General features: G+C 40.9%; 3 protein-coding genes and 1 pseudogene across 4 annotated transcripts; 2 read left to right on the forward strand and 2 right to left on the reverse strand.

Moving 5' to 3' along the window:
- Nucleotides 1–3888: 3888 nt before the first annotated feature.
- On the forward strand, nt 3889–23776 carry LOC135527248 (nucleoside diphosphate-linked moiety X motif 6-like; annotated as a pseudogene).
- Nucleotides 22234–29666, reverse strand: LOC135526464 (fibroblast growth factor 2-like). The gene is made up of 3 exons (XM_064954858.1): nt 29065–29666; nt 26552–26655; nt 22234–24717 (listed from the first exon to the last, which is right to left on the reverse strand). Exons 1-3 carry the CDS (start codon nt 29240–29242, stop codon nt 24532–24534), a joined length of 468 nt encoding a protein of 155 aa, XP_064810930.1. The 5' UTR covers nt 29243–29666; the 3' UTR covers nt 22234–24531.
- Nucleotides 29667–30300: 634 nt separating this feature from the next.
- On the reverse strand, nt 30301–34073 carry bbs12 (Bardet-Biedl syndrome 12). Of its 2 annotated transcripts, XM_064954859.1 has the most exons (3): nt 33989–34073; nt 33829–33894; nt 30301–33666 (listed from the first exon to the last, which is right to left on the reverse strand). In XM_064954859.1, exon 3 carries the CDS (start codon nt 33652–33654, stop codon nt 31729–31731), a length of 1926 nt encoding a protein of 641 aa, XP_064810931.1. In that variant the 5' UTR covers nt 33655–33666; nt 33829–33894; nt 33989–34073; the 3' UTR covers nt 30301–31728. The 2 variants fall into 2 exon arrangements, with proteins under 2 accessions (XP_064810931.1, XP_064810932.1); XM_064954860.1 differs by lacking the exon at nt 33829–33894 and having other exon boundaries at nt 33989–34067.
- A 154-nt stretch (nt 34074–34227) lies between these two features.
- On the forward strand, nt 34228–42304 carry LOC135526466 (uncharacterized). The gene is made up of 5 exons (XM_064954861.1): nt 34228–34362; nt 35102–35257; nt 35400–35528; nt 41762–41899; nt 41992–42304. The coding sequence occupies exons 1-5, from the start codon at nt 34360–34362 to the stop codon at nt 42079–42081; spliced, it is 516 nt and encodes a 171-aa protein (XP_064810933.1). The 5' UTR covers nt 34228–34359; the 3' UTR covers nt 42082–42304.
- Nucleotides 42305–72089: the final 29785 nt, after the last annotated feature.

Consider the following 72089-nt stretch of genomic DNA (forward strand, 5'->3'; position numbering starts at 1 on the left):
CTGGGAGAGACAGCATGACAGAAAAGCTGACTGATCTCCATTCAAAACAGTGGAAATCATGGATGGCTACAATAGAGATTGATTTACCAAAACGTCTGTTCAAATCAATAGGCCTACAATAGGCCACCTTTCAATTGTTCTTCATGAGGTTTATATGACTAACTCTTCACCATCATTGATTTCTCCATGTATATGTTATTCATTGTGAAATGTAATTATGGCTCAAGACAGGGAAAAAGACTACTGTAGGATTTTAGAAATATTGTAACTACTCCCTAAGACACGTCGCCCATCAACTAGATTCAGCCGTGGGCTGACGCTTTCTTGAGGGGATGTTCAGGGGGACAGAATATAATTAGAAATCATTTATTGACTGAAAAATTGACTGCCAGAAACCAGACATAATATTTCACTGAAACAATCGTTTTGAACCTTGCTTACATTTGTATACGATCACGTCTCTCTCTACTGCGTTGGAATTCTTTGGCGCAGATTTTCCAAAATTAAAATCACATGGAGCTGATTTGCTGGTGTTTTTAGTCTTTCATGTCTGACAATTCAACTGCAGGCAAAATTTGGCCCTTGGGCCGCCATTTAAGGCACACTGCACTAAGACTTCCTAGCAGTTCAACTCAGTATTATGTTCTAATGTTCTCCACTAGAGGTTTCTATTGAGTAAGTCAGAATATACTTGGTCTAATGAATTCTACTCATAGGCTGTAAATGAAGGCTGACCTATCCTGCAATCTAGCATAGTCTCACAGTGAATATGGTGCATAACAGCTTGTGTTGACTTCAAATACCACTTCTATTCTACGATATCACTGCACTGAGATATTACATAGCCTAAGACACTTCAGGAAAGCAGACAAGTGTGGTAGCAAGGCAGAGGTCCTGGGTGAGTGAGTTGAGAGAGCGAGACAGAGAGGGAGCTGAAGAGGAGAAGCTACAAATAGCCTTATGCAGCCGGGTCTGGCAGGGCACCATTGTATTGGATGTGTGTGTGGGGGGGTCCGGTCGTGTGTGTGACACCCTCGCTGCTCCCCCCATCTTTACAGGAAGAGGGGCTGCAGCGAGGCACGTTCCCCCTTGCAGGTCATTGTTACCAGAAGAGGACAGGGAATTGGGGGAAACAACTGGGGTTCCTTGAGATGTTTTTATGACGGCAGCAGAGGAAAAAACACATCAACATGGTGATGGATGGACAGGGTCTGCTAGGGGTCTGTCCCTCAACTCAGCAAAGACGACAAGGTTGTGTATGGCCATCTCCACGATGTTGTTATTACATTATACGTGCTGGAAAAAAAAAACATCATACAGTTGTCCCCCCTTAGTACAAAACAGTAGTGTTAACCCTTTTTATAGGACAGAAGAATGGGTTCATTTGACCAATTGTATGAAATAGCATTACTGGTAAGTATGGAGCTATTAACTGAGCCATGACATGGTCAGACACGGCAAAGAGCTCCAATCTTCTCGTTTTTTCCTGTGGCGCACGTGAGGTTCTGTGTTTGTCTTGAGCTTTGTGTTTCGGGATTGGACAGAGGGGGGAAATCTCTTCCCTCCAGGGGTTTTCTCTGAAAACACTGCCAGTCACGTCTGGCCTCTACGGACGGTAAATCACGCTCTTTGCCAGAGCAATTCTGCGAGCCGAGGTAGTAGCCTCCTCTGGAAATGCAATATGCCACATCCCCGGGACCACCCAGGAGGCTCTCAGCGTCTTGCACGCACACACACACACACACACACTACTGACCACCACAGAAACACCCCAACATCCTGGTTTCCTGACACTGTTTTCCGGTTAGGGGGATTGGGTTGCAGGGTTAAGGCTGTACGGGCTATGAGGAATTTCACAACAAGTAAATGGTTTGGGTTTTACTTTAAAGAAGGTTTTTCTCAATGGGACCCACAAGCCAAAGTACAAGCCCACTTCCTTAGGTCAGGAGTCTCAGTAATCCAGCTCTAAATAAACCACAACATGGAGTGGGGTAGGCAACAACACATCTGCCACGCTGATCCTCAACACTGAGGCCCCTCAGAAGTGCGTGCTTAGTCCCCTCCTGTACTCACTGCTCACCCACGACTGCGTGGCCAAACACGACTCCAACACCATCATTACGTTTTCTGATGACACAACAGTGGTAGTAGGCGTGATCACCAACAATGATCAGACCTGGCAGTGTGGTGCCAGGACAGCAACCTCTATCTCAATGTGAGCAAGACACGTGAGCTGATCGAGGACTACAGGAAAAGGAGGGCTGAACAGGCCACAATTAACATTGTCGGGGCTGAAGTGGATCGGGTCGAGAGTTTCAAGTTCCTTGGTGTCCACATCACCTACAAACTATCATGGTCTAAACACACCAAGACAGTTGTGAAGAAGGCACAACAACACCTTTTCCCCTCAAGAGACTGAAAAGATTTGGCATGGGTCCCCAAATGCTCAAAAAGTTCTACAGCTGCACCATCAAGAGCATCCTGACCGGTTGCATCACCGCCTGGCATGGAAACTGCTCGGCATCTGACCGTAAGGCGCTATAGAGGGTAGTGAGTACGGCCCAATACATCACTGGGGCCAAGCTTCTGCCATCCAGGACCTTTATACTAGGCGGTGTCAGAGGAAGGTCAGCAATCGGTACCAGAGCGGCAAGCGGTACTGGAGCGCCAAGTCTCGGACCAAAAGGCTCCTTAACAGCTTCTACCCCGAAGCCATGAGACTGCTGAACAAGTAATCAACAGCCTACCTGAACTAAATGTCCACCCAAACTATTTACATTGACCCTCCCCCTTCCATTTGTTTTTTCAATGCTGCTACGCGCTGCCTATTATCTATGCACAGTCACTTTACTCATACCTACATGTACAAATTACCTCGACTAACCTGTACCCCCGCACATTGACTTGGCACCGGTACCCCCTGGATATAGCCTCATTATTGTTATTTTATTGTGAAACTTGTTAATAATGTTTTACTTAGCAAATATTTTCTTAACTCTTTCTTGCACTGCTTTGTTGGTTAAGGGCTTGTAAGTAAGCATTTCACGTTAAGGTCTACACCTGTTGTATTCGGCGCATGTGACAAATACATTTTGATTTAGAGAGCTGGGTCCAGGGCGTGGGGCCGGTTGGTGGCCCCTAGGATCAGCAGCTGGCCTCAGTGGCCCTCCTGGAGGAAGAGACAAAGAAGGACAGTTAGGAATGTTACAGTGGTATGAGAATGTGCGCTCAACTTTCAGTCAACGTCCCTGGTAAAACAAGCGTTAAATCACTAAATGAGGGGTGTTAATGTAAGAGAGCAATTGGAACAGTAGGATGAAGCAAGTATGCTTTTAAGGTAGTATGACTGTGCTTGAATTTAAGCATGTAGGTGTAAAAAATTATTAATCAATAATCTTAGTCTAACCAATGACCCCGACACCAAAAGCTCAAACATAAAGGACATTTCCACACAATGAATGTGTCTGAAGGCTTAATAAATTACTGGTTTACATCTTCTGAAACTATCAGGCATTATCTGGCAATACAATTTTAATACTCTAACAGAGCTCCTTGTACTATGTTCTAAAATGGGTGGTCCGGCTGAGAAATAAAGCTATTTCCACCTCCCCCTATACCACAGGCCCAGCAGATGGACCAAAACACAAATAAACCACAGTGAGAGTGGAGAGACAAGAACTCTGGGAGCAGGAAGAGCTTTCGCCACATTCCACAGCAGCAAGCCCTTGGTGGTTGGTGACCTTGGATTATACAACAAGACTTAGCATCAGTATGGAAAACAGATAGCAGGAGGGAGAGCAGCTGCTTCAGTGCACCATCTGCACCAAGGAGCTGGGCTGGGGAGATGAAGATATACTTGGCCATAACGTGATGCCAATTTGGCACGTCATGGCGACCAACGGTGATGGGTTTCCCAGGCTCCCTGTGTTCTCTAAAGGGGCGGAGGGCGGCTGTCGAGCCATCTCTGATCGTGGGCCTGCGGTCTCTTTTTCTCATTAGACTGATTCGCTGACAGAACAAAAACCAAGATTCAGCAGACACTCAGCAGACAGAGGGAGAATGTCTGAAGGATGTGCAGGAGAGAGGGGGATATTTTGGATGTCAGTCTGCATTTCTAAGGTTGATATGTATTTTTTCTCTCGATATTTACCTTTGAGAGGCTCCTGTGAATATCTGCCTCAATCTGACCTCTGTTTCACCATAAAATCTGTAAAGACAGGTCGAACATGAGAACAAAATAAACTAAGGTCACTTGATATGGATGTACAAGCACCACTAACCCTCAATACATGATCTTGTACTTGGTACCCAACCACATTTCATTAGGTAGCAATAATATGACCATACTTGCTAATGATTTATGGACGGTTGATTAAGGTCATATGTGCCCCGACCTCATTGGCTATGGCTCATCCAATCATAGTCTTTCCTGTTCCCGGGGGGCCATAAAGGAGAACCCCCCTAGGAGGTGTGATTCCTGTATGCAAAAATAACATAATCAACATCACATAAGCACAAAAATGGAATCAAATGCATAAAATCAGAGTTCAGATTTCGTGAATTTGAGATATAGCATATCATTTCTGATGAAGAATTTTCCAATTCAAAGGAAAGTCATATATTAGTGTACCGTAGTTGGAGAAGTCTCTCTCGGGATCATACTGTATATGACTTTAGACCTCAGGGCTGCCGTATCCTCCTCCTCTTGAGCCTCTTTGTGCCTGTCTCTGAACTTCACCTTATTCTCCACCTCTAGACTGAGAATGCCCTGCTCAGACTTAGTGGGAGTCTGGGGGTTGCAGGGACACAGGGCATACAGGCGGGCCTGCATGGGGTACTGGATGCAGGACCAGGCTGCGCCGGATCCCTGGCCTGCACCTCAGGTCCATGGAGGTGGAGCCCAGGTCGGAGGTGGAGCCGAGGGCTGAGCTCGTCAGAGCTCTCCTCTGTATCAGGCTCCAGTCCCGGGGTAGGTAGGGGTCTCTCCAGGGAGTGGCCGTCGACCCCCGTCACCCGCAGACTACACGCTCCGCCAAAATACATCAGGGAGAGTAAGTTTCCAGAGTGGGTCTTTCGATCTGAAATATGAGTGTATGTAAATGTAATGCAAAGTGTTACATTGAAAAGTGTTACATTACATATTTGGCGCGGGTGGTAGCCTAGTGGTTACATCGTTGGGCCAGTAACCGAAAGGTTGCTGGATCAAATCCCAGAGCTGACAAGGTAAAAATATGTCGCTCTGCTCCTAAACAAGGCAGTTAACCCATTGTTCCCTGGTAGCACGTCATTGTAAATAAGAATTTGTTCTTAACTTACTTGCCTAGTTGCCTAAATAATAACATATATCCCCTGTTATGTAGTCCCATGATAAATAAACTGTCTAACCCGAAGATCTGAGAAAGAAGTTACAGAATTCTTCCAAATGGAGCACATCATCCTTCTGTCTGCATTTAGAAATAAAAAGCAAGAGTGCATTTACCATTCATCATGCAATTAACCAAACTGTGATGGCATTTCTGAGTCATCACTCAATTGACTGTCAAACTGTTGTTGCAGGTGTATCACCAGCAGATGGCGACATTTATCTATAAGTATAAAACATTTTATGGTGTATGGCTATACAAGTAAAGTGAGGTTAGTCTTAAGGCTTCCAATGCTTCAGTTCGGCTGGCACCTAGACAAACTCGGCTAAACTCCAAAAGAGTGTTCCTCATATACTCCCTTAAAATACCTTCACTTGAAAAATCAGCAATAGTACTGTTTGTCCATCTTAAGATGCCGTAGCCAGTGTACTTCCTAGTCAGACTGTATCTAAGACAGCTCAAGGAATGTCAATGTTGCCAAGAAGACCATAATTGCACAAATGTACATCTAACTAAGATATTTGGTGCAGTACTTCTCAAGTGAAAAAATGTACATGAAAGTGAGTCGTCTTTTGTTGAACGACAACAAACACTTCATTGAAGAATCTGTACTGTTGACCTACGACCAAGGAAGGGGCATAAACTTTGGGTACAGAAATTCAGCTTGCCTCAAGAAAAAATCATGTGCACAACACGCAAAAAAAAACCTTGCCGAAGACCAAAACGAACAAAAACGTCATCATAATATATGCACAAACTGTTCTGAATTGTTTTGGATGGGATGAGTGCAGACACCTTTAAACCTACTACCTTACCTGGTGGAGAGATGCACATCTTCTGCCTGTAACACAGGCCCTTTCAGGGAGTGAAGAGTCACTCCATCCCCAGGCTTTACTTTCAGGCTGTTCTGAGTACTTTTCTGTAGGCCCACTTAACTCCCGGGGAAAGATGATGCCAGGCAGGCCAGACACACCTTGAAAAAACAAACACTGCACAGAAACTTGGCCTGGTAATAAACTGACAGCCTTTGTGTCGGTCTAATATTATTCACCATATCAACTGTCTGTGTCAATTGTTGATATTGTCTTCCCACAGCACAATTCATTGTCAATAAGCACATGCACATATACAATATTCCATTATGTTGATAAACATTGTTGACATACCTCCTGTTGCCCAGTATGGCTCGACAATAGGACTGGTCATCCTGCTTTTACACTCAGCCCTGCTGATGTCCTGAATATTTTGGGAAGTTTATAATCTGCTGTACACAAAATGTTTAAATAGAATGTTAGGACTTTCTAAACTGCAAAAAGAGAACGTTTTGTCAAGAGTGAAATCACTGGCATACCACACATCCCTGCAGGGGGAGGGGGGGCTTTCTTGTGGAGTTAGGGGCTGCTGGAGGTGACATGCAAGGCAATGTGTGTACTCATTGCAACTTCCATCCATCATCAGCAAGTAAGTGCACGCCTCCATGTTAATTGGTATGTATATTTATTTGACATTTATTTAATCAGGCAAGTCAGTTAAGAACAATTTCTTATTTTCAATGACGGCCTAGGAGCTTGTTCAAGGGCAGAATGAAAGAGTTGTACCTTGTCAGCTGGGGGATTCGATTTTGCAACCTACTGACCCAATGCTCTAACCACTAGGCTACCTGCCACCCAACGTTATCTTGGTTCTTTGTTGCCTATCTGATTAATGCCCTCCTTGCCTAGTCCGTCAGTTTTGGTCGGTGGCCCTCTCTTGGTAGGTTTGTGACATCTTTTTCGGGCGGCACATCGCCTAGCGGTTAAAAGAGCGTTGGGCCAGTAACCGGAATCACCGAGCAGATAAAGAAAAATGTGATGTGCCCTTGAGCATGGCACTTACACCGATTTATTACTGTTAGTCGCTCTGGATAACTGCGTCTACTAAATGACGAAAATATATGGTACATGAAATGTACATTGTATTCAGCCATATTATTTAAGAGCAACATAACTAGCTAACGAGCGTTAACTAGCTACTTTTCTCAACTGAGTCAATACCTGTAAATTAGTTGTTGTTGTTGCGATCGCTGCCTCGTGCCCGAGCTCTGCAAGCTATTTAAATCACTAGAGCCATCTCTCAGTTCCCTTGAGTTGTCACCATCATTGACTCTCCTAACATTGCTTTTGTTTTTCTTTCTTTGTCTTTAATTTATCAACAGTGTGCATGTGAAGCAGATGGGTGAATCAACTGAGATAAACGTCCTGGTTGAAGTTCAGTACCGCTTCTTTTACCGTAAATGCCGTAGTAATTCTGCTTTGAAACTCGGTTTTTCTATTTTGGTGCAAAGACGGATGATGAGTCAGAATATATATATATATATATATATATATATATATATATATATATATATATATATATATATATATATATATATATTTGAGTCAGAATATATATATATATATATATATATATATATATATATATATATATATATATATATATATTTGTATATTGTATATTGAACATAATATACCTTTGTATGATATTATTTTACTTGCTAGCAACTTACAAAAACGCAAAAGAAATGTAACAAAGATGGCCACATATATGTGAAGTATATAACGGTATTTATGCAACTTATTTATGTAACCCGCGAGTAAGTAACATTTCAGGGACGCTTTTCCATGAAAATATATTTAAAGGCTTTTATAACATGTTAACTCTTACTTGCAAACTACAACATATAGTAAGAAATGCGCTTTCAATTAAAACGCTTCGCCTTACGGATACTATAGGGTCATCGAGGGCTGGTCGAGAATTCACATGCTTAGCAAGCCGGCTACAACTACAGAACGAGCAGGGGATGAATGTAAATGTTTTGTCTGGGAAGGTGCACAGATTCGGCAGATATCAGCGAATGAGTATTTAGTAATTTACTACGAGGTATGTAGACCTGGGTGTCAAACACACACTGAGTGTACAGAACATTAAGAACACCTGGTCAGTTTGTTATGGAAAGAGGTGTTCTTAATGTTTCAATGCTCAGATCACTTCTGACACCAGTGTAATGAAACAGCAGGGAGCAGGCCTCGACCTTTGAGCCCGAGGTCCGGCGCGTTACACTATATATTTGTTTTTATTCAAACCATCCGCTAAATATTGGGTGACATGAAAATATAGATATTTGGCCACGCTCACCAGTGGTGGAAAACGAATATATACTGAACAAAAAATATAAATGCAACGATTTTACCGAGTTACAGTTCATATAATGAAATCAGTCAATTGAAACAAATGTATTAGGCCCTGATCTACGGATTCCACCTGACGGCATGGGTGGCGTTTTTTTACATATGCACCAAAATCGTGTTTCTCAGAAATTTTGTGCACAAATTTGTTGACATCCCTGTTAGTGAGCCTTTATCTTTTGCCAAAATAATCAGCAAAGGACTAAATCTGTTGCTAGATAATTTAATGCTAATTTCTCCACCATAAACCGCATCCAACGTCGTTTTAGAGAATTTGGCATACGTCCAACTGGCCTCAACTTGTTGCTGATGTCAACGTTGTGAACAGATTGCCCAATGGTGCTGGTGGAGTTATGGTATGAGAAGGCATAAGCGGCGGACATTGAACATAATTGATGGCATTTGGAATGAACAGAGATACATTGACAAGATACTGAGGCCCATTGTGTGGCCTATTATTTTTAAGGTATCTGTGATCAACAGATACCTTAAGAATATCTGTATTCCCAGTCATGTGAAATCTACAGATTGGGGTCTAATGAATTTATTTAAATTGACGATACATATATAATTTCCTTATATGATCTGTAACTCATTAAAATCTTTGAAATTGTTGCATGTTGCGTTTATATTTTTGTTCAGTATACATCTACTCAGCTACTGAATGATGAATCTACTCAGACATGTTCCTTTGACTGTGTGATGTTTTGTTTGTTTTTCAGATTCTTTGGCTCAGTGGAGGACAGAGGGCCGGGTGGCAGTATGGCTTCATGTGCCTATCTCTTTCAGCCGTTGTGCCGCAGCTGCCTCTGCTCATGGCTTCACCTACCATCATGCCAAACAGGACCAAGCCATTCTGTCTCTGTGGCTGGGGGATGGGCAGAGCAGGCTGCCCGGGTTTGCTACTCATCACATTGGAGTGGCAGGTAGTATAGTCCTTGTGTAACCTGACCTATATCACAGGTTTATACTGCTCAGGATCAGGTCTGCTTCAGGTATCGTAAAGCCTTTGCACACACACTTGTGCAGAAATATTCATGGGGCAAATATCAGTTATTTCAAATGTAGTTTGTGTTTGACATGCAAACAAATAGACTTGGGCTTTGTGGGAGTGGAAAACAATGTTCAGGGAAGGGATGTTGGATGGCAGTTTTTTATATTTTTTTATAAACACCAACACAATCATCCACCAGGTGGCATGCTGTTTCCTTTATACTTCCCCCAAAGTGGATGCAAGCATGTCAGAACATGTCTGTGGAAAGAGGATGGCCAAAACCTGGTCCACATGGTCTGATGGCATGTTGCCAACAGTAACTTGCGGGACCCCACCATCGTGACTGTAAGTGTTTTTAGGACTGATATGTGTTGGAGTACACACCAACACAACACACTGGGTCATTTGTGTTATTAAATCATTTAATTTACATCATATCATCATCCAAGGAGTTTTAGTGTCAAACCGAGCAACCAGCTCCTTTCCCTGAAGATAGTTTGGGGTCAAAAATGAATTGGTGAGTGTACCAATAACCTTGCCACTTAGCGTTAGGTCCAAAATTATTGCCACTGTTGATAAAGATGACCAAAAAATACTAAAATAAATCTGACAAATAATGAGCTATATTGTATGTGGGAAAAAAACGAATATATTATGTTATACAAATACATTTGCTCAGAGAAAGAGATTTTGTTTAATAAGTAATATACTTTTTTTTAAGATAGGGGTCAAAATTATTTCCACGTCGGTTTTCAATACCTTTCAAAATCTCACCTTGCGAGGATAATGGCCTTTTTCTAAAATGTTTTATGAGAATGGAGAACACACTGGGAGGTTTCTTAGACCACTCCTCCATACAGAATCTTTTCAGAACCTTGATATCCTTTGTCTGCGCTAATGGACTGCCCTCTTCAATTCAAGCCACAGGTTTTCAATGGGGTTTAAGTACAGACTTGATTTTGTGGTCATTTAACCGTTGTGAATGACAGGCACATCAATCTGCAGGTTAAACATGGTGAGATTAAAGACTCCTAAATTGATAGTGCAGTTTGTTTAGGCAATTGTACAGCGAACTAGCTGCTTTACATGCTAATATTGTCTTTGGTATTATTGTAACCAGCTACGTTTGCTAGCTAGCCAGCCAATAAAGAGCTGCAACAGATTCCCACATTTTTTTTCCCATGTTGCTGCCAACCTTATTATAATACCAAAATGAAACATTTGTTCACAACAAAATATTATTCTCAGTGTTATTTAACACTATAAATTTAAAAGAATGAGTGGTTTTGGGAGAATATTTTCTTGATTCAGGACCCAAGCTGTCAGCCACAGCAGCCAACAGTTTTAAATGAAGGGAAGTCCCTTCGTTGATTACTTGGTTTGGTGCGTCATTCCTGAGTTTACGAACAGACACCAGTCACTGCCTTTTGGAGAAAAATGTTCTCCCCCTCCACAGCTAACCTAATGATAGCTTCTCAGTCCGGTACCCGGGCAATCTCTTGTGATGTGCCCGGTGCCGGCCGGGGATGACATCAATTTCCACACAGAAGGCCAAGTCGGGGATTAGATGACCCATCCCTCGTCACACATCTGGGGGATTCATTCAAGGTCTAGAGTGTGTCCTGGTGAGACACCGGCACGGAAAAACAAGGGCCCATTTCCTTCTCCCTGGAGCTGTCAACAGAGGCACATACCTGGCCCTCTTAGTCACAACCCACTGGGTACAAACTTTTGTTCAAAATCTAGTTTTGATTTACATTTGGTTGAGTTGTCAACTAAACGTGAATTTAACGTGAAATCAACAAAAAGGTTAAAAGTTGGGTGACAAAATATGAAATCCCTTACATTGATTACTTTTTTCTAATCTAATCAGTTTTCCACCTTGATTCAATGTCATCACATTGCATTTTTGGGTTGAAATAATGTGGAAACAATATTGATTTACCCAGTTTTTGCCCGATGGGAACCTGTTGAAAAAGGGGTTTAGTTATCCCACTAGGCCAAAAGGGATGGCAAACGTTTCACAACTGTTACCGAGTCACACTCTCTGTTTCACTACAGACTATGTCAACACAGACTGTACAATGTAGGAAGGACCTTGACATTTGTCACTACCTTTACTCACTTAGGATGAGTTATTGATAATAAATTACAGTATTACCTTGTTTTCTAGTCTGGCCTGGCCGTGGTGGTATATATAGTCCAGCATTTGTTGACGCAACTAAGTATACCTCACTGTAAGAAAATAGCGTCTGAATATCGGTCAAGTCCCTGATGTTTTTCGAGTTGTTGTGATGGCCCCTCTCTCTGGCAGGCTGAATAAAGCCCGGCCCCAGGGCACTTAGTGCTCACTCCACGTGGGTCAGTTAAATGAAACGTTTTCATGTTCTCTCAAACCCAATAATAATTACCTGGTCTGAAGTCAGTTGTCTGGAAGCTGTCGTCAAGGTTCTTTGGAGTATGGACCAGCACGTAGACACTTTTTCTATCCATCAAGGTGCAGTCATTGATTAGTCAAATGTTAAGGTTGCCATTGTTGCCATTGTAAAAACAAGGTACTGGACTGTTTCCCTGCCTGTCATGTTTTATGTATTACATAAGGCTCAGCTTGAAACTTGTTTTCTTTTATGAGATATGTCGACTTCTATTAGGGCCAATCCTTAACCTCTTGAAACTCTGGGGGCGCAATTTCATTTTTGGATGAAAAACGTTCCCGTTTTAAACAAGATATTTTGTCACAAAAAGATGCTCGACTATGTATATAATTGATAGCTTTGGAAAGAAAACACTGAATTTTCCAGAACTGAAAAGATATTGTCTGTGGGTGCCCTAGAACGGGAGCTACAGGCAAAACCAAGATGAAACGGCAACCAGGAAATGAGCAGGATTTTTGAGGCTCTGTTTTCTATTGTCTCCTTATATGGCTGTGAATGCGAGAGGAATGAGCCTGCCCTATCTATCGTTTCCCCAAGGTGTCTGCAGCATTGTGACGTATTTGTAGGCATATCATTGGAAGATTGACCATAAGAGACTACATTTTACAGGTGTCCGCCCGGTGTCCTCCGTCGAAATTGGTGCGTCATTTTCAGCTGCTGGTATTTTTCCATGGGATTCTGAGGGGAAAGCAGGCTTCCACGAACGGCACATCAATGAAGAGATATGTGAAAAAACACCTTGAGGATTGATTCTAAACAACGTCTGCCATGTTTCGGTCGATATTATGGAGTTAATTCGGAAAAAATTTGACGTTTTGGTGACTGAATTTTCGGTTCGTTTCGGTAGCCAAATGTGATGTACAAAACGGAGCGATTTCTCCTACACAAAGATTCTTTCAGGAAAAACTGAACATTTGCTATGTAACTGAGAGTGTCCTCATTGAAAACATCCGAAGCTCTTCAAAGGTAAATGATTTTATTTATTTGGTTATCTGGTTTTTGTGAAAATGTTGCGTGCTAAATGCTACGCAAAATGCTAAGCTAGCTTGCAATACTCTTACACAAATGCTTGATTTGCTATGGTTCAAAAGCATATTTTGAAAATCTGAGATGACAGTGTTGTTAAGAAAAGGCTAAGCTTGAGAGCAGGCATATTATTTTCATTTCATTTGTGATTTTCAGAAATCATTAACGTTGCGTAATGCTAATGAGCCTGAGGCTGTATTCACGATCCCGGATCCGGGATGGGGAGTATCAAGAGGTGGACACACTGTCACATCTGCTCCTGCTACGCCCTCTGGTGTTCATCCGGTGTATTCTTTACCTGCAGTTACTCCCCCAGTACACTCTCTCTCCCTCTCTGTGTGAGTGTGTGGTTGGAGACAGGTGTGCTGGAGTCAGAGCAAATCCCTTCCAGCTGCAACTCGTTCCATAATCAAGACCTCTTACAAATACTCAGTCCTGCCACTTCCACTCTGCCAGATCGTAATCTCTGCTCAGTCAGTTATTATTCTAGCCATTTATTATTACGCAAGATCCCGTTGTGCCTGTTTCCCTGCCTGACACCTTTTATCCTCTCATTGCAGTTACTGCTCTGTCTCCTGTTCCACATCTCACCACCCAACTACCTTGTTCTCGATTTTACTCACCATCACTACCTTGGATTCCCCTCAGGATCTGTTTACCAAGTTCTACTCAGCCAACTCCAACCTCTGTCTCCACATCTGTTTTTTCTGCAACTCATCCGAGCTTCCCCGGATCTGCATTCCATATCTCTCTGTGTAACAATAAATATTTTGGTTCATTCATCCCTGTTTCCTCATCTGAGTCTGTTCTTGGGTTCCACAGTGTCGCTCCGCTTAACACACACCCGTGTGTCAATCTAATGAACAAAATCGGAAAAAAATCCCCCTTAATCAGTTTGAAGTAGAGATACCTTTCAGCATGGGCTGCGTCTCAATCCACTGCCTTCGCCTATGTTGGCCTCCCACATCTGTGGTGGAAGGTGGCTGAGCTACAGTGCCTTGCAAAAGTATTCATCCCCATTGGTGTTTTTCCTATTTTGTTGCATTACAACCTGTAATGTAAATTGATTTTCATTTGGATTTCATGTAATGGACATACACAAAATAGTCCAAATTGGTGAAGTGAAATGTAAAACATAACTTGTTTAAAAATATATATATATTTTTTTAAACAAAGTGGTGCGTGCATTTGATTTCACCCCCTTTGCTAAGAAGCCCCTAAATAAGATCTGGTGCAACCAATTACCTTCAGAAGTCACATAATTAGTTAAATTAATTCCTTCTGTGTGCAATCTAAGTGTCACATGATCTGTTACATAATCTTAGTATATATACAACTCTTCTGAAAAGCCCCAGAGTCTGCACCCCCACTAAGCAAGGGGTAACACCACACAAGCGGCACCATGAAGACAAAGTAGCCCTCCAAACAGGTCAGGGACAAAGTTGTGGAGAAGTACAGATCAGGGTTATGTTATAAAAACATCCAAAACTTTGAACATCCCACGGAGCACCATTAAATGCCTTATTAAAAAATGGAAAGAATATGGCAACACAACACACCTGCCAAGAGAGGGCTGCCCACCAAAAGTGAAGGATTAGGCAAGGAGGGCATTAATCAGATAGGCAACAAAGAGACCAAAGACACCGGGGTGGCAGGTAGCCTAGAGTGGTTAGAGCATTGGGCCAGTAACCAAAAAGGTTGCAAGATCAAATCCCCCAGCTGACAAGATAAAAATCTGTTGTTCTGCACCTGAACAAGGCAGTTACTGTTCCTAGGCCATCATTGTAAATAAGAATTTGTTCTTACCTGATGTCTAATTATAATGTTAAAAAAATAAAAGTGTCAGTGTAGGGAAGTACAACTAAATCATTGTGAGATGTGTTACTGAAACTAAAGCTTTTCGGCCACAGTGATACTGTCTGAACTCTGGAACTCAATGTGCCTCTTCAATCGACACTGAGCGGTAAATGGCAGTAGTTGTTTTCCTTCCTTTCCACTGTTATAAATGGTTATAATTATCTGTGTTTATTTAGGCAGTTTTCCTGGCATGTGCTGGCCCTCATCCTGTCTCTCTCCATGGGGAGAATTCATCTCCTCTCACAGACTTTACCTTGACTTCTGCTGCAGTGCCGTCTCACTTAGCATAGCACCCCACAGCATTACCCAACCTCAAGCAAACATCCTTAACTCCTGCTTGTGTATGCAGGACTCAGTGGCAACTATTTGGTTGAATATTTCTCAGTGTACCCAATCACTGCAATCAATGTCAGGCGCAGTGCTTACATTCACTGTAATATTTGATTTATTTCACCTTTATTTAACCAGGTAGGCCAGTTGAGAACAAGTTCTCATTTACAACTGTGACCTGGCCAAGAGAAAGCAAAGCAGTGAGACAAAAACAACAACACAGAGTTACACATAAACAAACGTACAGTCAATAACACAATAGAAAAAAACAGAAATCTATGTACAGTGTGTGCAAATGTAGAAGAGTAGGGAGGTAGGCAATAAATAGGCCATAGAGGCAAAATAATTACAATTTAGCATTAACACTGGAGTGATAGATGGGCAGATGATGATGTGCAAGTAGAGATACTGGGGTGCAAAAGAGCAAGAAGATAAATAACAATATGGGGATGAGGTAGTTGGGTGTGCTATGTACAGGTACAGTGATCGGTAAGCTGATGCTTAAAGTTAGAGGGAGATATAAGACTCCAGCTTCAGTGATTTTAGCAATTCGTTCCAGTCACTGGCAGCAGAGAACTGGAAGGAAAGGCGGTGGCTGGAAGTGTTGGCTTTGGGGATGACCAGTGAAATATACCTCCTGGAGCGTGTGCTACGGGTGGGTGTTGCTATGGGGACCAGTGAGCTGAGATAAGGTGGGGCTTTATCTAGCAAAGTCTCATAGATGACCTGGAGCCAGTGAGTTTGGCGACGAATATGTAGTGAGGGCCAGCCAACGAGAGCATACATGTCGCAGTGGGGGGTAGTATATGGTGCTTTGGTGACAAAACGGATGGCACTGTGATAGACTACATCCACTACATTGCTGAGTAGAGTGTTGGGGGCTATTTTGTAAATTACATTGCTGAAGTAGAGGATCGGTAGGGTAGTCAGTTTTGATGGGGGTATGTTTGGCAGCATGAGTGAAGGAGGCTTTGTTGCAAAATAGGAATCCAATTCTAGATTTAATTTTGGATTGGAGATGCTTAATGTGAGTCTGGAAGGGGAGTTTACAGTCTAACCAGTTGAAGCGTTGAAGCTTGTTTGGAGGTTTGTTAGCACAGTATCCAAAGAAGGGCCAGATGTATACAGAAGGGTGTCGCGTGCGTAGAGGTGGATTAGAGAATCACCAGCAGCAATAGCGACATCATTGATATATACAGAGAAAAGAGTCGGCCCGAGAATTGAACCCTGCGGCACCCCCATAGAGACTGCCAGAGGTCCGGACAACAGGCCCTCCGATTTGACACACTGAGCTCTATCTGAGAACTAGTTGGTGAACCAGGTGAGGCAGTCATTTGAGAAGCCAAGGCTATTGAGTCTGCCGAAAAGAATGCAGTAATTGACAGAGTCAGAAGCCTTGACCAGGTCAATGAAGACGGCTGCACAGTACTGTTTTTTATCGATGGCGGTTATATTGTTTAGGACCTTGTGCGTGGCTGAGGTGAACCCATGACAAGCTCGGAAACCGGATTGCATAGTGGAGAAGGTACGTTGGGATTCGAAATGGTCGGTGATCTGTTTGTTAACTTATCTTTTGAAGATTTTAGAAAGGCAGGGCAGGATGGATATAGGTCTATAACAGTTTGGGTCTAGAGTGTCTCCCCCTTTGAAGAGGGGGATGACCGCGGCAGCTTTCCAATCTTTGGGGATCTCAGACGATCCAAAAGAGAGGTTGAAAAGGCTAGTAATAGGGGTTGCAACAATTTTGGTGGATACTTTTAGAAAGAGAGGGTCCAGATTGTCTAGCTCAACTGATTTGTAGAGATCCAGATTTTGCAGCTCTTTCAGAACATCAGCTGTCTGGATTTGGGTGAAAGATAAGCGGGGTGGAGGGGGGGCTAGGGAAAAAAATGCTTATTGAAATGATCGATTATTGTAGATTTATTGGTGGTGACAGTGTTTCCTATCCTCAGTGCAGTAGGCAGATGGGAGGAGGTGCTCTTATTCTCCATGGACGTTAGGGTCCAAAACTTTTTGGAATTAGTGCTACAGGAAGCAAATTTCTATTTGAAAAAGCTCGTCTTAGCTTTCCTAACTGACTGAGTATATTGGTTCCTGACTTCCCTGAAAAGTTTTACATTGCGGGGGCTATTCGATGCTAATGCAGAATGCCACTGGATGTTTTTGTGCTGGTCAAGTCAAGTCTGGGGTGAACCAAGGGCTATACCTTTTCTTAGTTCTACATTTTTTGAATGGGGCATGCTTATTTAAGATGGTGAGGAAAGCACTTTTGAAGAGCAACCAGGCATCCTCTACTGACGGGATGAGGTCAATATCCTTCCAGGATACCAGGGCCAGGTAGATTAGAAAGGCCTGCTCGCTGAAGTGTTTTAGGGAGCGTTTGACAGTGATGAGGGGTGGTTGTTTGACCGCAGACCCATTACGCACTCAGGTAATGAGGCAGTGATCGCAGAGATCCTGGTTGAAGACAGCAGAGGTGTATTTCGAGGGCAAGTTGGCCAGGATGATATCTAAGAGGGTGCCCATTGTTACGGATTTAGGGTTGTACCTGGTAGGTTCCTTGATAATTTGTGTGAGATTGGGGCATCTAGTTTAGACTGTAGGACGGCCGGGTGTTAACCTCTCTGGCCCACCCGGGATGCAACCGCACCCCCTTCCAACAATAAATGCAAATGCACTACGCCAAATGCTAATAGCACTCGTTAAAACTCAAACGTTCATTAAAATTCACATACATTTACATTTAAGTCATTTAGCAGACGCTCTTATCCAGAGCGACTTACAAATTGGTGAATTCACCTTCTGACATCCAGTGGAACAGCCACTTTACAATAGTGCATCTAAATCATTAAGGGGGGGGGGGTGGTGAGAAGGATTACTTATCCTATCCTAGGTATTCCTTGAAGAGGTGGGGTTTCAGGTGTCTCCGGAAGGTGGTGATTGACTCCGCTGTCCTGGCGTCGTGAGGGAGTTTGTTCCACCATTGGGGGGCCAGAGCAGCGAACAGTTTTGACTGGGCTGAGCGGGAACTGTACTTCCTCAATGGTAGGGAGGCGAGCAGGCCAGAGGTGGATGAACGCAGTGCCCTTGCTTGGGTGTAGGGCCTGATCAGAGCCTGGAGGTACTGCGGTGCCGTTCCCCTCACAGCTCCGTAGGCAAGCACCATGGTCTTGTAGCGGATGCGAGCTTCAACTGGAAGCCAGTGGAGAGAGCGGAGGAGCGGGGTGACGTGAGAGAACTTGGGAAGGTTGAACACCAGACGGGCTGCGGCGTTCTGGATGAGTTGTAGGGGTTTAATGGCACAGGCAGGGAGCCCATACAGGGTAGTCAATTCAAGCTACACTCGTTGTGAATCTAGCCAATGAGTCAGATTTGTAAAATGCTTTTCGGCGAAAGCATGAGTAGCTATTATCTGATAGCAGGCAACATGCCGAAATACCAGAAGGGCACGTAAACAAAGGAATTAGCGTAGCCGGTGCTACACAAAACGCAGAAATAAAATATAAAACATTCATTACCTTTGACGAGATTCTTTGTTGGCACTCCTATATGTCCCATAAACATCACAATTGGGTCCTTTTTCGATTAAATCGGTCCTTGTGTACCCAAAATGTCAATTTATGAACACCGTCAGATCCAGTAAAAACACATTTTTTAAACGCGACGTTATTTTTTAAAATTAAAAAAGTTGCCTATAAACTTTGACAAAACACTTCAAACTACTTCTGTAATCCAAATTTAGGTATTACTAAACGTTAATAAATGATCAAATTGATCACGGAGCGATCTGTATTCAATAAGCACGAGTTTGGGTAACGTAACTAACTTTTCCGGTTCCATTGTTTTACATCTGTGGACTTGACAACCGGATGTGGCTATTACTCAGATGACCAAGGATTTAGTTGAATCGAAATCACAACACTGGCAACATCGTGTGGAAGCTGTAGGAACTGTAATCTCACTCTTAATTATTTTTCCTTCCAATAGAAAATACTTGGGCTGGCGGATTGATTTTTTCTTCGTTGATTTAGTGACCAGGTTTTCTGGTGATTTTGACCACGGAACTCGTTCTATTATAGTCACAGACACCATTGAACCAGTTCTAGAAACTTCAGAGTGTTTTCTATGCACACATACTAATCATATGCATATACCTTATTCCTGGCATGAGTAGCAGGACGTTGAAATGTTGCGTGATTTTTAACAGAATGTTGAAAAAAGTAGCCCGAGGGCCCGATCTCTAAGAGGTTGTCCCAGTTTAGGTCATCTAACAGTACAAACTCTAAAGATAGATGGGGGGCGATCAATTCACATATGGTGTCCTGGGCACAGCTGGGGGCTTAAGGGGGTCTACAACATCGGCAATGGTGAGAGACTAGTTTCTGGAAAGGTGGATTTTTAATATCCAGACCTGGATAGTATGACAGAACTCTGCAGGCCATCTCTGAAGTAGATTGCAACTCCGCCCCCTTTTGCAGTTCTATCTTGTCGGAAAATGTTATAGTTATTTTTGGTGGCCTTCCTAAGCCAGGATTCAGACACTGCTAGGACATCCGGGTTGGCAGAGTGTGCTAAAGCAGTGATTAAAACAAACTTAGGGAGGAGGCTTCTAATGTTAACATGCATGAAACCAAGGCTTTTACGGATACAGAAATCAACAAATGAGAGCGCCTGGGGAATGGGAGTGATGCTTGGGGCTGCAGGGCCTGGGTTAACCTCTACATCACCAGAGGAACAGATGAGGAGTAGGATAAGTGTACGGCTAAAGGCTATAAGAACTGGTCGTCTAGTACGTTCGGAATAGAGAGTAAAAGGAGCAGATTTCTGGGAGCGGAAGAATAGATTCAAGGCATAATGAACAGACAAAGGTATGGCACGATGTGAGTACAGTGGAGGTAACCTAGGCATTGAGTGACGATGAGAGAGGTTTTGTCTCTAGAGGCACCAGGTGCGGTCACCGCATTTGTGGGGGGTGGAACATCAGGGAGAGGCATGTGTAGGCGAGTGATCATAGGGTCCAGTGAGTAGCTAGGCGAGCAGGAGACACGGCGATTCAGACAGCTAGCCTCTTGAAACTCTGGGGGCGCAATTTCATTTTTGGATGAAAAAACGTTCACGTTTTAAACAAGATATTTTGTCACAAAAAGATGCTCGACTATGCATATAATTGATAGCTTTGGAAAGAAAACACTCTGGATTTTCCAGAACTGCAAAGATATTGTCTGTGGGTGCCCTAGAACGGGAGCTACAGGCAAAACCAAGATGAAACGGCAACCAGGAAATGAGCAGGATTTTTGAGGCTCTGTTTTCCATTGTCTCCTTATATGGCTGTGAATGCGAGAGGAATGAGCCTGCCCTATCTATCGTTTCCCCAAGGTGTCTGCAGAATTGTGACGTATTTGTAGGCATATCATTGGAAGATTGACCATAAGAGACTACATTTTCCAGGTGTCCGCCCGATGTCCTCCGTCGAAATTGGTGCGTCATTTTCAGCTGCTGGTATTTTTCCATGCGATTCTGAGGGGAAAGCAGGCTTCCACGAACGGCACATCAATGAAGAGATATGTGAAAAAACACCTTGAGGATTGATTCTAAACAACGTTTGCCATGTTTCGGTCGATATTATGGAGTTAATTCGGAAAAAGTTTGACGTTTTGGTGACTGAATTTTCGGTTCGTTTCGGTAGCCAAATGTGATGTACAAAACGGAGCGATTTCTCCTACACAAAGATTCTTTCAGGAAAAACTGAACATTTGCTATGTAACTGAGAGTCTCCTCATTGAAAACATCCGAAGCTCTTCAAAGGTAAATGATTTTATTTATTTGGTTATCTGGTTTTTGTGAAAATGTTGCGTGCTAAATGCTACGCAAAATGCTAAGCTAGCTTGCAATACTCTTACACAAATGCTTGATTTGCTATGGTTCAAAAGCATATTTTGAAAATCTGAGATGACAGTGTTGTTAAGAAAAGGCTAAGCTTGAGAGCAGGCATATTATTTTCATTTCATTTGCGATTTTCAGAAATCATTAACGTTGCGTAATGCTAATGAGCCTGAGGCTGTATTCACGATCCCGGATCCGGGATGGGGAGTATCAAGAGGCTAGCAAGCCGGGGCTAGCAGATGGACCTCAGAGGGACGTCACAATGGAAGAGCCTGTTGAAACCCCCTCGGGCGGTTACGTCAGCAGACCAGTCGTGATGGATCGACGGGGTTCCGTGTCAGCAGCAAAGGGTCCAGGCCAATTGGCAAAGAGGTATTGAAGCCCAGGAATTGAGTGGTTTAATATGAGTGGTTTAACCCTTTTTTCCATCAGTCAATTTATTCAGACAATGACAGCATCGTGGTGTGCCATTTATGATACAACAGCACTTTTGCTTAATGACATCACGTCAGCAAGTCTGTCCCGAGTTAGTAAACATCACTTGTAGGAATTCTTACAGAAGAATACATTTCAGGAATACATTACTTCTGCAATGCTAGTTATTGTAGGAAACAGAGGTGAGCGGTCAGTGTTTGGGAAGTAAGAGAAGTGTCATCATTTACTGGAAGAGGGCCTCATAGACTCAGTCTGGCCCTTGGCCATTGGCAGAGTTTGGCAGGGTAAGCCCACCCAGAGCTTCTCTAGGGTTGTGTTTCCTGAAAGTGAACCTCTCTGGGTCATTATCACTGACGTCTGCACCAAGACGGCAAACGTAGCATACAGAAAAGAATGCCTGGTAATTGCGCTGTAGCTAGATGATTTGCGGCAGAGACAAAGGATTTGTAATTTGCTGTGTTGAAATCTGATTAAATAATGTGCAATGGGTTGAAGTAGGTTTTAGAACAACATGGGTCATTGGCTGTTGATTTGGGATAAGAATTACGATCATGATTCTTAATTGCTATTCGGTCCGTTTGTACTTTTCTGACTTGTGATGCGCTCATAACCATTAGGCCAACCTGTATCTAGAACCACAGCCACTTTACCAGAACACAATTTAATAAACCACACAAAACTTGATGTATATTGTTAAGATACGTTTATTCTTGAATTTTCCTACCTTGTTGCAGATATAAGTGGCTTCAACAAATATAGCACTTTGTTGGTATGTATGTTTACAAAGAGGAATCAAATGATGAAAGTGTAGTGCTTTACAGTTCATCAAAACTTTGAACAAGATCAAGGAAATCAAATATAGAAAAATATTGTTTTATAATTGCAAACAAAAAGTAGAATTTGAATTAATCAAGAGCTACAATAAATGTATACAACTACTTCATAATTTAAACAGCAGCGATCTGTCTTTAAATATAGTTTAAGAGTGGTGAAACTAAACACCAAACTTAGTTGCTTAGATTTTCTCAAGAATAACAATATATAATGACATCAAAATGAATATTTAATGCATCAGGCAGAATCCTATCTTTAGATCTGAGTACAAGGCATCACTTTTAACATTAAAGCATACATTTGACAAGTGTGAATTAGGTGCATATAAGTTAGGATTTGTCCCTATGCACATACAATTGTAACATACTTATCAATGTTGAAGGACCCTGGAGGACACTTTCACAAATAAAAGACTTGGATGCAGCCCATTCAATTTGCATCCTAATTCAAAGTATATTATTGTAACTTAATTTCAGACAGTACATGCATGGAAGTTCCCTGGAGGGCTCTCGGATCCAGGAGAAAACATTGGTCAGTGATGCAACCACATAACGTATACCATACATAGACAATATCTAAATGCACACACACATACCTATTCATAGGAATGTTTACTTTTTGAAACTGCCTCCTCAGACATTCATATGAACTACACTCAAGCATACATCTAAACAATTTAAAGACTTAAACAGACTTCAAATAAACGTTTTACTAGTTACAAGTTCAACTTGTTTTTTTTAAGCAGCTGTTGATACAACGCCCCACCTACTGAAGCAGCGTTGTATGTGACTAAAGTACAATCGAATTCCCTTTTTTAGAACCAAATTTCATTTTCATGAATTACAATGTAAAAATGTTGTTAAGGGCGCTCACATTGTATCACACAATTTTTATTTGTGTCCAGTGAGCATTATCATGCAGTCAGATAAGATGTACAGTAATAAGGTTTTCAAAACAAAGACGTTTAAAGAACAGTACAAACATATAAAATCTCCTTTTGTTCTGTTTACTTTCTTTTTCCAAGCCTTCACTGCGGTCCGTGAGGTCTTTGAGGAGACGGGAGTCCGCTCAGAGTTCAAGTCCCTCCTGAGCATCCGGCAGCAGCACAACATCCCAGGTGCTTTTGGTATGTCCGACATGTACATCATCAGCCCCCTCACATACGACATCAACTTCTGCACCCAGGAGTGCCTGCGCTGTGAGTGGCTGGAGCTAACTGAGCTAACCAAGACTAGCTCCACTACTCCTATCACTAGCCGCCTAGCCAGGCTTCTGCTTCACGGCCTGAACCAGGGCTTCGACCAGATTGACCTGGCTATGGAGGAGCTGCCAGCAGTCTACTCAGGGAGGTTCTACCAGCTGTACCACAGGGTGCTGCCTCCAGGACCTCCCTAGCCTAGTGCATCGATGCTAATAGCACGAACACGTCAATGCAAGTCATATGAGCATGTGGATGGTCTTTCACCATAATACTTGAAATGTATATTTATGAGAGACTGGAATAGGTTTTTCTGAACTGTTACATGGGAAGGAGGGTGTAGCCAATGGTACCGATGATGATTACTGTAAAGGATATTTTTCACAAATCACAAGACCTCTTGTCTGTAAAGATAAAAAATATGCACAATTTTAAGAAATAGGCTACTCTGTTTGGGAAGAACTCAGGGCCTCTAAGCTCTAAAATTAAATGAATCATTCATATGTTAAGATTGAGAGGTGCAATATCATATACTGTAGTATTATACTAGGTATACTGTTTGTTTTGCAATGCTCGATTTATCTTTGCCAACCCAATGTTCTATTTAAAAGTTATATCAAGTAAAGTTCTTGCTGCAGTAAAAAATAAAAAATTTAAGCCCAGAGCTACTCAGTGGAATCTTGTGTGTTATCACTTTCTCTTTCATCTTAAATAATGTACCTTCAAAATTGGTAAACCAAGAAAAATAAGCAGAGTATCAAAGTACACTAGAATATTTGAAGCAGCTCTAGTCAAACTCACATTATATAGTTGAATTGAATTGCCGTTAAAGTACCTAACTACATGATGATTATGTCGTCACAGTCATTTAATACGCTCCATTGTATTTCTTCATGTCCTGTCTGTTTGTGTGCAGCCAGGCTGACTTTAAGATTGGTACGACAAGATGAGCTCAGCGTCTGGCCGACATGGGGAGAAAGAGAATGGCTTTTTGGCCGGGTCCAGTTTTGGATCCTGACTTGTACTGGCCAGTCCTTTTCAGTGCCACATACATTTCAGGGTACTTTCGAGAGTGGTAGGTGTTGTAGTTGTTACTCTCCAGCCTCTCCATGAAGTAGCATTCATCTGTTGTCCGTCTCTGAAGAGAGAGAGAATGTTCGAAAGATATGAGATAGCAAATCAGAGATCAATTTACAACATTTGTTAATCCAGTTCTATTATTCTTTGAAAAACTTGATCCACTTTCATATTGTAAACCGAACCAATGATAAATGTCAATGAAACTCTTTTGAAATCTTGTCTTTGTCTTATGAAATAAAACGTAATGGGCAGGTTTCTCAAACCAAGATGAATAAACCTATTCCCCATTGAACTAAAAGCCATGTTCAATGGGGAATGTCCACCAGTGACAAGCTTTGGGCAATGATGGTTTTTTATATTATAAAAAAAGGATCCACATTTCATGTAACTGGAGTTTAGCCTAGGTCTTAGCGGCCAGGGGAAAAGTTGAAATAAATGTAGTTGGAATGTCAACACAAATGTTTAGTCATTGTGATATCCTCTAAATAAGCCATTTCATTTAGACATAATTAAATATAGTTGATTTTTACATGCTCTGTGGAGAAAAGGGAAAAGCTTGCAAACTGACAAAAAATACATCATAATTTGATTAATCCAGTAAAACACATCAGACCTCAATACCTCCATTGTTTCAGTGGACATTCCAGAACAGTCTGAACTCCTGTTTAATGTCACACACTAATGAAGATATTTTTCAATAGTTTTACTAGATGTTTTGCCAAGCCAAAGATGTGTGAATAATCATCCATTCTTAAATTAGTAAAACAAATGGTCAGTTCAGTTCTAGTGGCCGTGTGCAAGAAATAGATTTGCTCATGTCCAATAGAAATGAAGTAACTCCCAGTTTTCTACCCTCTGACAGGTTTTTGTTATTACATTTCTGTTATTACATGAAATAATGGAAAATATAAATGATTATTCCTGTCCACACTGTGATTTTGTGTTCATGTGGAAGATCTGATGACATCAATCACATCTGGCTCAAATATCTCTTGATAGCAGGGCCAACAGAATTCCCTGCCCTATCCAACAACAGGGGGCCTGTTGTCCATTCAACCATGGCTACCTAGTATAGAGGATAACTTTTATGGCCCTACCTAACCCTACATGGAAGCAATCCCTGGCACAAAAACAGTTGGAAGATAAATTCAGAGGGTAGCAACACTGGGAAAGATAAAAAAAAAGTGTATTCATTTACATTGACTACAAAGTTCAATCCCTACCACCTAATATCTGAATATATATAGACTATCCATGCCGACATGGAAGGCAGTGCTAAAATGGAAAGGTAAAGTTAGAAGTAATGAGTGTATTAGAAAGTAAGCTCGATCTATACAGATGATCATGTGCATAAAGCTGGTGAGTGGGGCTGAATAAGGAGATGTACAGAACAACATATAATACCTCCAGCTTCCAATTTCAACCTGAACACAACAGTCTATTTACAAAATGCTAACACCAAACTGTAACTTTCCCCCACCCTGAGAGAACGTGTGAGAACAGATCCTGGATGATTGATCACATCAGTGAAGGTGCCATGTCTGTAATGTGTCTGCCAGTGTGTGTCCATTGCCTAGTCTGATTACTCATTAAGGAGAGACAGGAAACACACCAGTCAGTTATCTGCTCGGACTTCTGCAGTATCCCAGAAGTACCTCCATTCACTGCTACCACACTAACAAGTGTAATACGAAAGCAAAATCTGTTGTCAGTGTATGACAAGATAATATTTGCTTTCAGCATGAACTTAATGAAAACCCTTCATCTTAGGAATGGGACTGTCCCTGTTAGAGTAAAGCATGAGTTGTAGACCATGACAATACCAAAACAGATGGAATGGAGTTGCTTTGGTAACTGCTTTGGTAGCTATTAGGAAGGCAATGCTTACTCACCGCTCCAAACAGTCTTCCATCTGCATTCATGGCCAGATAGCGGTTGGCTGAGACCCCTTTGATTACTACTTCCCCCACTGAGGTCGCCTGGAGTTGAAGCTTATCTGAGGAGGGAAAATTACTTTAGTCTCAGAGTGAATTGATAGCAACTCCATTGATGCTAGTTGTTAGTGGTGTTGAACAAGGATGGATAGAGCAGAGTATTATACTGAACAGAAATATAAACGCAACAGGTAAAGTGTTGACACCATGTTTCATGAGCTGAAACATGGTCCCATATGCACAAAAAGCTTATTTCTCTCAAATGTTGTGTACAAGTTTGTTTACATCCCTGTCAGTGAGCATTTCTCCTTTGTAAAGATAATCCATCCACCGGACAGGTGTGGCATACCAAGAAGCTAATTAAACAGCATGATTATTACAAAGGTGCACCTTATGTTGGGAACAATAAAAGGCATCTCTAAATTGTGCTTTTTTCACATAACGCAATACCACAAATGTCTCAAGTTGAGGAAAAGTGCACTTTGCATGCTGACTGCAGGAATGTCCACCAGAGCTGTTGCCAGAGCATTGAATGTTCATTTCTCTACCATAAGTCGCCTCCAATGTCGTTTTACAGAATTTGGCAATACGTCACAACTGCAGACTGTGTGTAACCACGCCAGCCCATGACCTCCACATCTGGCTTCTTCACCTGCGGGATTGTCTGAGACCAGCCACCCGGGCAGCTGATGAAACCCTAATAAAACCCTTTTGTGGGAAAACGCTGATTCTGATTGACTGGGCCTGGCTTCCCAGTGGGTGGGCCTAAACTATCCCAGGCCCACCCATAGCTGTGCCCCTGCCTAGTCATGTAAAATCCATAGATTAGGGTGTAATTTATTTATTTTAATTGACTGATTTCCTTATATGAACTGTAACGCAGTAAAATTGTTGCATGTTGCGTTTATATTTTTGTTCAGTATATAGCAGAGGCAAACAAGTTGATACAATATTTCTTCATAAAACTTCAGATAAGCAAGATAACCATTCGAAGTTGTGGTTCACCATCGTTCTTCACAATTTTCACATTTTGAGAAACAACATTAATAATGCCGTAATAGTTATTGAAAGCTTGTATTTGGTTGAAGTGATCATCTTGTAAATACTCCAAACGTTTTGTGGAGTCTGATAAGCCTACGTGTGCTGCGCCAATGGAGCATATTTGAATAGCATATTTATAGCATAGTTAAAAATATATATAATAGAGTTCTTATCAAACAGGCCTCATAAGGCAAGATAGTACATGATGATACATTGTAAACTTCTATATAAGAGGCATCTGTGTGCACTTAGGGTTTGTTTAATGACTCATGTCATGAAGATCCATTCCTCTCTGAAGGAATACATCATTAGAAGTTGTTGCATGCAAGGGAGCATCTAGTGTTTACTGAACATCTGTACAGCAGGTCTAGTGATCACATCCCTACGTGAAACGTTCGGCAATGGTTTATTTCATCATCGCTTGCTTTAATCATATTGAGGAAGCAAATGTGCGTATCAACAGAGTCCTTTTCATTGGTTCTATTTGAATGAATGGTCATGACAGAAAGTATAGTTTAGTGTATAGGTTTAGTGTGGTGTATCCAGTTTAGTGTATGGGTTACTACTACGCTTCTAGAATATTGTATATGCCTTGTTGAATGAAGATAAATGTCGCTGTAAAGTAAATGAGATGCTAATTGTTTTTCAATAATTGAAATGGCCAATGGCCTTTTCATTAAAACTAGTCAGTCTCTTGTCCCCATTCTTACCATAGTAGTTCATTGCTTGTGATGATTTTTGGACAGCTGTTTGATAGCACCTGTTCTAAGTCCCATCCCCTATCTGTCACTCAAGGATCTACTGAGCAGTGCTTCCTGTGACGAAAACCCCCTCTTCTACATGGGCCCCTTCTCCTCCTCCCAATTACTGATGCAATCTGAGAGACACACACTGAAGAAAAAACAACTAGATAGTGAGTTATGAGGTGGTTTCAATGTGTGAGGTGGTTTCAATGTGTTGTTGCATGTTAAATTTAAAGCTAATCAATTATACTTTAATATTATACTGAATTGATAAGAACACAAACCTAGTGCTTCAATCTCAATCAATGGCCTTTATGTGGACTCGAGAGTTGGTCTATCTATGTGTTAATGCACATTTCACACGAAAGCTACATCATATTTTAATTCTGGACATTTGAATTACATGTGACGTAATAGCAGTGACATTTAAAGAATGTCCGTGTTACACACATCAAGATGACTTGAATGAGATCAAAACCCACCACATTCATGAAAGCACTTGCAAAGGCGAATGTAAAAGAACTACACGAACGACTGTCATTTGAATGCTGTAGAAGCCATAAATAAACACACTCATTCGTAAAATTCCCTTCAGTCCTCCCTGATTTCCCTCACGGTTACATCCCTGTTACCCTTTAAACGCATAAAGAAGCTTTGTCTGCCATGCAAGGGACTGGAACTACTTACTGTGGGGGTCGTTCTTATCTCTGATCCCGTCCACGCTTCCGTTAGAGTTTATCCTCAAGAAGTAGCCTCCGTTTTTACAGTACAACCTCTTGGGCTCCTTAAAGTTTCCTGGAAGGAAGCCGCCACTGCCTCCATCTTCAGGTGTGGCGGGTAGAGTGGTGATTTCTCCTGTGGCCATCTCCTCTTCCCTCTATCCTCTACCCTGCTGCTGCTGTGTGCTACCAGTGCAGCAGCCCCACAGCTGCCTTATGCTAACTGCTGTCCCCTCCCTTCCCCAGCGAGCCTCACACAGCCTGATTTTAGTTAACCCCCAGGGTCAGATAGTTTGTTTGTGAACACCCCTCTGGTGTAGCATGCCCTCTACTCCCAAGCAGAGAGGAATCTAAGCGCTAGCAGCACTTGGAAAGGAGCTTGTTAGCCGCGACAGCAAGGTCCACCCCTCACTGGCCTCTTCTCGTTCCTTTAAGAAAGTGCTAAGAGTTGATATTCGAGTGTAGTTTGGATGGGGATTCGTGTGTTCCACCTTCCATCGTCTTCTTCCTCCAATCTTAAGCACTGAAATGTTTACAGCAGGGCAGCTGGCTGAAATCTGGGGAGACTTTCCCTATGGGCCTCAGTTCGCATGCGCCCTCCGAGGCAAGCACACACACACACACACACACACACACACACACACACACACACACACACACACACACACACACACACACACACACACTTTCACTTTCTAACTGAACCAGACAACCCTACACAGCACAAGCAGAGAAAGGAGGGTAAGACTGGGGCTTACTGATTGAACTGCGTCCTAAGAGACCCTTGGCTTGTGCAACTTGAGTGGTGGCTTCAGCTTAGCTTCTTAGAACTTCTGGGTAGAATCAGTGATTCTGTGCCACATTATTGAAGAACAAATGAAATATGCAGCAGAAAGTACAACAGAGTACATTACAATAGCTTGTCTAATTGAATTCAAGGAAATATGTAAATATTGAAGATTTTAAAGGACCCTTCACATAGAAACTCTATTTTGAGTTGTGAACTGTATAAAGCAGCACATTTCAATTATGCCATTTCGATATGTTTTACTTTTAATCAACTTTAACCAGAGTCAAAACTATGAATGTCTGTTTTCAAAGTGTGCACTGGACACAACAGAACACAGATTACTGTATGCAGGGTTGATCATATCATTTTGATTAGATGCATGCATATCAATGAAACATTAAACCACAGGCCGACCCACAATAGCTCAGCACAAAATAATACTTTCTATTCACTTGGCTATCCTCAGATGGGCTGATAATCGTTTCAGAATCATTCCGTGTTGAAACTGAAGGTCTTTGTGTGGGAATTGTGTGCCAAGGGAATAATTTTCAGACACTACTTCACATAGAAACGCATTCATCTCCAGGTACACTGTCTCACTCTCTGTTTGCCATGATGAAGCATCAGGCTTTGGTTTGCTTCAGACTCTCCTCCAATGCAGGTTGGGTTGTGAGCAGACACATAAAAAAATGGCCCTAGTTTGAACTTCCAAATTTGCCACCAGTTTGGTCTGACCCATTTCCTTCTCAGATGTCATGTTTTCATTGGTCATCACACCCCCACCCATTCACAGCAACACCACCATTGAGTGATGCTCGAGTTAAAATTCCTCTTGATCCCAAAGTAAAGCCCTCACCGTCTCTGTTACGATCCCTATGGAGCACCTTTGTTAGACTATGGCCAATGGAAATATGGCCAGCCAAAACAAGGTGACAAGCTCATAATTAAAGTTTACTGTTCCATAAAAACAAGGCAGCTCCTGGGACCTAATAAGAAATGTGGACATTGTTGTCCTTTTCACATTTCCAGGGTTGCGGATTATACAGATCTGACAGACACATTTACTTTGTCTAGAAATGTTTATTTTTCTACAAACTATTCTATGTTATGACAAACAGGACCAAGCAAGTCATGAAACCATGTCCTGTTGGCTGGGACTTAGACCTTTGCAGTGTTCGAAGTGCTCCCAAGTGACGCAGCGGTTTAAGGCACTGCCTCTCAGTGCTAGAGGCATCACTACAGACCCTGGTTCAATTCCAGGCCATATCACAACCGGCCATGATTAGAAGTCCCATAGGGCTGCGCACAATTGGCCCAGCATTGTCTGGGTTAGGGTTCGGCCGGGGTAGGCCATCATTGTAAATAAGAATTTGTTCTTAACTGGCTTGCCTAGTTAAATAAAGGTTTTAAAAAATGCTTGTTCTGTAACTTTGGCTCTGGGTGGAACGTACAATATAACTTGTGCACGAGGTGGGATGTAAGATGATTTAGATGTAATTCTAGGATGGGGATAAGCATGAAAACATTGACTGAGATCTGAACACACAAGCACCTCAGTGACTGGATTTTGACATATTTATTGATATAGCCATAGAGTTGGAAACCATGTGAAATGGATTAACGTTCATATCCTTTGTCTCCCCCATGTGGTAAAATATTGCTGGGCCAGTGCAATTTACTAATGGCCGACAAGCTCTAATAACTTAAATTATACTTCTGAAATTACAACAGTTTATTCATTTTTCCACATATTTGGATTCAAAGAATAAAACACATTTAGACATGTTATGCATTTCATGATAATATTCAAAAATGATAGTGCGCAGCAATGTGTTAAAACCATTAAAGCACCATAACATTTGATTGCCCCTCCACTTGTTTAGGATCTATGCCAGTAATGATCTCAGTGTCCGTCTGTAATACAAGGAAAACAAGATCCAGGGCTTTCCTCCATGCTTCCAACTTCACTGTCATATTGTCATAGACCTTCCCTGCACTGCGCTTCATATCTGGGGACATCATACCATCCTCGGTGTCATCTCTTAATAGCAGTCTTGAGAAATTAGCATCTAGAGATAATCCCCCATTCAAATCCATCAGCTGCTGATTGATTGTAGTCCAAGCGTCCACTTTTGAACAGGTTCCACTGTTCAACATCAGAGTGGAAATGTAGTCCATCCAACCATCTGCCATGAGTTGAAACACATCAGCCCTGTGTGGGTTTCCTGCTCTTCCTAGTTTAGCTTGTGGGGCAGAGGTTCCATCTTTGCCTCTTGTTTGCTCACCATTATCTTTAATGTGCTTTTGAAGGATTTGAACACAAAGCAATTCAGTCTTTCCAGCACCGGGGAGTAGTTTCCTGTCTTTCAGTGTGTGGTGTAGGCGATAGGCACAGCCCCAGAAACAGTCCTCCAAGGTCTGTAGCTTGCTGTGCACAGAGGTGGTGAGGACCACTGTGACCAGCGCAGTGCGATCAGCGACAATGTTCACAGCCATTGATGCTCTCCTTCTGTTGCCACTGCAGTCTCTCCATATGGAGATTTCTACCCCGGTGCCGACACAGTGCTTACTCAGTTGTGTGGCATAGGTGACAGGGACAGCTCCTGTTGTTTCCGCAAAGTCCTTCAAAATGTCAGGCTTCATCCTCTCAACCACAAGTATACGGTGACTCATGCAGTGCTGGGTGAGTCTTTCACTTGCCTCTCCATTGACTAAAACTAGATTCACATTGTTTTTCAACAGAGTTGTTAAAACATTGTCTTCCCAATCATCTTCTTTGCTGAGGCCTTTCAAGTCCAACTTGTCGGTCACTTGGCTGATGTCATTCTTGCTATTGAAACCAAGATGGCGATATTTTTCACTGAGATCTCCATTAATGAGAACAACTTGCCACTTCTGTTCTTTCATGTGATGTACAAGGGAAGCCTGCTCTGCAGAGAGCAGAATAACACAACCTGGTAAAACACATGAATGGTCCTCTGACAAGCCTGGCAGAGTGCACGTTACCAGCTTGTTGACATCAAATGTTCTCCAGCTGTCACCACTTCCATTGTTCTTTGACTGCATCTTGCTCACCTCAACCACTAAGCTCATTGCATCCACACATCCATGGCTCACAGCTTCAGCGAGGTGAGCAATATCAACTCCTTTAGAACTCACTGCATGGGAAAATAACCCTGGTGTGGTGTTCTCATCAGCTTCATCATTTGCACAAAAATGTCTGCTGTGAGTGAGTTTTATTCTGCTTTGTTTTTTGTTGTTGAGGGCCCCATGGCTAGGGTTCATCCCTGTGACAGGGTTATGTAACACTGTGTGTGGAGAGCCCTGGAGTACTGATGTGCCACTAACAGAAGCAACCGGTCGAACGTCTTCAATCGACACACTGTTTGACCTGCAGACTTTGCAACATATATCCAGCCCTTCAGACATGGCTGACACAATATGTGGGATTGAAATGTCTCTGTGGAGACATTCGAGGGCAGCCCTGCTCCAGACCCCAGCCATAAATAGCAGGCACCCCGCACCAGAGTGGAAGACCTTCTGGTGAGCTTGGATTGTCTCATTGGCCAGCTGACCTACAGAGCAGGTCAGGTCTAAGTGCTCCAAGACGCGGAAACATGTGCACACCAAGGACGACTCCCCGGTAGACTCGTCTTGAATAAACTTGTGGTTTTTATTGGGGCCCAAAAAGGAATGTGTGACAGCCGCCAAAGCTGTGAGCTGCTGCAGTCCAACATGAAGTCTTTGACTAATAATTGCACTTCCCATTTTCTGTGACGCCTGTAAGATAGAGATGTTAGGAATTTTATATTAGGGTCATTCTCTATTGGTGTAAAAAAATTATATTTGGGTCATTTACTATTGGTGTGAAAATAGAACACATTTCCAAACTATTTACCAGAAGGATCATTAATACACAGTAAGAGATATAGCAATACATACTTTGGTGTAGTTCTGCAGTGTAGCTGGCTAGCTAGCTGTGATAGCTAACATCAACCTGGTCCTGCCCTAAAACATCAGATAAGTACATTGAAAGGCTTAGCTTGTTAGGAAGATAATATGAATTTCGCAAATTTATAGCACAACACAACGATGAACTTACTTTTTCCTAAGAACTTCGTGTGGCGTGCTACAGTTCCAGGTTCTCTGTAAGCTTCAGCCTGTCTCAAGCTCATCCAGTTGTAATCCGTGTGTGCGCGTGCGCAAACAAGCGCCCACTTGTTGCTAAGAGACACGAAAATAACAAAACAAACGGTCGCAGTCGCTTATGTCCCACCCACTTCACTATTGGTCAAAGCAAGCCCTCGTCGTCATTTCCTGAAGGTTTACTCATTTTCTGATGGACTGTTCCCTTGTCATTTAAAATAACGCATACCACAGTAGTTTCAGGCAAGCTTTGTTTACATGTCGCCCGATACACTTCGTTGAGTTCAAATACATCTATTTTGTTCGTCGCAGTGCTAATATTTGGAGATGGTATGTAGCTCTACTTTAGTTACGTATCTATAGTTTCCTAGCTAGTCAGCTAACAGTTTCTATTTGTCCGTTGAGCTAGGTACACAGATGAATTTCAAGTTAGTGAGCTTCTGTAACGTAACTCAACTCTTTGCAGCAGCAATTCTGTAACGTTGTGGCTAGTAAAGTTAGCTAGCTGGTGGCAAAAATAACGTTAGCTTTTTAAGATCACTTTCACAGGGTATAGCCATTACAGCACTTCAGTTTGCTAAACGTTTGCATGTTAGATAGCTAAGTTGGATTATTGCGTTAGCATCATTGACTTGGGGCTCAAGTTCCATTTCCTTGATAGTTTCTCCAAGTAACTTCCTCCCCCATGCAGAACATATTTTCAGTTTTAATGTGTACCATCTCACTGAGCAGCAGTGCCATAAACGGACCCTTTACCAGCCAAATGGTGTTCAGCTAAATAGGGAACGACATACTTTTGAATTCATATCCAATTTATCAATGCACTTCAGAACAGCAGTATACAGAGTGCATCAAAATCTGCTATTCTGAATAATGTTAAATCTGACCTGTTATCAGCATTTGGCTGGTAGGGGATATAGGCACATTTTAGGACCTGCGCCGCATCAACTCAAGCTACATAGGGTAACATTAGCTAGCCATCTACAATAAGGCTTATTGTGATACTATCAATGTTTCCTTTCTGATCAGCTTTACAGGTAAACTCTGACAGTTTGTTGTTATGTTACAGGCTTCAGGCTACCGAAAACCCAACACCAATTCCAACCAGAGGAAAAAGGCATGTCCTAAACCAGACTTGACAGAGGAACAAAAGCAGGAGATCAGAGAGGCCTTTGACTTGTTTGATATAGATGGCTCAGGAACAATTGACGTGAAGGAACTCAAGGTAGGTTATACCATAGAATATAAATGGTTCACTCAGCTAGTCACCATAATGCCATCCACTGTTTTAGCGTATGCCCCCCCAAAATAAACAAATTTATTTTGTTTCTTGAATATAAACCATTCATTTATTTCTGCTGCTCTAGGTTGCCATGCGTGCCCTTGGCTTTGAACCAAAGAAAGAAGAAATCAAGAAGATGATAGCAGACATCAACAAGGAGGGCTCTGGGACCATTGATTTTCATGACTTTCTCTGTATGATGACACAGAAAATGGTATGTATTTTCTTAGTCAAGAAGCGATTAAAGGATTGGTTCACAATTGGTCACTGAACAAAAATATAAACACAACATGTGTTGGTCCCATGTTTCATGAGCTGAAAAAAGATCCTAGAAATGTTTCATACACACAAAAAGCTTATTTCTAAAAAATGTTGACATCCCTGTTAGTGAGCATTTTTTTTTACATTGCCAAGATAATCCATCCACCTGACAGGTGTGGCATATCAAGAAGCTGATTAAACAGCATGATCATTACACAGGTGCAACTTGTGCTGGGGACAATAATAAGGCCACTCTAAAATGTGCAGTTTTGTCACACAATACAATGCCATGCCACAGATCTCTCAAGTTTTGAGGGAGTGTGCAATTGTCATGCTGACTGCAGGAACGTCTACCAGAGCTGTTGCCAGAGAATTTGATGTTCAAGCAGCCTCCAATGTCGTTTTCAAGAATTTGGTAGTACGTCCAACTGGCCTCACAACCGCAGACCGCGTTGAACCTGCTGGATTGTATGAGACCAGCCACCCGGACAGCTGATGAAACTGTGGGTTTGTACAACCGAAGAATTTCAACACAAACTGTCTGTGGGAAGCTCATCTGTGTTCTCATCATCCTCACCAGGGTCTTGACCTGACTGCAGTTTGGCTTCGTAACTGACTTCGGGGCTGACTTCAATCCTGGTTTCAACTGTACTGGGCAGATGGCAGACATCGCGTATGGTGTCGTGTGGGTGAGCGGTTTGCTGATGTCATCACTGTGAATAGAGTGCCTGATGGTGCTGTTATGTTAAAATGAACACAATTGTATTTTATCGATGGGAATTAAATTCCCAGAGATACCGTGATGAGATCCTGAGGCCCACTGTCATGCCATTCATCCGCCGCCATTACCTCAGCATAATAATGCACGGCCCCATGTCGCAAGGATCTGTACACAATTCCTGGAAGCTGAAAATATCCCAGATCTTCCATGGCCGGCATACCCACCTGTCCCATTGAGCATGTTTGGGATGCTTGTACGTGTACAGTGGCATTCTCCAGTTCCCGCCAATAGCCAGCAACTTCGCACAGCCATTGGAGAGGAGTGGAACAACATTCCACAGGCCACTATAAACAGCCTGATCAACTGCATGATGCAAATGGTGGTCACCCAATACGGACTGGTTTTCTGATCCACGCCCCCCAAATTTTTTTTTTAAAGGTTTCTGTAACCAACAGATGCACATATGTATTCCCAGTCATGTGAAATCCATAGATTAGGACCTAATTGATTCATTTCCTTTATATACTGTGTATTTCGGAAAGTATTTCAGACCCCTTGAATTTTTCCACATTCTTTTTACTTTACAGCCTTATTCTAGAATGTATTCATTTTTTTCTCTCATCAATCGACACATAATACCCCATAATAACAAAGTGAAAACAGGTTTTTAGAAGTTTTAGCAAATGTATAAAAATAAGAAACATCATATTTACATAAGACCATTTGCTATGAGACTTGAAATTGAGCTCAGGTGCATCATGTTTCCATTGATCATCTTTGAGTTGTTTCTACAACTTGGAGGCCACCTGTGGTAAATTCAATTGGTTGGAAAAGATTTCAAAAGGCACACACCTGTCTGTATAATGTCCCACAGTTAACAGTGCATGTCAGAGCAAAAACCAAGCCATGAAGTCGAAGAAATTGTCTGTAGTGCTCCAAAACAGGATTGTGTCGAGGCACAGATCTGGGGAAGGGCACCAAGAACACAGTGGCCTCCATCATTCTTAAATGGAAGATGTTTGGAACCACCAAGGCTCTTCCTAGAGCTGGCTTCCTGGCCAAACTGAGCAATCGGGGGAGAAGAGCCTTGGTCAGGGAGGTGACCAAGAACCCAATGGTTACTCTGACATCTCTGCAGCACTCAACCAATCAGGCCTTTATGGTAGGGTGGCCAGATGGAAGCCACTCCTCAGTAAAAGGCACATGACAACCCGCTTGGAGTTTGCCAGAAGGCACCTAAAGGACTCTGACCATGAGAAACCAGATTATCTGGTCTGATGTATAATCAAGATTGAATTCTTTGTCCTGAATGTCAAGCATCGTGTCTGGAGAAACCCTGGTACCATCCCTATGGTGAAGCATGGTGGTGGGGATGTTTTTCAGTGGCAGGGACTGGTAGAATAGTCAGGATCGAGGGAAAGATGAATGGATTAAACTACAGAGATCCTTAATGAAAATCTGCTCCAGAGCTACACACAATATCCCAATGATGACCATGCAAAAACAGGTTTTTAGAAAATGTTGCAAATGTGTTAAAAATAAAACATGGATATATCACATTTTACAGAAGTATTCAGACCTTTTACTCTGTACTGTTTTTGAAGCACCTTTGGCAGAGATTACATTCTTGAGTCTTCTTGGATATGACGCTGCAAGCTTGTAACGTCTGTATTTGGGGAGTTTTTACAATTCTTCGCTGCAGATCCTCTCAAGCTCTGGCCAGGCGGTGTAAGGGCTATTTGACCAAGAAAGAGAGTGATGGAGTGCTGCATCAGATGACCTGGCCTCCACAATAACCTGACCTCAACCAAATTGAGATGGTTCGGTATGTGTTGGACTGCAGAGTGAAATAAAAGCAGCCAACAAGTGCTCAGCATATGTAGGAACTCCTTCAAGACTGTTGGAAAAGCATTCCAGGTGAAGCTGGTTGAGAGAATGCCAAGAGTGTGCAAAGCTGTCATCAAGGCAAAGGGTGGCTACTTTGAAGAATCTAAAATATGTTTTTATTTGTTTTACTACATGATTCCATATGTGTTATTTCATATTTTTGATGTTTTCACTATTATTCTACAATGTAGAATAATAGTAAAAATAAAGAATGAGTATGTGTGTCAACTTCTGACTGGTTGTGTGTGTGTGTGTGTGTGTGTGTGTGTGTGTGTGTGTGTGTGTGTATATATATATACTGCTCTTAAAAATAAAGGGAACACTAAAATAACACATCCTATATCTGAATGAACGAAATATTCTTATTAAATACTTTTTTCTTTACATAGTTGAATGTGCTGACAACAAATCACACACAAATGATCAATGGAAATCAAATTTATCAACCCATGGAGGTCTGGATTTGGAGTCACACTCAAAATTAAAGTGGAAAACCACACTACAGGCTGATCCAACTTTGATGTAATGTCCTTAAAACAAGTCAAAATGAGCCTCAGTAGTGTGTGTGGCCTCCACGTGCCTGTATGACCTCCCTACAACGCCTGGGCATGCTCCTGATGAGGTGGCGGATGGTCTCCTGAGGGATCTCCTCCCAGACCTGGACTAAAGCATCCGCCAACTCCTGGACAGTCTGTGGTGCAACGTGGCGTTGGTGGATGGAGCGAGACATGATGTCCCAGATGTGCTCAATTGGATTCAGGTCTGGGGAACGGGCGGGCCAGTCCATAGCATCAATGCCTTCCTTTTGCAGGAACTGCTGACACACTCCAGCCACATGAGGAGTAACATTGTCTTGCATTAGGAGGAATCCAGGGCCAACTGCACCAGCATATGGTCTCACAAGGGGTTTGGGGATCTCATCTCGGTACCTAATGGCAGTCAGGCTACCTCTGGCGAGCACATGGAGGGCTGTGCGGCCCCCCAAAGAAATGCCACACCATGACTGACCCACCGCCAAACCGGTCATGCTGGAGGATGTTGCAGGCAGCAGAACGTTCTCCACGGCGTCTCCAAACTGTCACGTCTGTCACATGTGTGAACATGCTTTCATCTGTGAAGAGCACAGGGCGCCAGTGGCGAATTTGCCAATCTTTGTGTTCTCTGGCAAATGCCAAACGTCCTGCACGGTGTTGGGCTGTAAGCACAACCCCCACCTGTGGACGTCGGGCCCTCATACCACCCTCATGGAGTCTGTTTCTGACCGTTTGAGCAGACACATGCACATTTGTGGCCTGCTGGAGGTCATTTTGCAGGGCTCTGGCAGTGCCCCTCCTGCTCCTCCTTGCACAAAGGCGGAGGTAGCGGTCCTGCTGCTGGGTTGTTGCCCTCCTACGGCCTCCTCCATGTCTCCTGATGTACTGGCCTGTCTCCTGGTAGCGCCTCCATGTTCTGGACACTATGCTGACAGACAGAGCAAACCTTCTTGCCACAGCTCGCATTGATGTACCATCCTGGATGAGCTGCACTACCTGAGCCACTTGTGTGGGTTGTAGACTCCCTCTCATGCTACCACTAGAGTGAACGCACCGCCAGCATTCAAAAGTGACCAAAACATCAGCCAGGAAGCATTGGAACTGAGAAGTGGTCTGCAGTCACCACCTGCAAAACCACTCCTTTATTGGGGGTGTCTTGCTAATTTCCTATAATTTCCTGTTGCCCTGTTGTCTATTCCATTTGCACAACCGCATGTGAAATTTATTGTCAATCAGTGTTGCTTCCTAAGTGGACAGTTTGATTTCACAGAAGTGTGATTGACTTGGAGTTACATTGTGTTGTTTAAGTGTTCCCTTTTATTTTTTTTAGCAGTGTATATACACAGAGAGAGAGAGACTACGATTCGAAAGTTTGGGGTCATTTAGAAATGTCCACTCAAATAACATCAAATTGATCAGAAATACAGTGTAGACATTGTTCATGTTGTAAATGATTGTAGCTGGAATAGTCCGATTTTTTTTTAATGGAATATTTACAGAGGCCCATTATCAGCAACCATCACTCCTGTGTTCCAGTGGCACATTGTGCTAGCTTATCCAAGGTTATCATTTTAAAAGGCTAATTGTTCATTAGAAAACCCTTTGGAAGTTATGTTAGCACAGCTGAAAACTCTTGCGCTGGTTAAAGAGGCAATAAAACTGGCCTTCTTTAGGCTAGTTGAGTATCTGGAGCATCAAGTCAATTTTTTTTTGTCACATACACATGGTTAGCAGATGTTAATGCGAGTGTAGCGAAATGATTGTGCTTCTAGTTCCGATAATGCAGTAATAACCAACGAGTAATCGAACCTTGCAAACTGGCTCTAACCAGAATAGAAAGGGGAGTGGGAGGCCCCGGTGCACAACTGAGCAAGAGGACAAGTACATTAGTGTCTAGTTTGAGAAACCGATGCCTTGCAAGACCTCAACTTGCAGCTTCGTTAAATAGTACCCGCAAAACACCAGTCTCAACGTCAACAGTAAAGAGGCGACTCCGGGATGCTGGCCTTCTAGGCTGAGTTCCTCTGTCCAGTGTCTGTGTTCTTTTGCCCATCTTAATCTTTTCATTTTATTGGCCAGTCTGAGAGATGGCTTTTTCTTCGCAACTCTGCCTAGAAGGCCAGCATCCCGGGGTCACATATTCACTGTTGATGTTGAGACTGGTGTTTTGCGGGTACTATTTAATGAAGCTGCAAGTTGAGGACTTGTGAGGCGTCTGTTTCTCAAACTAGACACTAGTGTACTTGTCCTCTTGCTCAGTTGTGTGCTGGGGCCTACCACTCCTCTTTCTATTGTGGTTAGGGTCAGTTTGCATGGTTCTGTGAAGGGAGTAGTACACAGCATTGTACGAGATCTTCAGTTTCTTGGCAATTTCTCACATGGAATAGCCTTCATTTCTCAGAACAAGAATAGACTGACGAGTTTCAGAAGAAAGGTATTTGTTTCTGGCCATTTTGAGCCTGCAATCGAACCCACAAATGCTGATGCTCCAGATACTCAACGAGTCTAAAGAAGGCAATTTTTTGCTTATTTAATCAGGACAACAATTTTCAGCTGTGTTAACATAATTGCAAAAGGGTTTTCTAATGATCAATTAGCCTTATAAAATTATAAACTTGGATTAACTAACACAAAGTGTCATTGGAACAGAGTGATGGTTGCTGATAATGGGCCTCTGTACACCTATTTAAATATTCCATTAAAAATCAGCTGTTTCCAGATACAACTGTCATTTACAACATTAACAATGTCTAAACTATTTCTGATCAATTTGATGTTATTTTTAATAGACAAAAAATAGCTTTGCTTTCAAAAACAAGGACATTTCTAAATGACCCCAAACCTTTGAACGGTAGTGTATATTAGTACCAGTCAAAATATATATTACTGTTGGCACTAGAAAACACAAGCAATTCCCTGCACCTGCAATAGCAAATCTGTGTACATGACCAATAATTTTTTATTTAAAATCATTTGGCAGGTCTTTGTTTGGAATTTTGTCTCCTCTACATAATCTTGATTATATTGTTTTTTTTTGTTAATCAGAGTGAAAAAGACTCAAAAGAAGAAATCCTGAAGGCTTTCCGCTTATTTGATGATGACGGCACAGGAAAAATTTCCTTCAAAAATCTCAAGAGAGTTGCCAAGGAGCTAGGTGAAAACCTGACAGATGAGGAATTGCAGGTATGTTAGGATGTAACTTGTTGGCGTTCTGCTCACATCTAAACATACTCAATGCAGAAATCCTGACTGTTAAAACAATGCATCTTTCAAAGGAAATGATTGACGAAGCAGACCGAGATGGAGATGGAGAGATCAACGAGCAGGAGTTTCTAAGGATAATGAAGAAGACAAGTCTATATTGAATGTCTTATGTTTCCCAAGGTTTATCTTCCACTGCTGGAACAGTCTCACTTAGATGCCTTTTGATTGTTTTAAGGATACTTTATGAAATAGCGTTTAGTGGCTTTTTTTATATGGCTTGTAAATTTAACAGATCTATACACAGATTTTTGAATATTTTAGATGTTTTTTTTTTTATATTTTACTTATGTTGACTATTTGAATTAAATCATAGTTAAAGTTTAAGTTATGGTCTCCTCTTTACCATGGAAGTGAAATGATATTGTTTATTCGAAGGACCCTTGTACCTATTACTGTATGGCTCCTATGGCTATTTGGTTCCCTCTTGTGACATATGAAATGAAGTGCAGCTATAATTGTCTTAACTTCGACATATGATTTAGCCCTTTTTCTCAAGTTCAGTGAAACAGTTTGCTTATTGATATAGCTTTTGATTATGCACTTCACATTATCGAGACAAATGTACAGCTCTGAATCAAAGAAATCAAATAAGCGTTGGGCCAGTAACTGAAAGTTTGCTAGATTGAATCCCTGAGCTGACAAGGTAAACATCTGTCATTCTGCCCCTGAACAAGGCAGTTAACCCACTGTTCCTAGGCCGTCATTGTAAATAAGAATTAGTTCTTAACTGACTAAGCCTAGTTAAATATAAAAATATAGCTGGCTGAATGTTATGACTAAGTCACTCGCTGATAACTCCATGCATGGTATAAGAAATGACTGGGTTGAATGTAAGATGAGTAACTGTCAGTAAAAGTGATCACTGGGTGAGTCAGTAACCATAACTCATTTGGTCTGGCTTATGCAGACAATGGCAAACTGCCATCCTGCTCCCACAAATAATGGGTCATTATATTGTAATTACATGGATCATTACAATGATTTGAACATTTTACAGGGTCTTGGCCATTTGACTTACAGGTCTTTCTTTAAGCAAGTCATCTTAGAACCAGCATGCCTGGCTGACAGGCCAAAGCACAGCAATACAATAAAATAAACATGGACGACATACATGATTTGGTTTAGATTTGATTTTAATGACATGACTACAAGCATAGCAATACAGTGATGTGCGGTGAGATGATCAGGCATGCAGATAAATCATAACACGTAGAGGTGTAAGAAAATGAACCATTCCGCTCTGCCTAAATAAACAGGATATAATGCTTACGTATTTTTCCAAGCCTCATAGAACTGTATTATTTTGAGAATGCTTGTTATTGTAAAAGTTCTGATAACCTGATTCAGAGATTGAGTCAGATGGAAAATATTCATCAAAGACATTTATCTCAAATGTGTCTCAAATCTCTAAGATGGAATTGCATTAGTGCACATTACAAACACAATATATCTGGGGAAATGCACCTTGCATCTGATGCACAAATGTGTATTAATCAAGTAACCAAAATGTATAACAAACCAGCAGAGAATATTGCATGAGTCAAATCAGTCAGTCCACTTTCTCAACGTGACCAAAGTGAGATTGAGAAAGGAACCCCCTCTGTCTAGTGTTTAGTGAACAGTCAATATGCCCTCAGAAATATATTGTTATCCCATAAAAATGTCTAGTTAGTGGAGAGCTGGAGCTACTTTTGTATATATTTCTGTATGTGGACACCCCTTCAAATGAGTGGATTCAGCTATTTCAGCCATACCGATTCCTAACAGTTATAAAATCGAGCACACAGCCATGCAATCTTCATAGACAAACATTGGCAGTCAATGGCCTTACTGAAGAGCTCAGTGACTTTCAACGTGGCACCGTCACAGGATGCTACCTTTCCAACAAGTCGGTTCGTCAAATTTCAGCCCTGCTAGAGCTGCCCGGTCAACTGTAAGTGCTGTTATTGTGAAGTGGAAACATCTAGGAGCAACGACGGCTCAGCTGCGAAGTGGTAGGCCACATAAGCTCACAGAACGGGACTGCTGAAGCACGTAAAAATCGTCTGTCCTCGGTTGCAACATTCATTACCGAGTTCTAAACTGCCTCTGGAAGTAACATCAGCACAATAACTGTTTGTTGGGAGCTTCATCAAATAGGTTTCCTTGGCAGAGCAGCCGCACACAAGCCTAAGATCACCATGCGCAATACCAAGCTTTGGTTTAAGTGGTGTAAAACTCGCCCCCATTGGACTCTGAAGCAGTGGAAACACATTCTCTGGAGTGATGAACCACGCTTCACCATCTGGCAGTCCAACGGACTAATCTGGGTTTGGCAGATGCCAGGAGAACGCTACCTGCCCCAATACATTGTGCCAATTGTAAAGTTTGGTGGGGGAGGAATAATGGTCTGGGGCTGTTTTCATTGTTCGAGCTAGGCCCCCTTAGTTCCAATGAAGGGAAATCAACGCTACAGCATACAATGACATACTAGACCAGGTATTCCCAAACTGGGGTACGCGCAATGCCCTCGGGGGTACGCCAAATTATAACGTGATTCACATTTGGGTGATGTTTTTTTCCTCCCTGAGTAGCCTCGTTTCACTGCCAAAAATAAAATGAAACCATCTAGTGTTCAGCAAAATAACAAAATGTCAAATACAGGTAACCTAGTCAAATAATTAACATCCAATCACATTAACCGTTACTGTATGTAGCCAAACGCAGCTGCTGCTCATGTTGGTATCTGTACTGATGGCGCAAAAGCCATGACAGGGAGACATAGTGGAGTGGTAATGCGCGTGCAAGCAGTTGCTCCCGATGCCACGTGGGTACACTGCAGCATCCACCGAGAGGCTCTTGCTGCCAAGGGAATGCCTGACAGCTTGAAAGAAGTTTTGGACACTACAGTGAAAATGGTTACCTTTGTTAAAGCAAGGCCTCTGAACTCGTGTATTTTCTGCACTATGCAATTATATGGGCTGCGACCAAGTAAAGCTTTTACAACATACAGAAAGAAGTGTGCTAGTTGTCAAGGGGCAAAGTATTGACACTTTTTAAAATTGAGAGACAAGCTTAAAGTTTCATTTACTGACCATAATTTTCACTTGTCTGACCGCTTGCATGATGACAAGTTTCTCACACGACTGGCCTATCTGGGTGATGTTTTTTCTCGCCTGAATGATCTGAATCTAGGATTACAGGGACTCTCTGCAAGTATATTCAATGTGTGGGACAAAATTGAGGCTATGATTAAGAAGTTGGAGCTCTTTTCTGTCTGCATTAACAAGGACAACACACAGGTCTTTCCATTGTATGATTTTTTTTGTGTGCAAATTAACTCAAGCTTACGGACAATGTCAAATGTGATATAGCGAAGCACCTGAGTGAGTTGGGTGCGCAATTACGCATGTACTTTCCCGAAACGGATGACACAAACAACTGGATTCGTTATCCCTTTCATGCCATGCCTCCAGTCCACTTACTGATATCTAAACAAGAGAGCCTCATCGAAATTGCAACAAGCGGTTCTTTGAAAATTGAATTTAACAGAAGCCACTGCCAGATTTCTGGATACATTTCTGGATACCCTCAGAGTATCCTGCCTTGGCAAATTGCACTGTTAAGACACTGATGCCATTTGCAGCCACATACTGTACCTATGTGAGAGTGGATTCCCGGCCCTCACTAGCATGAAAACTAAATACAGGCACAGACTGTGTGGAAAATACAACCCAACATTACACAGTTATGTGCATCCTTTCAAGCACACCTGTGGTGAGTTATTCACAATGTTAGATGAACAAATAAGGTTTTATATGTAAGATGGTTAAATAAACAGCAAAATTATTGATTATTATTATTTTATTTCTGCCCTGGTCCTATAAGAGCTCTTTGTCACTTCCCACAAGCCGGATTGTGACAAAAACTCACACTCATTCTTATGTTTAATACATGTATCGTATAGTGTGTGTGTGGCTTACAGCAACGGCAAAAAACAACATTTGAGAGTGCGTTGACCCTGCTGCTAGAGGGGGTACGCAGCTGGAGGTTGAATGTTTGAAGGGGTACGGGACTATAAAAAGTTTGGGAACCACTGTTCTAGATGATTCTGTGCTTCCAACATTGTGGCAACAGTTTGGCGAAGGCCCTTTCCTGTTTCAACATGATAACGCCCCTGTGCACAAAGCTAGTTCTGTACAGATATGGTTTGTTGAGATCTGTGTGGAAAAATTTGACTTACTTGCACAAGAGCCCTGACCTCAACCCCATCGAACACTTTTGGGATACTGACTGCGAACCAGTGCCCGACCTCACTAATGCACTTGTGGCTGAATGGAAGCAAGTCCGTTCCGTGCAGCACTGTTCCAACATCTAGTGGAAAGCCTTCTCAAAAGAGTGGAGGCTGTTATAACAGCAAAGGGGGGACCAACTCCACATTAATGCCCATGATTTTGGAATGAGATGTTTGACAAGTGTCCACATCCTTCTGGTCATGTAGTGTATATTCACAAAGGTGATGACCCTTGTGACCAAAATAATTATCTCCCTATTCCTAAACTTTATTGCCTAGCTAAAATACTAGAATTCTTCATTAATTCTCAGCTAAGATCTTATCTTTGAAATTTATTCTAAATGTACATCGGTCATAGCACTATCTCTGCTGCATCCCTAGTTATAAATTATGTGGTTAACTGTATGGATAAAAGGCAACATTGGGGCGCCCTCTTCATTGACCTGTCAACGGCTTTCGATAGTGTTGATCACTCACTGTTAATTCAGAGGCTTTCCTCAATTGGCCTAGTCCAGGCTGCATGTAACTGGTTTAAAAATTACTTGACAGATAGAACTCAATGTGTATCTACTGATGGTGTTAAATCAGGTTTCCTGGATATCACGAAAGGTGTCCCGCAGGGTTCGATTCTGGGTCCTGTACTTTTTACTGTTTACATTTGGCATATCGACTTGTAACCTGCACTTGTATGCCAATGATACTGTTGCGTATGTGATTACCCCCACGGTTGACCAGGTTCTATCTGAACAACAGTCTGCCTTCATTGTATTACAGGAAAACTTTGACCTGAAATCAGTATTGAATGCAGGTAAAACTAAGTATATGTTGTTGTCTATAGTGCATAAAAACAAATATGAATGGTGTCCATATTTAGCGTGTCCCTGTATAGAAATAACTGGGCATCTGGATGGATGAAAAACTCATTTAAAGCACATTGATGAGTTAGTTCAGAAGCTGAGAATAAAAATGGGTTTCTTCTAGAAATAGATTCTGCCTCTTGCTAAATAGTATTAAACAGATTATTCAGTCAACATTCCTATTGGTCGTAGACAATGGCGACATAATCTATATGAACATAGCTGCCACTTCATTAAAGCTGTTAGAGGCAGTTTATCGTAGTGCACTGCGCTTTAGTACAGGCAACAATTTTAGTACTCATCACTACATTCTCTACCAGAAAGTTGACTTTGCATATATAATAAACAGCAATTAGCAGCAGTGTAAAAACAAAACTCCCTGATAAAGTTAGTGTTATTCCCCTATTCTTGTGGTTGAAAATCTTGAGTTCGCCAAGTTGTTGAAGGACTCCCACACCCAGGCTGCTTTTTCTCTATTCCCATAAATCAAGCCAAGCACCAAGCACCAAAGTGCTACTCACCTTTCATCGTTGCTTGTAAAAGATGGTAGCCGTTAACTCCAAAGGTCAAGTATGTGTCATTGTTATGACTATTTAGAAGGAAGCATTATTTAAACAGTGATATAAACTAAAGTAGAAGTGGCACATCGGTCTTGGTAGAGGTTTACAAAGGCTGATTTCCTTACTGGTATGTATGTACATCTTTATTATGGAGCTCTCCCATTCTGTTGAACCTTCTGGAGTAGCTTGAATACAAAGTACTGTATGTGACATTCTTGAAGCTCACCAGATCATTTTAATGGTCACTTTCAAGCTCTGTATTAGAAATTGGAGAGGTGTCGTTATTGGAAAATATTACATTTGCTGAATTGAAGTATTTAGAAACAGACCAGATTTAAATTGTAAATCTGTATAATTCAGTGGAGTTTGAGGTGTTTATTAAACCACTTTTGCAAGAGGATGTACAATTATAAAGCACGGGACAAATATCCATCTTTAATCAATAAAGGTGTATTTATCAGAGTAACATGTTTAATGATGGCTGTTGTTGCATGGTGGTTATTCATCACTGTGTGCGGTTGTTTAAACTGTGAATGTCACCCTTTCCTTCCATAATAAAACGTAAGGAATATCAGATAGAAAAACTACTAAAAAACATTTTTGGGGGGGTCAAATCAAACAAACAGAACGAGATTTGTATATCATTTAGGAATGTTCAATTTAGGAGTATAAGAAGTTGATACTATGATGCATACAGGCAAACAAACATGAATGAAAAACAAAGCAGCAGACTGTAGTAGATTGTGTGATTACTTATTCACTGTAGGAAAATGGTTTCAGTTCAATAAAAGAGATATGTTGACATGTTTGTGTTGTAGATTTGATCTATAAGTGAAGCAAGCCTTCACCTTGATAACCTTTTGGAGACACACATAGGTACCTATTATGTGATCAAATGTATGTTCCTGAGTAGGTTGAACCAATGGTTCCCTTTTAATGTAAAGGACCAACAGAGGCGATCCCCCACCCACGGAATTCGTTCTTCCGGTATACTTACCGTAATATTGGCCATTTGTTGTTCTGTTTTCTCATTTGGAGTCATTCTGAAAGCAGGCACACCTGACCAAATTTAACCAACACAGTTCCAGATTGCATAGTCCTATTTGATTTCACAATTTTTTGGGGGGAAAAATGTTTTTAGAATATTCATAACAAATAAACAATCACAAGCCGTCATCTTGGCTTAACGCCCAGTATGTTGAGTGTTATCGTCAGCCTCTCCGGAAATGCTCACTAACACTTTACAGTGAGGAGACCGCAGTGTAGGAAATATCTGTAGGTGGGAGTACAAAGTATATCTGCCACAATCAACAGTGTTTGTATTTCATGATTAACTGTTATATATTAACAAAATGAAAAATCCTGTCCTTGTTCAATAATGACATGATTAGCCAATGCAACAGAGATAAACTCACCTACGTATTTATTTCAACAGTGAAACAAAAATGTGTACATTTGGCTCTATACTCCAACATTTTGGATTTGAGATCAAATGTTTTCTATGAGGTGACAGTACAGCATGTCACCTTTTAGATCAGTATTTATTCATACATACAGAGCCTTCAGAAAGTTTTCACACCCCTTGACATTTTCCACATTTTGTTGTGTTACAGCCTGAATTTAAAATTAAATTGAGATGTTCTCACGGATCTACACACAACACACAAAATCCCATAACGTCAAAAGTGGAATTATGTTGTCAGAAATGTTTACAAATTAATTAAAAATGAAAAGCTGAAATGTCTTGAGTCAATAAGTACTCAACCTCTTAGTTATGGCAAGCCTAAATATGTTCAGGAGTAAATATTTGCTCAACAAGTCACATAATAAGTTGTATGAACTCACTCTGTGTGCAATAATAGTGATGCTTTTTGAATGACTATTTCATCTCTGTACCTGACACAGACAGTACAATTATCTGTAAGGTCCCTCAGTCAAGCAGTGAATCGTAAGCACAGATTCAACAACAAAGACCGGGGAGTATTTCCAATGCCTCGCAAAGGGCATCTATTGAGAGATGGGTAAAAAAAAATGCTAACATGAAATACCCCTTTGAGCATGGTGAAGTTATTCATTACACTTTGGATGGTGTATCAATACACCCAGTCACTACAAAGATACAGGCATCCTTCCTAACTCAGTTGCCAGAGGGAAAGGAAACCACTCAGGGATTTTACCATGAGGTTAATGGTGATTTTAAAACAGTTACAGAGTTGAATGGTTGTGATAGGAGAAAACTTAGGATGGATCAACAACATTGTAGTTTCTGCACAATACTAACCTAATTGACATAGCGAAAAGAAGGAAGCCTGTACAGAATACAAATATTCCAAAACATTCATCCTGTTTGCAATCCTGAATTGCTTTGTCACATTTTTTGCAGTATTACTTGTGCCTTACAAGTAATACTGCAAAAAATGTGACAAAGCAATTCACTTTTCGTCCTGAAAACAAAGTCTTATGTGTTGTATTGGATTTGCCCCAAACATTACTGAGTACCACACTCCATATTTTCAAGCATAGTGGTGGCTACATCATGTTATGGGTATGCTTGTAATCGTTAAGGACCAGGGTGTTTTTCAGTATTAAAAAGAAACGGAATGTAGCTAAGCACAGGCAAAACACTAGAGGAAAACCTGGTTCAGTCTGCATTCCACCAGACACCGGGAGATGAATTCACCTTCCAGCAGGACAATAACCCCGAACACAAGGTCAAATCTACACTGGAGTTGCTTACCAAGAAGACAGTGAATGTTCCAGAGTGGCCGAGTTACAGTTTTGACTTAAATCTACTTTAATATCTATGGCAAAACCTGAAAATAGTTGGTTAGCAAAGATCAACAACCAATTTGACAGAGCTTGAAGAATTTTGAAAATAATAAATGGGCAAATATTGTACAATCCAGGTGTGGAAAGTTCTTAGAGTCTTACCCAGAAACACTCACAGCTGTAATCACTGCCAAAGGTGTTTCTAACATGTATTGTTTCAGGGGGTTGACTACTTATCTAATTTGATAGTTTTTTGCCTCAAAATGTTAGAATTTTTCATCCACTTTGATATTACAGAGTATTTTGTGTAGATTGTTGCCAAGAAAATTACAATTAAATCTATTTTAATCCCACTTTGTAATACAACAAAATGTGGACAAATTCACTTATATGTGTATTAAAGTAGTCAAAAGTCTATTATTTGGGCCCATATTTGATTTGATTTGATATTCCGAGAACACAATGACTACAACAAGCTTGTGACGACAAACTTGTTGGATCCATTTGCAGTTTATTTTGGTCGTGTTTCAGATTATGATGTGCCCAATAGAAATGAATGGTCAATAATGTATTGTGTTTAAATAGAAATAGAATGTGTTTCTGAACACTTCTACATTAATGTGGATGCTACCATGATTACAGGTAATCCTGAATGAATCCTGAATAATGATGAGTGACAGACGAACAAAGATCCTAACCCCAAGACACACTAACCTCTCACCATTACCAATAACAGGAGATTTGTGTTTTTTGGGGGAGGTATGATTTTTATGCCTCTGCAACTTTCTCACTCATCAATATTCAAGATGAATTCAGGATTATCTGTAATCATGGTAGTGTTCACATTAATGGAGGAAGTGTTCAGAAACATATTCTACTCTTATTTACAATGAAGGTAACTCCAAAATGACAATGCCTTATTTACTATCATTTCTACAGGTCACAGCATAATCTGAAACACAACCAAAACATAAACAGTAAAACAGATATGTATGAAAATCCCCTCAAATAAAAGGCGACATTATGTATTGTCGCCTTATATGAAACATTTGATCTCAAACCCAAAATGCTGGAGTGTAGGGCCAAATTCAAAGTTTTAGCCTCACTGTCCAAATAAATATGTAGGGGAGTGTACACAAAAAAACTGCAGTGAAATCCATAGATTTAAACTTCAAATTTGAAGTTAGATTTTAGCTCTTAGATTTATCAATGTAATTCTTTATTTTACTCTGTTTAGGGTTGTTTAGTATGACCACAAACTCATTTACTTAGAGATTTATATCAATGAAAGACTAACAATATAAATTATTTTACCATCAAAAGGATTGATTGTCAAGAAAGTGGTGAGTAATATTTCTCAGGAGTCTCACTTATTTTATCCCCTCCCTTCAAGGACTTATATAATATGTTTATCAGAAAACGGAGAAATTGTGCGTTGCACCAGATTTATATATATATAACCATTCATTTCCATCTGTAGTCTCTGGGCAGATTACTTCCAAGCACTTGATAATAACAGATTACAAAACATGTGATCCCTTGAGCAAGAGCCATACAGTTGTATTTTGTATTCATGTGTTAATGCACACACACAATCCACGCACATCAACATTTTGATTCTCTCTCTATTCTTTTGAATCAAACATTTTATACGACCACCCTAAGTTTGATTGTACATTAACTATCATAAAATACGTGTACATCAACTGTGTACATTAACTATCACAAATGTTCTGAAAGTAATGAAGAGTAGTTCAGTATCTAGTTCATTATTACAGTTAATGAAAATTGTCTGCACACCTGTAATGAAGCCACATGTCTTGCACTGCGTTTAACAAGGTTGACCACAGAAAACAACTCTCACTCTGATTTCACAGTGACAGAGTTCTCTAAGACAGCTACCTTCACTCAATGCAAAACTGCTCACACTAGCTATATAGCACACTATCACACCAGGTCGTATTGGTAGAGTCACATGACTGGACAAGGAAAGTTGTGATTCATCTCGTGTCTACCTGAGGACAGAAATCCCTTCCATGAGTGATAACCAACTCTCAGACAACTAAATGGACTCCCTAGGACTGAAATAACAGTCCTACAGAGATACACCTTCCAACAGGACGATAAGGGGTGCTCGCCATTGCCTTTCCCCTATATAATGACACTATGAGTACTGCTAGTGTTACTTGCTTCACAGCTCATAGGCCCAGTCCCCACCCACTATTTCCTTTATGCTGAAACAAAGATCAGGAAGGAGGGGTTTTCTCTTGAATCTGTCACAAGCTCACTTCCTCCTCTCAGATAGAAGCCAGTAGTACAGCATCCACTCCGTAAGAGGATGGAACTCCTTAGGTGACCTCAGACCGCTGACGCTGCAGAAACCGGCTTACGCACACTTGGACACTACACAGCTTCCTGTCTGACTAACACTGGAGGTTATCTCACATGAAATCATGGTGATGCTTGTTCAGTTTTCCCCAACAGGGAATTATTACGACACCGTTTGGAATCAAACAACAACAAAAAATGACAAAGAGGTAAAAAAATAACAGCTGAGGTGTTAAAGTACTGCTATAATGACAAATAGTTCATTAATGATACGTTCCTCAAGTAAAAAACACGAGCATTTCTCCCCAAGATTGATGATCAAATTAATAACATTGGGTCAATTGTAAAAGTATGATTTGTATATTTCATTTGACATTTGTTCAATTTAAAACGTATGAATTCAGTGCCAGAGATAATGAAATTGTGAAGTGTTTTGAAATACACTCAGCCACCACAGATGATGTAAGACTGAACTCATTACATTCTTATTGACTAGTGAATCTATGATTCAGCGACCCCCACACCAACCTAAAGATGCAATCATAACACGTGACAATACACAGAAAGTACTGTGCTGATGAACTTCCCCCAGGGTCCTACACACTCTTGTAACATCACCCCGAGCTCGTATGTCTGTTTGAAATCAACAGCCCTCTCTCCAGCTTTCACTGGTTTCTATGAAGTTTCTATGGATTTCACCACTGTGGGATTGATGTGGAATTCTACCATAATATTCAAAACTAAAAATGAGCAATACTACAAGGACAGACACTGATAATATAACATAAGCTGAATTTTAATACGGTTTCAGGAGTAATAAACAGCAGGCCTCAGTCTTGGGGGTAGCTTTCAGGTGAGAGTCTGGTTTCAAGGGTTCCTTTCTGTTGATACAAACGTATATTCTCCCAGAAGAGGGAAATATGGTGGAGTGCCCTTAGCCATTGTAATGTCATTGTTATAGTCCTTCAAAGAATTTCCTGTTGTTCCTACAAGTTATGCTTGTGTAGGAGGCCAGCCACACACAAACAGCTATTTGATGTGTCTGCAGGTACATTTAGGCTATTGTTACCTATAAAACCTATTAGATGTATCGGTCCTCTGATTCAGAGTGAATCTGCTCTGTAGTTTCCTGCCTTGTGTGCAGAAAGTATGCTTTCGTTGTCACTCTCGCTTCCGTACGCCCCACGCACCCACCACTTGATGCAACTCTGAGCTCACGTTGTGGTAATGGCCAGTGGAAAAGAAAATGTGTTTACTCATTCAATCACTTTCCACAGTTTTCCAATATCTCAAACGTGGTTTTCCTGTGTCCTGATGGACAAATATATAGGTAAGTTAGACACCTGTCCACATTACCAGTCAACATTTTGAACAGCATCCTTTGGGTAATTTGTGCCATCGTTAAAGAAAGTTCAGAGAAGATGAAGCTGCTTGTTTGTTGTCTCCTAGCCATCACCTGTGTTATGGTGGATGCAGACAAGGGTGAGAGAATCCTGAAGCTGACTGAAGTAATAAAGGAATTAAAAGCGCTAAACAAAAGTGTGACGGTAGGTCAACCTGCAATTTATTTAGCACTTTCTCAAAGCTTATGCGTTATAAGCGCTTAATGTATTCGATGGACTCTTGCAAGAAACCATGAGCTTTGATGAATGATTCTAGCATGTTTTATTATGCATTATACTGTGTACTGCAATGCATCTATTGCCTTTTTACATGTATAAAGGCTGTGAATGGCTCAGAAAGAATTACCATAACGGTAATGCTACATCTCTGGGGCTGATATGTATAAAATGCAATCTCAGTACCAACATTTTTTTGTTGTCGTCTTGCAGCACAACAGTGTGATGTCGAACGCTCCTTCAATGGATACGGAAGTAAGTGATTTTTAAAGGGAAATCTACTATAGCTCATTTACTTTGCAAACATATGGAGCTCATGCTGACATCTGTCAGATAACTCACAAACAATGAATGACGGCTGTTATTGGGGTTGCTGTCATTTATGCTCTCCCACCTACTGTCTATGGCACAATGTAGGATGCTAGTACTAGGGCAGGCAAATGTGGTCTTGTGAGGTCAGGAAATACTGGTGTGATACATTATGGTAAAAAATGACACAATCAACAATACTATAAAGCAATAAAGAGTGCAATTACATGTGTAATAGATTTGCATAAATGATGTGTATAGTTAATTAGCTATATCACCAATAATGAGTAAATACTTAGTTTAATATAATAGTCTAATTTGAAGTAATTCATTTAGTAATCCTTCAGTCATTATAACAGGATGTGGAGACAGTAGAAGGGTACACAGTACTACATCTTTTCATGGAAAACTATTTTGTTTTACTAAAAACTTTTCAGCTAAATGACTAGCATGGGTCAATTGGTTTTACGATATGTGAATAACTAAATCAAATAAACTAACTGAAAGTATTAATGGACAATCTACAATAAAAAATACATGTGTTGGTTTTATCTTAGCAGGTGTAACACATTTACAGTGTTAACATATGATTAGAGTAGAGGCCCACACACTCAGAATCACAAACTCTGTCATAATAAAAAAAAAACACACTTGATAAGAGAATGATTTTTCTTTCAGCTATTTATCAGTTGCCCCGACAGTCAATCCAGTTTGGCATGTGTTATTGTCAGAGTTCTGTGCATGAAGGAGTCAATGTGAAAGTGAGGTCCAAGTCATTAATGAGTCAATTTGAAAGTGAGCTCCATGTCTCTTGTGCACATTTAGGAGAACTGTAATGAGTAATCACACTACCATGTCTCTGTGGCTTATCCCCAAGAGACAAACTGTGCTACTGTGCTGTTAAAGATTCCTTATTAATAAGAATTCCTTGTGGTTTTACTAAATGTTTGACTATATCTTAAAAGTTAGTTGAACATAGTTGGTCTAAACTTAACCAAATATTTCATTAGTATACCATGGAACCAGTCTGTTACCAATGTTTAATAGGTAAACATTTGATCAAAAGGTTTCCATGTTATCGTTTTGACACTAAATATAAAATTGTGTCTGTACACTCTTAGAAAAATAAGGTGCTTTCTAGAACCTTTAAAGGTTCTCCGGCTGTCCACGTAGGAAAAACCTTTGAAGAAACCTTTTTGGTTGCAGGTAGAACCCTTTTGGGTTCCATGTAGAACCATTTCCACAGAGGGTTCTATATATAACCCAAAAGTATTCTACCTGGAACCAAAAAGGTTTCTCCTACGGGGACAGCCGAAGAACCCTTTTAGAACCATTTCTTTCTAAGAGTGTAGCCGTCTAACAGTTATTGTTTGAGACTCAAAAGTTTGAGGCCCAGCACATGGGGAAAAATATCATTGCCTAATGGTAGAGACAAATGAAAGCCTCCACATGGAAAATGTGTTGTCATGTCAGCAAAGAGTTATTTTCTATTCTGTGAAACACCCAGTCAAAGTGGAGAAACTGGAAACAGGCAGCAAGTAACAACAGTGAAAACATCTCTCTACTTAATCTCAGTGAAGCGGGGGAACATATTATTCCGTATTGGATACATTGGTAGAAACATTATTGTTTCTTTGTCGGGGTGTGGATGTGATGTGCCAGGGTAGACGGGAAAGTCTTACCTTGATAAGCAGAATATGACCCTTGTGTGTCAAGGTTTTGTAGCAAATGATAACACAATCAATATAAATTGTAAGAAAAGGTATGACATTACAACTTAACTATGTCTATGAGAGGACCAACATACTTGAGAGCGGGTTATGGTATGAAGTATAGGCATTGTGGGCATTAGGTGTATGTGGCTCAATAGAATACATTTGGCTGGCATGAACTGGAAATATTGCATGTATTCGGGTAGAAGTTCAGGTTAATGAAATGTAGCAGTGTGATGAATGGCTAATTTATCTTGAAGATTGTATGTTGCTTAATTAAGCAATAATGCCCGAGGAGGTGTGGTATATGGGCAATATACCACGGCTAAGAGCTGGCACGAAGTAAACGTGATTGGGTCGAATCCATGGATTTCGAAAGAAAAGACAACGACTTGGTCTCGTCTCTGGCAACTGAACCGATAGAACGTATGACCAGTCGGCTTGGGTAGCAACCCTTGATTTGTGTCGGGACTATATATTGTGGAAGGATAACATAGTATGAATAAATTGCTAAAAAATAGCCCTAATGAAAATATTTCAATCATTATTTGAATATGTTGGTAACCCATTGTATAACAATGATAATGCCCTCGAAACCGGTGTTTGGAGGATATATTCACACGGTTTGCCAGTCCAAAACGAAATACCAGTGCCAATATATCCTATAAACACCGAAATTCGTGGGTATTATCACTTAAATACAGCAGCGCCCTCATGTGGTTCCTATTCCACATTACAAAGTTTACATGCGAGTGTAACAGAGTATCAAAATACAATCAATTTGATTTGCCTCAACTAGTTTAATCAGTGGAGAATAACCAGTCTTGTTCCATTCCATAATTCCGTGTCTCTTTTTGCTCTGTACAGGAGTGCTGTTCCCAGTCTGCCTTGGAGTGCTTCCGGGCGATGGTACCTCATCTCAAGGCCAAAAATAAGATCCTTCAGCGTAAAGTTATCAAAAACCTCAACAACCGAATGATTGTGAGTCACTTAAGAAAATGTGAAAAATGTATATCTGTATAAAAATGTACATAGCAAGACTGTGTGGAAAAATATTAACATGTTGCTTTGTTCTGTTTTTAGTTGGGAAGTCTGGACTCCTGCAGTCAGGAGGAGCGAGAGGTGAGCCTTGCCATTATTTTCCTTATTACACTATTAGCGTCATCATGATCATCATTATTGAACGTAATCATTTGAGGGAACGTGGAAAGTATGTTAAGGGTAATAGTTACTTTACTAGGCCTATTTTCAGTCCAAATCCAAGAGTAACTTCAAATGAGCATTTTATCCAGAAAACAAATGAAATTGTGAGAGCCAACTAACATTTTCTGTGTTCCTTTATTCCCTCAGAAAACAGTCTGCCAAGGATGTGATTCATATCCAAAGGACAGCCAGAAATGTGTACAACAGTTGGAATCTCTGCTTCAAAAGGTATCCGGTTTTTATAAATCAGTCAGACTTTTAACAACAATGTCATCTACACTTCAACGAAAGCAAATGATTGTAGTGTGCAGTGTGCTAACTACCAAAATTTGTTTTTCAGGCCATCAGTAGACTGGCGTGAGGAAAAGATGGGGGGGCGTGGGAAAAGACATGGGAATGTGTAGAAGACACTACTCTGTGAACACATCAGAGGCATGGCCATTATCGTCACCATACTATTCTATTTATGTAATATTTATTTATGAAATGGTGTTATCCTACTCAAGCTAAAGAATGTTACTTTTTTTTATTACCACAAGACGGCCTTTTTGGTGCCCTATAGTGCAAGAAGATGTCCATGCAGTTTATCATTTGATTGTTCATATTTCTTTATTTATTCACATGAACATGTTTGTATGTTTGTATACTATTCACATTGTTAGTTGTGAATATGTCTCACCCATTACTCCATACTATGCATCTTATTAAATCAAAAATAAGTATCTCACAATGAGATTAAATCGATTGAAAAGGTGAAGAAATTATGAAATTGGAGAAAAAGTATTTGTTCATCATTTTTGATGATCCTATACTGTTGTTTTTTGTATTAATCAAAAACATGTAATTTAATGTAAGAATATTAAATAACTGATATTGTATATGTGCTCTGATTATTTAAATTGTAATTACAAATCAAGTTTAGGCCATTCATTCACAGCAACAGATAAGGGGGGGTTACTATTTTCAAAAGTATGTGATGAATTTTCGAAACACTTAGTACAAAACGCTAAACTGGTCACTCTCGTAACGCAGCCAGTCTTACATTCAAAACATTTATTTTTGTTTGTAGATATCTTTCACCACACAACCCTTGATCAAAATATAAGTTTACTGTGAAATATAATGAGTACATTGGTTTAAATCACCAAAACACAACATAATGAAATCAATTGAACCGTTTTAACAACCAGTTACACCAATAGCAAAAAATGCAACATACATGTTTCAAATTTGCCCTTTGAAGTGCTGAAAGTAATATAGTACATGACACTATTTTCACTTTAGGCTATACACTTACTACTACCCATCAAAATGCACTGAAAATCGTATTTAAAAAATGTCCCATTTGTGATCGTCATTTTGATTTTCAGGTATAATTACAACATAGGAGTAGATCTACTGTAGTCAAATCTAGGCTAACAGTCAAAATTACAGTAAACAAAGGAAAAGAGTGAAAAGAAAGAAACTAGTTTGCATCAAGCCCGTCTTGAGCATTTAGCCAACAGTTCTCATCCACATCTCAGTAAATATTCTCATTGTTCATGCACCTAGGGAAAAACCTTTTGTCAAGGCGAATCTAAGCCTGGATTGAAATCTTTGCCTGCCTCATCCATGGCCTGAGGGAGAGTGGGGCGCTCATGGGGATGACAATCATACATTTTGTAGTAGCTAGACCTTACAGTGAAATGCTTACTTACAGGCTCTAACCTGTAAAGCAGCGTAAAAGAGGGGTTGGGGGGACACACACAATGCAAATAGTCTGGGTAACCATTTGGTTACCTGTTCAGGAGTCTTATGGCTTGGGGGTAAAAACTGTTGAGAAGCCTTTTTGTCCTAGACTTGGCACTCTGGTACCGCTTGCCATGCGGTAGTAGAGATAACAGTCTATAACTGAGGTGGCTGGGGTCTTCGACAATTTTTAGGGCCTTCCTCTGACACTGCCTGGTGTAGAGGTCCTGGATGGCAGGCAGCTTAGCCCCAGTGATGTACTGGGCCGTACGCACGAACCTCTGAAGTGCCTTGCGGTCGGAGGCCGAGCAATTGCCGTAGCAGGCAGTGATGCAACCAGTCAGGTGCTCTCGATGTTGCAACTGTAGAACCTTTTGCGGATCTCAGGACCCATACCAAATGTTTTTAGTTTCCTGAGGGGGAATAGGCTTTGTCGTGCCCTCTTCACGGCTCTCTTGGTGTGTTTGGATCAATCTAGTTTGTTGTTGATGTGAACACCAAGGAACTTGAAGCTCTCAACCTGCTCCACTACAGCCCCGTCGATGAAAACGGGGGCGTGCTCGGTGCTCCTTTTCCTGTAGTCCACAATCTCCTTAGTCTTGGTTACGTTGAGAGATAGGTTGTTATTCTAGCACCACCCGGCCAGGTCTCTGACCTGCTCCCTATAGGCTGTCTCGTTGTTGTCGGTAATCAGGCCTACCCCTGTTGTGTCGTCTGCAAACTTAAAGATGGTGTTGGAGTCGTGCCTGGCCATGCAGTCGTGGGTGAACAGGGAGTACAGAGGGGACTGAGTACGCACCCCTGGGGATCTCCAGTGTTGAGGATCAGCGTGGCAGATGTGTTGCTACCTACCCCTCACCACCTGGGGGCAGCCGGTCAAGAAGTCCAGGATCCAGTTGCAGAGGGAGGTGTTTAGTCCCAGGGTCCTTAGCTTAGTGATGAGCTTTGAGGGCACTATGGTGTTGAACACTGAGCTGTAGTCAATAAATAGCATTCTCACATAGGTGTTCCTTTTGTCCAGGTGGGAAAGGGCAGTGTGGAGTGCAATAGAGATTGCATCATCTGTGGATCTGTTTGGGTGGTATGCAAATTGGAGTGGGTCTAGGGTTTCTGGGATAATGGTGTTGATGTGAGCCATTACCAGCCTTTCAATACCACATAATGACGAAGCAAAAACATTATTATAATGATTTTTTTTGCAAATGTCAAAAAAAAAAAAAAAAATGAAATTACACATTTACGTATTTCAAACCCTTTACTCAGTACTTTTTTGAAGCCCCATTGGCAGCGATTACAGCCTCGAGTCTTCCTGGGTATGACGCTACAAGCTTGGCACACCTGTATTTGTGGAGTTTCTCCCATTCTTCTCTGCAGATCCTCTCAAGCTCTGCCAGGTTGGATGGGGAGCGTCGCTGCACAGCTATTTTCAGGTCTCTCCAGAGATGTTTGATCAGATTCGATCTGGCTGGGCCACTCAAGGACATTTAGAGACTTGTGCCGAAGCCACTCCTGCATTGTCTTGACTGTGTGCTTAGGGTCATTGTCCTGTTGGAAGGGAAACCGTTGCCCCAGTCTGAGGTCCTGAGCACTCTGGAGCAGGTTTTGGGGAAAAAACAGCAACTGCAACCAACATTATACACCGTAGAATTTGTGCCAGGTTTCTTCCAAATGTGATGCTTGACTTTCAGGCCAAAGTGTTCAATCTTGGTTTCATCAGACCAGAGAACCTTGTTTCTTATGGTCTGAGTCCTTTATGTGCCTTTTGGCAAAATCCAAGTGGGCTTTCATGGGCCTTTTACTGAGGACTGGCTTCCGTCTGGCCGCTCTACCATAAAGACCTGATTGGTGGAGTGCTGCTGAGATGGTTGTCCCTTTTGGAAGGTTCTCCAATCTCGACAGAGGAACTCTGGAGCTCTGTCAGAGTGACCATTGGGTCAAGGCCCTTCTACCCAGATTGCTCAGTTTGGCCGGGCGGCCAGCTCTAGGAAGAGTCTTCGTGGTTCCAAACCTCCTCCATTTAAGAATTATTGAGGCCACTGTACCATTCTCCAGATCTGTGCCTTGACACAATCCTTTCTCGAAACTCTATGGACAATTCCTTCAACCTCATGGCTTGGTTTTTGCTCTGACATGCACTGTCAACTGTGGGACCTTATATAGACAGGTGTGTGCCTTTCCAAATCATATCTAATCAATTGAATTTACCACAGGTGGACTCCAATCAAGTTGTAGAAACAGGTCAAGGATGATCAATGGAAACAGGATGCACCGGAGCTCAATTTATTTTGAGTCCCATAGCAAAGGGTCTGAACAGTTATTTACACAAGGTATCTGTTTTTTAATTTTAATATATTTGCAAAAAATGCAAAATAACTTTTCGCTTTGTCATCATTTGTATTGTGTGTAGATTAAATCAAATCCTCATCAATCAATTTTAGAATAAGCTGTAATGTAACAAAATGTGGAAAAAGTGAAGGGGTCAATACTTTCCAAATGCACTGTATATCATACTATACGTTCCTACTTTGGAGACATAGGCCAACATTTTCATTATGTGGCTCTCAAAATCTGTAGTGGACAAACCAGTTTAAAATCTATAGGTTTACCAAATGGTTTAGTATTTATCAATTAAGACCAGTCAGATTAAGTAATAGTAAAATTTATTTTTAAAATGAGAATATAATCATATTGTCACGTCCTGATCTTAGTTCCCTTTGTATTTTTCTATTTTAGGTTGGTCAGGGCGTGAGTTAGGGTGGGCATTCAATGTTTTTGTTCTATGTTTGGTATTTCTATGTGTTTGGCGGTGGATGGATTATCCTGGCAAATGAGAAATGCTCACTAACAGGGATGTAAACAAATTTGTTCACAACATTTTAGAGAAATAAGCTTTTTGTGCATATGGAACATTTCTGAGATCTTTAATTTCAGCTCATGAAACATGGGACTAACACTTTACATGTTGTGTTCATATTTTTGTTCCGTATAGTTAGCACAGCCAGACAAACAGAACACCACACGGGCATGATAAACATTAGTGAAAAACGAACGTTTTCAAAAAACATCTTGCGTAGATTAATTCTGAGATTACTGCGTGTCAATCGAAGTAAACAATTCTGCAAGTTTGTGGGTATCTAGTGGGGCGGTATCTGCATTCGCTATGAATGCTGGACTTTGTGGTTCACTATGAACAGCAGAATATACAGGAAGTCAAAACATTTATAGGCAGAGTTCCTCTGTCCAGTGTCTGTGTTCTTTTGCCCATCTTAATCTTTTCTTTTTATTGGCCAGTCTGAGATATGGCTTTTTCTTTGCATCTCTGCCTAGAAGGCCAGCAACCCGGAGTTGCCTCTTCATTGTTGACGTTGAGACTGGTGGGTACTATTTAATGAAGCTGCCAGTTGAGGACTTGTAAGGTGTCTGGTTCTCAAACTAGACACTCTAATGTACTTGTCCACTTGCTCAGTTGTGCACCGGGGCCTCCCACTCCACTTTCTATTCCGGTTAGAGACTGTTTGCGCTGTTCTGTGAAGGGAGTAGTACACAGCATTGTACGAGATCTTCAGTTTCTTGGCAATTTATCGCATGGAATAGCCTTCATTTCTCAGAACAAGAATAGACTGATGAGTTTCAGAAGGTCTTTGTTTCTGGCCATTTTGAGCCTGTAATTGAACCCACAAATGCTGATGTTCCAGATACTCAACTAGTCTAAAGAAGGCCAGTTTTATTGTTTCTTTAATCAGAACAACAGTTTTCAGCTGTGCTAACATAATTGCAGAAGGGTTTTCTAATGATCAATTAGCCTTTTAGAATGATAAACTTGGATTAGCTAACACAAAGTGCCATTGGAACACAGGAGTGATGGTTGCTGATAATGGGCCTCTGTACACCTATGCAGATATTCCATTAAAAAAATCAGCCGTTACCAGCTACAATAGTCATTTACAACATTAACAATGTCTACACTGTATTTCTGTTCAATTTTATGTTATTTTAATGGACAAAAACATTTGCTTTTCTTTCAAAACAAGGACATTTCTAAGTGACCCCAAACTTTTGAACGGTGGTGTATATTTAAAAAACATGTATAGGCAGTTTAAGGACACTGACTGTGGATCATTTGGCCAATAACACTAGCTTATTGATGGCGCTGGCAGTGCCTGGTAGGTTTCTTTCGCTCTCTCTTTCTACTCTTTGATCAGAACGGGTCTTTCACATCCGAACTGGCAAGAGTCTTTTTCTACGGGCCTTTTCAGAATGGGTCTGACTGTTCCCGATTCCATTCAGAACAGGTCTGTCTTTTACAAATTCATTTATTGAAATTGGGTAGGGTAGCAAAGCCACAGATTCAACTTTTTGGACCTATGAAGACCTTTAGTAGACAGACCGTGCGTTGTGGGTGTTGTTCAGCAGGGTTCACCTCTCTAACAGGACGAGATCCAAAATGCAAGGGCCATATGAGCTCGTCCTGTAATTTAGGATTTTAAAAAAGCCACGAAAATAAGAAAAATAAAATGCCCCAATAAATTTGACAGAATAATGCACTGTGTGCAGAGATTTCTTGATGAGTGGAATCTTTAACACCAGTGACATCTGAGGGGTATAGCTGCTCCTCATTTAGCCTGTACACCGTAAACCCATTGACTGTGTCAAATGTTTTACAACGTGCTACTAAGGTTTCCAATGTATGCATATAAAGTAAACATGAACTTCACCTCATGCAACACGGGTAACCAATATTTGCCTGTCAGTTCTCACACTAACAGGTGCAGCATGTTTTGAGCTACCTTGCCAACACAGGAATTCCCAGCCTTGGGGGGTGGGGGGGGGGGTTCAAGAGAGCCAAAACATTGTCAACCTCTCTCTATCAAGTGTGCTCCATGTCTGCTAGCACAAACACTTGAAACCAAGGTGGGTTTACTACTGTAATCAAACTAGGGGTCAATAGAAGGGGATATTTAGTGTTAACTGAGGGTCCTGTGGTGAGCAGAAGTAAGTCAACTTGCACAAGCATCATCTTTGGCCTCGTTTCCCTGTCTCATAACAGTACACCTGAAAGAACAAATAGTTTCCTTTTGCAGCAATGAAAAACATTCTCGATTCAACCACAGAAGTATGTCTAACATGCCACAACATTTTGGAAGGCTGACAAGCAGGTGTCAGTGGTTTTGGTAAACCCCTAGTGGTCTCTCCAGTGGGACAGGTTGTGGTGGTTGGAGATGGTGGGTTTTTCCTCGTTGGTTAGTGCAGAATTCCCATTGTAGTCAGATATCGCTACACACACCATAATGTGAAAGATAAAACTTTTTTTTTTTACTAAAACTGAAAACTAAAACATTCTGCAAAAGCTGCAGTATTGAACCTTCTTTAAAGAGGCAGTGCAGTCAAAATGTGATTTTACTGGGTTATCAAATGTTATTTGACACATACGCTAAATTTAACGGTTGTAGACTTTACCGTGAAATGCTTGATTACGAGCCCTTCCCAACAATTCAGAGTTAAATTATTATAAAAATATTAACACAAGGAATAAAATACACAAGAATGGAGCTATATACAGGGGAACCAGATCAAGGTGCAGGTTTACAAGGTATTTGAGGTAGATACAGTGCCTTCAGAAAGTATTCCTACCCCTTGACAGCAGCCTGAATTCAAAATATATTAAATAAAATAATTCACCTTTCTACACATAATACCCCATAATGACAAAATGAAAACATGTTTTATACATTTTTGCAAATGTATTGAAAATGTAATAGAGAAATATCTAATTTACATAAGTATTCACACCCCTGAGTGAACACATGTTAGTAAGTAATTACAGCTGTGAGTCTTTCTAGGTAAGTCTAAGAGCTTTGCACACTGGGATTGTACAATATTTGCACATAATTTGTTCTAATTCTTCAAGCTCTTTCCAGTGGCTGTTGATCATGGCTAGACAGCCATTTCCAAGTCTTGCCAGTTTTTACTTTAATCGGCTTGAAAATCTAACTAGGCCACCCAGGAACATTCAATGTCATCTTGGTAAGCAACCCCAGTGTATTTTTGATTTATTTATTTTTTAACCTTTATTTAACTAGGCAAGTCAGTTAAGGTCACTAGGCAAGTCATTTAACTCGGAAAGTCAATAAGAAACAGTGGGTAAACTGCCTTGTTTAGGGGCAGAATGACAGATTTTTACCTTGTCAGCTCGGGGATTCAACCTTGCAACCTTTTGGTTACTAGTCCAACACTCTAACCAATAGGCTACCTGCTGCCCCCTGTATATTTGGCCTTGTTTTTTAGGTTATTGTACTGCTGAAAGGTGAATGTCTCCCAGTGTCTGTTGGAAAGCAGACTGAACCAGGTTTTCCTCTCCGATTTTGACTGTGCTTAGCTCTATTCAGTCTTCTTAGTCCTTGCCAATGACCAGCATACCCATAATCTGATGCAGCCACCACTATGTTGGAAAATATGAAGAGTGGTACTCAGTGATGTGTTTTGTTGGATTTGCCCCAAACATAACCATTTGTATTCAAGACATTTATTTTTTATTTGTTTTATTTTAGTGGCTTATTTAGGTAATTTAGGTTACTATTGTGGCGTAACAACAATGTTTCTGATCCATCTTCAGTTTTCACCTACCACAAACATTAAACTCTGTAACTGTTTCAAAATCAGCATTGGCCTCATGGTGAAATCCCTGAGCGGTGTCCTTCCTCTCCGGCAATGGAGTTAAGAAGAACACCTGCATCTTTGTAGTGACTGGGTGTATTGATACACCATCCAAAATGTAATTAATAACTTCACCATGCTCAAAGGGATATTTAATGTTAGATGGGTAAAAAAAGAAGCTAACAATAGGTGCCCTTTTTTGTGAGGCATTGGATAACCTGCCTGGTCTTTAAAATCAAATCAAATTTTATTTGGCACATGCGCCAAATAAAACAAGTGTAGATCTTACCGTGAAATGCTTACTTACAAGACCTTAACTCTTTTCTTAAAACTGCATTGTTGGTTTAGAAAATGTACTAAAAACTAAAGTAAAATAAATAAATAAGTAACAACAAAATAACAATAATGAGGCTATATAGGTTAGTTGAGGTAATTTGTACACATAGGTAGGGGTATAGTGACTTTGTGGTTGAATATGTGTTTGAAATTCACTGCTCGAATTAGGGACCTTACAAATAATTGTGTTGGGTACAGAGATGTGGTAGTCGTTCAACATTCATGTTAAACACTATTATTGCACACACATGCAACTTATGTGACACATTTTTACTCCTGAATTTATTTAAACTTGCCATAAGGGGTTGAATACTTATTGACTCAAGACATTTCAGCTTTTAATTTTTTATTAATTTGTAAAAATGTAATTCCACTTTGACATAATGGGGTACTGAGTGTAGGCAACTGACACAAGATCTCAATTTAAGCCATTTTAAATTAATTCAGGCTATGACAACAAAATGTGGAAAAAGTCAAGCGGTGTGAATACTTTCTCAAGGCAAAAGTTATTATAATGCACTTTTAGTTTAAGAGCTATTTGAAAAGACCACCTGAAAGTTCAGTTTGGCTGGGTGGGATTTGGACCTATAAGTTAATATACCAATAACAAAGACAGTTTTCCCTCCTCTCTGAAAATAACAGTTCATTTTCAGGATACACATCCCTCGCAGGGTTCTCCCCAGAATTGATCAAGGTATACCCCATGGATGGTGGTCACAAACCGAATAGCTATGTCACAATGGGACATTGAACTATCGCATCTTAGGACTATGATTTATGCTTCAGGTGGCGGCGGGGGGGGGGGCAGCCTGGGGACTTTTGCTTTTTTTGAACACCCATAACTGACATTTAGTGCAAATCTAGAGGATTAAATGACAACAAATAACAGTGGCGCAGCCAGTCCACAAGGTGGTGCATTGTCCCTCTTACATTATTTGGTGAGAACCCTGCCTCCAATTAGGACCCTCTCGCAGACCACTCCCAAGCAGTACAAGCAAAATTATTGCTGGAGAAATGCCATTTGGCTAAGAAGATATGTTAATTTTTGACTATTTTAATTTAATACAATCACAGTAAGGTGCCTAATTGTTACCCAGAAATGTTTTAATATTCATATAACATGGCTGAATTGGATCTTTAATTTGCAAGGCTAGAAAGAATGAGTTAGTCCCTTCGGGTTGTCAAAATCCTTACTACCCATACCAAAGCGTGAAGTTAAGGCTTTCGCAAAGGTCAAGGCTTTGATTGTAGGTCTTGCCAGAGAATTGTTCAAGGCTTTCCTTTGGGGCGAACGTGTCCTCTAGTAACAATTTCAGGAGGATTTGAATGAACATTCCAAACTGTTATGGTGAAAGGTCAAATTGCACATTTTTGTGGGGATTAATAGAAAGTCTACATGGCCACAATTACTTGTAGCGGCAAATTCAAACCATAACAGACACTTATGTTTGACGCACAGATTTTTAGCTAACGTTCGCAAACTATTCCCCTTGTTGAAAGGGACTTTGGAAAACAGACGGTAGCTCTCCAGGAACAGGGTTAGAGAGCCCTGGCCTACAGCCACATCGCTTCAAGTTTCTCCATTGAAATTGAATTCATTCTAAGCATTTTGTTACTGTAACGTTCGTCGTCCTCATCTGAGGAGGAGAGATCGGACCAATATGCAGCGTGGTACGTGTCCATGTTAATTTATTCAACAGAACACTAAACAAAATAACAACGGAGAATGAAACTAAACAGTTCTGAAAGGTGACATACACTAAACCCAAAAGGCTACCTAAGTATGATTCTCAGTCAGAGACAACGAACGACACCTGCCTCTGATTGAGAACCATACCAGGCCATACACATAAACACAACCTAGAAAAACGAACATAGACTGCCCACCCCAACTCACGCCCTGACCATACTAACACAAAGACAAAATAAAGGAACTAAGGTCAGAACGTGACAGTTACCCTCCTTTGCTTCAAGTCATGGCCCAAAGGGTTAAATCTCACAACTTTCTAATGCCTTAAAATGTGCTAACGCTTTCAAAAAGGGACAGGACAGCTGACCTACACACCAAGTTTCAGGTACAACTGAGTGACGCAAATGAGTGGGCACCTGGAATAAAATTGTGGATCGTGGAGAGAAGCATCCACCCAACAGCCCACACTTCAGATCGTGATGTGGTGTTCCTAAATGACACATACATAGTAGCTGCAACCAAAGCCACCACCTGAGTATTTGACTACAGTGGTCTGTGGTTTCAAGCTTCCTTTTAAGAACATCTTCCATAAAGACCCAGTTTTCTTAAGGTTTGTTTGCTGAATGCAAAGCACAACTTCAGAAACTGTTCATACTTATTCTTATTATTTGTTAGAGCTGGGAATTGTCTTGGACCTCACGATACTACACTGAGAAAAAATATAAAACGCAACATGTAAAGTGTTAGTCCAATGTTTTATGAGCTGAAATAATAACACACAAAAAGCTTCTCTAAAATGTTGTGCACAATTTTGTTTACATCCCTGTTAGTGAGTATTTCTCCTTTGCCAAGATAATCCATCCATCTGACAGGTGTGGCATATTAAGAAGCTGATTAAACAGCATTATCATTACACAGGTGCACCTTGTGCTGGAGATGATAAAAGGCCACTAAAATGTGTAATTTTGTCACACAACACAATGCCACAGATGTCTGTCTCAAGTTGAGGGAGTGCGCAATTGGCATTCTGACTGCAAGAATGTCCACCAGAGCTGTTGCCAGAGAATTTAATGTTAATTTCTCTACCATAAGCTGAATTTGGCAGTACATCCAAGAGGCCTCACAACCGCAGACCACATGTAACCACGCCAGCCCAGGATCTCCACATCCGGATTCCTCACCTGCAGGTTTGTCTGAGACCAGCCACCCAGACAGCTGATGAAACTGAGGAGTATTTCTGTCTGTAATAAAGCTCTTTTGCGGTGAAAACTCCTTCTGATTGGCTGGGATGGCTCCCCAGTGCGTGGGCCCATGGCCTCCCAGGCCCACCCATGGTTGCACCCCTGCACAGTCAAGTGAAATCCATAGATTAGGGCCTAATGAATTTACTTAATTTGACTGATTTCCTCATATGAACTGTAACTCAGTAAAATGGTTGAAATTGTCACGTGGTGTATATATTTCTGTTCAGCATATTTGTACATTGTTACAACACTGTACATAGCCATAATATGTCATTTGAAATCTCTGTTCCTTTGGAACTTTTGTGAGGGTAATGTTTAGTGTTCAGGTTCATCTATTTCACTTGCTTTGGCAATGTAAACATGATTGGAAAACAGAAAGGAAAACACTGCACACTGCTGCTCATGCTCCCAGGTGATATTTATTTATAACATTTCGACCCTTGAGAGGAAACTTCTTCAAAGGAAATCTTTCTGAATCGACAGGCTCAACACACTGTCTCCTCTTGGCCTTAAAGATGAGTTTGACTTGAAACCGTTTTTATAGTTTCAATATGTCCAAATTGTGTTTGTTTTTTAAATTCTAATTGAATATTGTATGAGTATGTATATTACTGTAAATATTGATCACATTCCTTGTGTATCATATATTTTGATACATTGAATGTTAATATTGTGAAACTATGTTATACATTTTTTACCTCCTGTTTCAGGAAGTGATGTCACTCAGTACTGTCCCTATATATAGGACCTTCCACCCCCACCTGGGATATGGATGCCTGATGAAAACCTAAAGGGTCAAACGTTATAAATATCACCTGGGAGCATGAGCAGCAGTGTTTTCCTTTCTGTTTTCCATGAATTTGCCTATAACTACCTGGATGTGAGTATGTTCTTCAGCTTTGGTAATGTAAACATGTTAACAATGCAAATAAAGCCCTTTGAATTTAATTAAATTGAGACGCTTTGAACACTTTGAGCGAGTCATGCTTTGAACCGTTAAACATGTTTTGCCCCCCCAAATTAACATGGCCCCTCACGTCACCAATCTCTTCCTTCTCGTGCTCTCACTCTCTGGCTTTCTCTCCTCTCGCATCTCTCTCTCTCTGGCTCTGAATTCAATTCAAAGGGCTTTATTGGCACAGGAAAAATGTTTACATATGTGAAGCAAGTACAATAGATATACAAAAGTGAAATAAACAATCAGAAATTAAACGTAAACATTACTCAGAAAAGTTAGACTTCCCCCTCTCTGATTGCTCTCTCTTAACTCGTGTGTTCCTTTCACTTATTCTCTGTTAATTTAGTCATTGATTGAAATCTACAGGCATTCCTTTGAGTCAATTGTGAATTACATTTGCTTTGATACTGAGCTGAAAGGCAATCATTTTGAATGTATGTCCAATAACTCATACACGGACAAAAATGAATGGCTAGAGTCAGAGGAATAATTCCATACTTCGGTGATAAGTACAATAAGCCTACTGACAGATTGTTTTGGAAAAGTGGAAATCGTTCCGTTTTGAATTTGGGGCAGCAGATAGCCTAGTGGTTAGAGCGTTGGGTCAGTAACCAAAAGGTTGCTGGGACCGAATCCTCGTTCTGACAAGGTACAGATCTGTCGTTCTGCTCTTAAACAAGGCAGTTAACCCACTGTTCCCCGGTAGGCTGTAAATGAGAACAAATTAACTGACTTGCCTAGTTAAGTAAATGAGAACAAATGATTAACTGACTTGCCTAGTTAAATAAAAGGATAAATAAATAAAATAAAAATTTAAATGAAGATGAAAGGCCATTTTCAGAGAAATGTCCCTGCAGTGTTTAGGTGTGTGGGAGGTGAAGCATCATCAAGATGTGGTTTCATTCAGGAGGTCTTGATTAGCAGAAATGCATTTCACACTTTCCATGGATTTCCCGATCTTTAATTAGACAATATGTCATACATTTAGTCACTGCTGATCATTTAGGCCACAATTGATGCCTTTTTGTTGAAGCTCTAAAATATTCCATAGAGAATGATGAGAATAAATGTTTATTTGAAAGGGTCCTTTGACAATATTCCAAAAGCATGTTAATATCACCAAACTGCAATTTTGCAGACAAGATCAATACATAAACTAGTGTATGTTCCAAAACTTCAGCATTCATATAGTTGAATAAGCTAAGATTTCTGAAATCATAATTGAGGAAAATACATGTGTGCCGAATTGATCTCTTAAGTTGACCATGAATGTAGTTTCCCTGAAGGCAATGTTGAGTCAGTGGTACTATATTTTCAGCTTTGTCATAGTGAAATAATCTTCCTGCACAGTTCCCATGTTTGACCTCCCATGTGCGTAGGTATGTTCATTTGGATTATGCTTGAACACAAATTCTATTGAGGAGAATAAAAACAGCACAAACTAGAAAAGGACATTTACTGAAGTAAATGTGGTGTGCTTGAAGTTGTAATAGTAGTAGTAGTAGTAATGGTGTTAGTAGTAGTAGTAGTAGTAGTACTACTGGTGTTAGTAGTAGTAGTAGTAGTAGTAGTAGTAGTAGTAATGGTGTTAGTAGTAGTAGCAGTAGTAATGGTGTTAGTAGTAGTAGTAGTAGTAATGGTAGTAGTAGTAGTAGTAATGGTGTTAGTAGTAGTAGTAGTAGTAATGGTGTTACTAGAAGTAGTAGTAGTAGAAGTAATGGTGTTAGAAGTAGTAGTAGTAGTAATGGTGTTAGTAGTAGTAGTAGTAGTAGTAGTAGTAGTAATGGTGTTAGTAGTAGTAGTAGTAAAAGTAATGGTGTTAGTAGTAGTAGTAGTAAAAGTAATGGTGTTAGTATTAGTAGTAGTAGT

This window comes from Oncorhynchus masou, chromosome 32 (genome assembly GCF_036934945.1).
Source record: "Oncorhynchus masou masou isolate Uvic2021 chromosome 32, UVic_Omas_1.1, whole genome shotgun sequence".
In the NCBI taxonomy this organism is placed as follows: Eukaryota; Metazoa; Chordata; class Actinopteri; order Salmoniformes; family Salmonidae; genus Oncorhynchus; species Oncorhynchus masou.

What these genes read in the sequence shown, in the direction of transcription:
- bbs12 (XM_064954859.1), bottom strand. Translation starts at nt 33,654, where the DNA reads ATGGGAAGTGCAATTATTAGTCAAAGACTTCATGTTGGACTGCAGCAG.
- LOC135526464 (XM_064954858.1), bottom strand. Translation starts at nt 29,242, where the DNA reads ATGGCCACAGGAGAAATCACCACTCTACCCGCCACACCTGAAGATGGA. An exon ending in AGATAAGAACGACCCCCACA is followed by an intron (nt 26,656 to 29,064) that starts GTAAGTAGTTCC and finishes TTCCCTCCTCAG; the next exon opens with ATAAGCTTCAACTCCAGGCG. An exon ending in ATGGAAGACTGTTTGGAGCG is followed by an intron (nt 24,718 to 26,551) that starts GTGAGTAAGCAT and finishes CTCTCTCTTCAG; the next exon opens with AGACGGACAACAGATGAATG.
- LOC135526466 (XM_064954861.1), top strand. An exon ending in TTGACGTGAAGGAACTCAAG is followed by an intron (nt 35,258 to 35,399) that starts GTAGGTTATACC and finishes CTGCTGCTCTAG; the next exon opens with GTTGCCATGCGTGCCCTTGG. An exon ending in TGACAGATGAGGAATTGCAG is followed by an intron (nt 41,900 to 41,991) that starts GTATGTTAGGAT and finishes CATCTTTCAAAG; the next exon opens with GAAATGATTGACGAAGCAGA.